This window comes from Rhipicephalus sanguineus, chromosome 2 (assembly GCF_013339695.2).
Source record: "Rhipicephalus sanguineus isolate Rsan-2018 chromosome 2, BIME_Rsan_1.4, whole genome shotgun sequence".
In the NCBI taxonomy this organism is placed as follows: Eukaryota; Metazoa; Arthropoda; class Arachnida; order Ixodida; family Ixodidae; genus Rhipicephalus; species Rhipicephalus sanguineus.
The window spans coordinates 206804654-206869539 of NC_051177.1; the positions used below are offsets into that span (position 1 = coordinate 206804654).

At 48.3% G+C, this 64886-nt stretch overlaps 1 long non-coding RNA gene and 1 other non-coding gene across 2 annotated transcripts; both read right to left on the reverse strand.

Moving 5' to 3' along the window:
- Nucleotides 1-29109: 29109 nt before the first annotated feature.
- On the reverse strand, nt 29110-29182 carry Trnak-cuu (transfer RNA lysine (anticodon CUU)). Its single transcript has one exon. It is a non-coding gene; the product is annotated as a tRNA-Lys (tRNA).
- A 2551-nt stretch (nt 29183-31733) lies between these two features.
- LOC119381455 (uncharacterized) lies at nt 31734-37709 on the reverse strand. The gene is made up of 3 exons (XR_005181455.2): nt 37424-37709; nt 37257-37353; nt 31734-31859 (listed from the first exon to the last, which is right to left on the reverse strand). It is a non-coding gene; the product is annotated as an uncharacterized LOC119381455 (long non-coding RNA).
- Between the last annotated feature and the right edge of the window lie 27177 nt (nt 37710-64886).

Sequence of the window (64886 nt, forward strand, 5' to 3'; positions counted from 1 at the left end):
AACACGGGCACCGAGGACAAGAACTTCTGGGCGGCCTCGGTGTTGCTCTGCACTTTTATGGCGCCAATGCCATCGCCGTGCTGCAGCGCGAGTTCGCTTCGCCTCACTCATCATCATTCACCACGTGGATATGCTGTGATTTTTATACCCATGCCTGAAGCGCCCATACGTGTAGCATCCAAGTCTCGGTAGACCCGGCTCCTTTGGGGAAACTGTAGCCGTACGCCGATGAGAAGTGTCCTGCAACTTCGCTGCCTGGCGTACAAAAGTGGAGATGTCGGCAGGGTCGGTGCTGGCAGACAAGACGGCCGCGTGCGTCGAGTCAAGGAACCCGTCGATGACGTACTGCCTGACTGCTGAGGAGGTCCAAAGTATGCCGCAAGCTTGTAAAAGGGACAGCTTGTCGTAGATGTAAGTTTCGACGTCTTCAGTTGCACCTAGCCGGCGCGACCGCATGGTCATGAAACGATCGTCATAAGCGCTCGGAAGCGGCTCAGACGCGGACGTGAGGGCCGCGCTCCATGTCGGCCAGGTGGTGTAAGTGCTGCCTTCGAATCGATGCCATGCTTGGGCGGATCCCCGCAGACGTCCTTCGGCGACGGATTTGTTGATTGTGTCACTCCAAGAGTGTTTAAGAGCAACCGAGTTTACGACGCTTACCCAGCTCGCGGGGTCATTGTTAAACCCATGAAAATATGGAATTTCGTTCTCAGTGGACGATCCAAGTGGGGCACACCCAAGCCGGATGTCTTGAACTCTTGAGCGAACATCGAGAAGGCTTGAACAAGAAAACTTTATTTCAGCATCAACAGGGAAGAATACAACTCTGGTGAGGCTACATGGTGCTAGCAAAAAGCCTCTAACGGCTTGACAAAGGCCAGCACCCCGTTTACAAAACCACAAAGCAAAGCAAAAGAGCAGTGGACAATCAATACGTGTACTCAAGGAAAAGCCTATAAATATAGTGACCGCTTATAGGTTCATTTGTCAGTTTACATTTAGATTTAGATGATGGGACTAAAAATGGTGGGGGTGGAAATTGCACTTATAGAATATAACTTGAGTAATTATGCTAGGCTACCTAATTGCTTAGTTTATCGTATTAACGGAGGAGTTAAGAGCCTGTGGCAGCAAGTACTTCAGCATTTGGCGGCCATAGTTTGAACGAGTGTAGGAAACGTTCCATGTGTGACTGCTTCGTGTGGCGTATGTTTTTGCATGTGGTGTTAAGGTGGCGAGTTTTTCTAGAAAAGAGTCGTTACTTCTGCAGTATGCATCATAGGGTTTCAATAGAAGTGTGTTGAACAGGTCCGACAATGATGTTATTCCAAGATCTTCAAATATAGGCTTTGTATGGGCATCATATGGTTCATTGGAGATGATTCTTACGGCTTTTTTCTGCAGCCGATGGATTTTGGACAAGTTTGTGTCAGTCGTTGTGCCCCATACTAGATAGCCATATGTGAATGTAGATGAGAAAAGGGAATTGTATAAAAGCAATTTGATGTGCTTTGGTAGGAAGTAACGAAAGCTTGGAGTAGACGAGATTAATATGTGCGTTCCATTGCATATTTTCTTCAAAAAGAACACCCAAGGTTTTTATTACTGGTACCAGTTCTATTACTGAAAGACCAAGGTGCAGGATAATATTTGAATTAATTGGCTTATTTCTGAAGCGAAAAAGAACTGCTCTTGTCTTTGAAACGTTTATAGTTAGGGATATAATTTCACTCCAATTCTTCAATATATTGAGCACCTCATTCGCTTTTTTTGCAAGAAGAGGCAGACTGTGATGTCTCAAAAATAAACTTGTGTCGTCTGCATAAATTACAAACGATGAATTTATGTCTATATTAACAAGGTCATTTGTATACAAATTGAAAAGCAATGGGCCAAGAATGCTTCCCTGAGGAACGCCTTGTAGCAATGGTTTGAAACATGAATGAGAGTTGTTATTGTGCACGCTCTGCTGGCGGTACTGTAGGTACGACTTGATGAGAGAGAGGAAGCAACCTCTGAAACCGTAACATTCTAGTTTCTTTAAAAGTGTGGCATGATTTATTCTATCAAATGCTTTTGAATAGTCAAGGAAAATTCCAAGTGCATAAAGTTCGTGTTCAAAAGCATCAAGGATTATTTCTTTTTGCGTTAGTAAGGCGCTCTCTGTCGAACGTTTTTTTGTAAACCCAAATTGATAGGGTGTCATGATGTGGTGTTTGTTTAGGAATGAGGTCATTCGTATGTGTATTAGTTTTTCGACAACTTTGGAAAATATGGGGAGTATTGAAATAGGTCTGTAGTTAGACATGTTAGATTTATCACCGCCTTTATAAATGGTAATAACTTTGGCGACTTGAAGCCGGCGAGGAAACTGGCCGCATGAAAAGATTTGAATAATGATTTGCTCCAATACATGATCTATGGTAGCGGCAACATATTTAAGTGGCCGAATTTGCAAACCATCAACATCACAACAGGTAGTGTTGTTTATAGATATGATTGTAGACACGACCTCATCTGTAGTTACTGGGAATAGGAATACTGTTTCCTCTATTCGTGGTCACATAAAGATCAGACAGTTCGGGTCATGATGGCTATTTCCTACTGATGTGAAAAAATCATTAAAAGCTATAGCTACATCATCTCCTGTGTGAGTTGTGCCATTCACACTAATTTCACTGGGGTTATTATTTGCGCCGGGGTGCCTATTTAGAAGTGTATTTAATTTTTTCCAAATGATTTCTGGTGTTAGTTTCACATCTCGCAAGAACAGGTTTTCAAAGTACTCTTTCTTGGTTTTTCTTAAGAGACTATTTGTTTTGTTCCTGTGTGTTCTAAATGTATCTAGATCATCCTTGTTCCTTGATTTCAAAAAAATTTGATAGAGAACGGTTTTTAGCCTTATAGCTTTCAGACACTCCGCTGTAATCCATGGTTTGCGTGCTCTACGTGGTTGTTTTTGGTTTTGTAGGGAAAACAGTCGTTGTAAAGAGTTATAAATTTATCTATGAAGATGTTGTAGGCTTCCTCTGGATCTCTCGTTGAAAGAATGCTCTGCCAGGATACCTTAGAGAGTAGAATATGAAAAATCTCCAATGTGCCTTCATTTATCTGTCGAAATGTGAGTACATTTGCTCTGGCGTGTTTTAATTGGAACATTTTATTGCTAAGCACTAAATATATGGGCAGATGGTCGCTGATGTGCGTTTCAAGAACGCCTGAATTGATAGGTACGTTTGCTGAGTTTGTGATAAAGACGTCTATAAGTGTTGATGCACCTTGTTGTACTCGAGTAGCTTGTTCTATGAGATTAGTAAACGCGTTAGTTTCTAAAGTACAGCGGAGTTCTTCACTTAGCGAGGACGAGTGTAACAGATAAATGTTTAAGTCTCCACCAAGAATTAATTTGTAATTATTTTCATTAACCAACCCTAAGAACCTATCAAAGAACGAAAAAAAGCTTTATGGCTACCTTTGGGGGGACGATATGCAACAGAAAAAATGGTCATATTACATCGCAAAGTTAGTATTTAATAGTCATCTGCTATCACAGAGAAAATTTCAATTATGTCACATTCAAATGAGTCTTTCACAAGCAATATCACACCACCTCCCGTCTTCCCGTTTCGATTTATGTTATAGGTTCGATAACCGTACATGCGGAGTGCTTGAGAGTTTTCCCGGTACCAAGTTTCAGTGACCATAATCACATCAAATTTAAAAGTGAAACCGTCAAGCAGCGTTGTAATTTCATCTTCTTTATTTCTGGCGGATTGGGCGTTTATATGTAAGCAAGAAACGTTGTACTTTTTTATACCAAGCGGCAAAGACGATTCTTGTCGTTCCATCCGCAACCTGGCTATTGCAACAAAACTGTTGTGACGTCACAACGGAACCTCGCGAGTGTTAAACAATTTTTTCAAGATCAATGCTACTTGTTATCTGCAGCACTCGGGATGTCTCAGTCTTTCGGGCAAATATCTTTCCACCTCTCGTCCACGTATACAGCCAGTTTATTTCTTTCTTTCTTGCCACGGGCATTCCGAGCAGCTTTTTTAGCTGAGGGCAAAGATGCTCGTTTACGTATATAGGCGATGTTTCAGAGAGGCCAACGTCGGTAGCACACAGACGCATTTTACGCGCCTTTTCCAGAACAGCGTCACGTTTAGACCGGTTGTGAAACTGTACAACAATGTGCGGATAGGGCTTATCTTTGGCGGGAATACGATGACAGACATCAACATCGCTTTCTTCAATTGGTTCGTCTATAGCTTCATTAAGTTTTCCAAGGATCTCTATTAGCTTTTCATCGGGTGTGTTGGGAACGTTTTTCAGTTCAATATTCCTGTTACGTGAATACTGCTCGAGGGCGGTAGTTCTCTTGTCATTTTCACAAGCAAGCTTTCTAAGTTTCTGCTGCTCTGCTACAAGTGCTACATTCTGAGCCTTAAGCTCGTCATTTTCTTTCTCGAGTTGAATGCACTTCGTCACCGTTTCCTCATATTGCTTGTTAAGGAAATCAAGGCCTTGCTTCAGGTCGCGATGTTCTTTCCTAAGTTCTCTTTCAAGGGAGGTACGCAAGTCGACAAACTGTTGTTGCAAGTCACTTTTCAATAGATCACGAATTTCTTGTTTAAACTCTTTGAAAAGTTTTTGATTATCGGCATTTGGCATGTCACTTCAACACAGTTACTTCGCAACCACAATCACTTCGGCAGCAGCAGCAGAGACATTAAAGATACTTCGAACGCAGTCAGGACTAACCTGAAAAAATTGTAGATAGCGGCTTCAGTTGCTTGTGCGCGTGTCCGCTGCTGCTGCCAAAGTGTCAGGCAAAGCGCTCTGCGTAACCGCAGGAAAATAGCAGTCCAGGTGTCGCTCACGGTGCCTAGATGACAGCCACGCCCACGATGGGGTTCGTTACACCTTGGCACGCGCCGAAGTGTCGATGAGGATATTGCAGAAAGTTGCGAAAATGGTGTAGCGATGAAGGCTTGATGAACGGAAACAGGTAAGGTAGTCGCCGGTACGGGACAAGGCAGCCAGCGGTTGAACACCAAGAGTAGGTAGAGGCCAAAAACGCCCAGTACCTGAAAAAATTGTAGATAGCGGCTTCAGTTCCTTGTTCGCGTGTCCGCTGCTGCGGACACGCGCATGACGCGGAGCCGCCGTGCAGGCTTGTACACCGTCCGTGGTCGGTGGCAAGTCTGAGAGTACTTGGCCACTTCGGAGTGTAGTGGACGCAGGGATGTCGGGGTCGGTAGTTCGCGACTGCGCCATTGTAAAGGAACAGCACAGACAGAGAGCACCATTGCTGCGGGCTGGCTGTTCTATTTCGTCGTCGTCCACGCGCGGAATCGAACGGGCGACCTCTCGCTCCGCAGCGCGCGGTGTGATATAGCTACGTCACGAAGATCACCGTCTTTCAGCGTGCTAACGGAGAGCTATTTATATACACCATTTACTTCAGCGTGCTTTCTTGCTCACCAGCGAGATGGTGCGAAACGCGCGAGGGGCGCGCTTTAAAGGTCATTGCTCCGCTCGTGGAGTTGCGCGCGCGCGCACCTCCGTTCACTTCGCCCTACAGGGCGTTGTCGCCTGTGTGCGCGCTTATCTCGTGGACGGAGGAGGAGGGGGATTGTACGTCTTGTGGTTTCACCGCGATGTCCGCGCTGAAGGTAGAAAGCGTACGAAAGTCACTTCGCTCGCAGCAGCGGTTGCGTTTGCGAAACGAGCACGCTGTTCAAACAGAAATAAGTAACAACTGTGACACTTGATAGTTCGCGCCAGTCCTGTGTGTGTTCTTTTGGTGCGCCCTTCGCGCTTGAGTGACGCGCTGGAAATTTCGAGCTGCTTTCCGTTCTTTGAGTTGCATTCCAATTTGTTGCTATTGCATTCATTGCTTCGCCGTTACGGAGAATCTGTGACCTTTTTTTCGCTCGTCCGCTTGACTTGAGCATCTATAACACTACCGAATCCCGGAAGAGCATCACGAACTCCTGGATTTGTGTCATGTGAGAGAAGGTGTATTCTATGTGGACCGTGCACGACAAGTTCCCTCCATGAGCTGTGCTCGCTGCTGATGGTGTACACCCGAGTTTTGCTGGAGTGTTTCTTGTCGCGTGGCAATTTATAACCTGCTCCTTGATCTACGGCGGCCATACATCACCCACTGGCAGGACCACGCACCACAGCCGGAGGACTATGAGCATCGGGAGACGCCATCCTACTCTCAGGCACTTCAGCGTGACCAGCGGCGCGAGGAACAACGCGAACAAAGTGGCCCCTGAAACAGCCACCGCTAACTCCACGAGCCAGCCGATCCGGTCGGGACCACCCTCAAGGAGTGCATGACCGGCTACGCATGTACCACGCCTGTCGACGCTGGCCATGAGACCCACCCCGGGAAAGGCGGGTAAAGTTAACCTGGGCCAACGACCCCGCACGGCTGTACCAGAACCTCAACCAGCGGCAACCAGCAGCCAGCACCAGGTAGCATTGAACAGTACCAACCAGCAGTCTGCATCAACTAGCCGCAGTCATCCGCAGGCCACAACGTCGCCGGAGGCACGACGGAATGAAATTCCACCCAAAACCAGGTACGACGTCCGGGTACCCAGCGGCTCAGCTCGCCGCGTCTGTGCAAAGTGACATGCTGGCTGTGCGAACGAGCAAATACCATCCCCATCAGGTGAAATAAGCCATAGAATAGGTCCAAATTTTCTTAAACTCAGAAAGCTGGTTGACAAACGGGTACGGCACGAACTTTATGTGCGTAGCCTCAAGGCATATGCACAGGCAGGTACGGCACCGATGGGGCTGCGCTTATCGGCATCACCATCGATGCATAATTTTTCTTGAGCGGAAATGGGAGAGTGGAACTAAATTTTCGATCACGCCACACTGGAGCTAACTAAGGTCACAATTAAACACTGTAAATGACTCTAATGACATTTGTGGACGAGGGATTGTATATAGGGAATAAAGGGGAGAGGGGGAGGGGAGAGGGGAAGTAGAGAGGGTTTGCGCATGCGCAGTAAGGGTGGTCACGCCGCACACCACCACCGGATTGAACTCCGCTATAATATGCTAAAAGATAAGCCACTTTTCCGCGTAACATTGGCCGACAATGGACCCCAGACTCCAACAGAGATCGACACTTGGATCTCTATATAGACGAGGTTCAGAAAGATGTCATACATGTGTACAAGGCGTACAAACCCAGCATGAATATTATTTCAAAGAAAGAAAGAGAATCACTTCTCGGTTTGAGCAAACGCGTACATCTCGTCACGCAAGTGCAATTTTGTGAATGTCTTAACACACCGCGAGGTGGCGACTTTAACCCAAGCATCGTAAAAGCGTCGGCCTCGCTCATAGCATCACGCTAATCAAACAAAAAATAGCTCTGCGACGCGCGCCTGCCTCACCTGGCTGTAACACCGCGTTCACAGCCTACGCGCTCGCCCCGAGAAAAATTGCGGCCGGGCTACCGGGGCGGCACGACGCGCTTTGCGTTTCCCTCTAGTGTGGCCGCTGTGTTCAATCACATTTTAACATGCCGCAGGATGGTGACCAAGTTCTGCATCCGATATGCGACGCTCTTCTGGCTATCACAACTCGTGCTCTGATTACGCTTTCACCGTTAACTACTACAGCCACCACAAGGGTTTGCTTATTCATTGAACATGGACGTCAGTTGTCGGGATGGAGATGTACCACCAATCATGAAAGTGGGTGCATCCAAGTGAAACGCTGCTATAGCTGCCATACGTCAATATACATTGTGCAAACTCTCTTATATCAATGTACAATAAACATTCAGTTACTTCTATAAGGCCGCGTTTTACTTTCGTGTTATTCCGATTCCTGTGACGGAGGGATCAACCATGTTTTTTATTTACACCCCTTCTCTTTTTCTATATCTTTTTCTCCGCAGAAGTGCCAATGCGCTTAATGAATATTGATGACGCGGCAACACTACCGGCCTCTTCAGCTCTTACACCCATGCAGAGACGTAAAAGCAGGCGCTGAGAGCCCTCAGTTCCCGCCCCACAAATTCCTCTAACACGGTAAACGTCGACGAAAGACGTCAAAATTGTCACCCGTGGCCTTCCAACGGACGGTGCAACACTAGAAGCGCGGGGCCATTAGATTGTCCGTTCAAGGGAAGGCGGGACGCGGAGGCTGTATTGTCAAAATATGGCAATGCTTCCTAAAGAAAGACAATGTTCGCGTTAAGCAAAATCCTTATTACTGGCCCTCTTGACATCATTTCTCTTTTTTGTCCTTTACTTGTTACGTTCCTGGTTCCCTTCTTTTCCTTCCTTTCCCCTCTACTGTTAACATGGTATAAGAGGACACACACAGGCTGTAAATATTGTTATGTGATGTATTGAAGCACACGAGGCTCCCGTCGAAACGCCGACAAAATAAACAGTTGATTGTATGAAGGCACATCTACGTTTACACTTAAAACCTTGCGGCAGCAGAAGTTACCCTTCCGCATTTAAGCCCTATCTATCTATCTATCTATCTATCTATCTATCTATCTATCTATCTATCTATCTATCTATCTATCTATCTATCTATCTATCTATCTAGCCCCGCCACGGTGGTCTAGTGGTTATGGCGCTCGGCTGCTGACCCGAAGGTCGCGGGATCGAATCCCGGCCGCGGCGGCTGCATTTTCGATGGAGGTGAAAATGTTTGAGGCCCGTGTGCTCAGATTTAGGTGCACGTTAAAGATCCCCAGGTGGTCCAAATTTCCGGAGCCCTCCACTACGGCGTCTCTCATAATCATATCGTGGTTTTGGGACATTAAACCCCAGATATTATTATTATTATTATTATTATTATTATCTATCTGTCTATCTATATATATATATATATATATATATATATATATATATATATATATATATGTTGTCACGGTGTCGTGACGTCGACGAAGACAGCAGTCGGCGTGTTCAAGATAAAACTCTTTATTTTGCCGAACATGTGGCCGGGAAATTAAAACTCAAACTACAGCAATACACGCTGTCCATTGATAGCGGCGAACAGGGCGTCCGCCGTCGATAAACTGGTGATCGCTGGGACTAGTCGTCTTTTATAGATCATGCATCGAGCTTTCCAGCCTCATCATTGGTGGACGTGCAAGCTCTGGAATAATCTTGTTTAGTAACGTCAAGTGCGCAATCTTAACAAATGACCTACTTCAATCGCGAAGCTTCTCGAACACTGCGGTGCGGTCAGCGTCGAGCTTTGCTAACCGTTCTTGCGGGTCAAACCGAATGCATCAAAATAAAACAAGAAGTGGGTGTGGCAATTCCCCTCTCTGAAAAAGCATCGTCCCGATGCGTAAAACAGAACATGGAAGTAAAAAATGTGCATGTAACTCGAAAGACCAACAATGGAGGTAGCAAAAGCAGAGTTCTCAGGTTCCTAAACGCTCATAAAATGGCTTAAGGCGCACGGCGCGAACGACTTCAGGTCGTGCGCTGCGCCGCTGAGAGTTTGTGATGCCGTCCGGTACAACGTCGTAGTCCAGTGCACCGAGACGTCGTAGCACCTTCTATGGCTCGAAGTATCGCCGAAGAAAGCTTTCACTGATTCCACGTCGGCGTATCGGTGTCCTGACCCACATACGAACACCGGGCTGGTATTCCATGTGGAATCGCCCAAGGTTACAGCGACGGCTGTCGATCCTCTCCTGGTTCTTGATACGCAGGCGGGCGAGCTGTCGAGCTTCTTCGGCGCGTTGCAAATAAGTGGGGACGTCGACATTGCCTTCATCGGTGGTAGCTGGCAGCTTGCGTCGAGCGTTGTTGCCGGGCTCCTTCCGTAGACAAACATGTACGGTGACAGCTGCGTTGTTTCTTGTACCGCCGTGTTGTATGCGAAGGTCACGTACGGAAGGATGGCATCCCACGTCTTGTGCTCGACGTCGACGTACATGTCCAGCATGTCGGCGATGGTCTTGTTAAGACGCTCGGTGAGGCCATTGGTCTAAGGGTGGTAGGCGGTGGTCCGGCGGTGGCTTGTCTGGCTGTATCTCAAGATCGCCTGAACTAGCTCCACAGTAAAGGCCGTACCTCTGTCGGTGATGAGGACCTGTAGGGCGCCATGATGCAGGACGATGTATTCAAGGAAGAACTTCGCTACCTCAGCGGCCCTGCCTCTAGGTAAGGGCCTTATTTCGGCGTAGCGGGTGAGGTAGTCGCTAGCGACGACGATCCCTTTGTTTCCACACGACGAGGTAAGTAATTGCCCCAGTAGGTACACACCGATTTGCTGGAATGGTCGGCGAGGTGGCTCGATCGGACGAAGACAGCCTGCTGGTCTTGTCGGCGGTGTGTTGCGTCGCTGGCAGTCTCGACATGTGCTTACATAGCGAGTGACATCGGCGGGAAGGCGCGGCCAGTAGTACTTTTCCTGTATTCTTGCGAGCGTGCGGGAAACACCGAGGTGTCTAGCCGTCGTGTCATCGTGTAAGGCCTGGAGGACTTCTGCTCTCAATGCTGAAGGCACCAGAGGAAGGTAATTGGTTCGAAGGAGCGAGAACTTCTTCTTCAGGACAACGCCGTTTCGCAAAAAAAAAAAACGACGCCAGTCCTCGCTTGAATACCCTCGGAACAACGGTGGTCCTGCCCTCGAGGTATTTCACAAGGCCCCTCAGTTCTGGGTCCGCTCGCAGTCGTTCGGCGAATTCGTCAGTACTTATGCTTCCCAAGAAACAGTCATCCTCCTGGTCGTCCTGCGGCGGCGGGTCGACGGAGGCGCGAGACAGACAGTCAGCGTCGGAGTGTTTTTTCCGGACTTGTAAACGACGGTAATGTCGAATTCTTGAAGTCGCAAGCTCCGTGGTGCCAGGTGACCTGAAGAGTCCTTCAAGTTACTTAGCCAACATAAAGCGTGGTGGTCACTCACAAATTTTAAGGGCCGGCCATAGAGGTAGTGGCGAAACATTGATCTGGCCCAGATGATGTCCAGTCACTCCTTTTCTGTTTTGGAATAGTTGCTTTCTGCCTTTGATAGCGACCGGCTAGCACAACTGATCACCTTTTCCAGCCCGTCACCCAGGTAGCACAGCACATTAGCCCAATATCGTTTATACGTGGACAAACGATGCCCCAATGACGGCCCATTCAAGCCACTAAAAAACCAATATTGGCAAGCCAGCCTATAAGGATGCCAACAATGGTTCATCGTAGCCAGCCAAAGTACAATATTGGCAGCGCCATTGTACATGGACGGCAACAAAGGCCCATCATTCCCAGCCAACATACAATATTGGCAGCGCCATTGTATAAGGACGGCAAGAAAGACCTATCATTCCCAGCCAATATAGCATATTGGCACAGCCATGCTGTAAGGACGGCAACAATGGAATACCGTTGCCAGCCAACGTATAATATTGACAGCGTCGTTGTACAGTAAAAGCTCGTTAATTCGGATTTCACGGCACTGGAAAAACCCTCAGAATCAACCGTACGCCGAATTATCGAAAGTCGAATTATCGAATGCCGAATTATTGAAAAGAATAAATAAATGTCTATTACATCATTTCACTTTCATTTACTTGAGGAATAGGCAAATTCATTAAATATTTTGCACAGGCGCAGTCGAAAAGCCGCATTTTTCGTCATTTCCGAATTCGTTCAAAATGTGAACGTGGCTCAAGAACCTCAGTAGGACTTTGGTCTGGGCGAGTTGGTCCATAACAATGGGAAGGCACAGCGCAACTGAGATGACTAATGGTAATGTTAGACGACTTTCTGGTAATTTTGAAAGATGTGCAGAGTTCCGAATTTCAAGATGTCGTCCACAATATTATCCAGGTTTTCACTTCCAATGGAAGTGGGCTTAACTTTACATGGGAGACCCCTGAAGACCACAAATTGCAGTTCCTTGACCTGTAGTTGTTATTTAGGAACGACCATATATGTTGGCAGTACAGTCCTAGGTCTCAGAAAGGGTTACTTCCTTTCAACAGTGCGCATTCCAAACTCGTTAAAAGAGGAATCGCAATGAATTGCCTTCATGCCGCCTTAAAAAAGACGTGTGTGCACCTGTTGAATGAAAGCATCAACACTCAGGTGGCGAGGTTGGCAGAAGCCGGGTATCCGTCGGCGCTCATGACCGCAGTTCCAGAGGCTTTGCTTCGATGGATTAAGTGCCCAAGGACAAAGGTTAGCCAAGGCCAGCGAAAGCAGCTGGTACATGTCATTCCATATATCCATAAACTGTCACACAGCATTAAGAAGATTGCCTCGAGGCACGATGTTCAAATTGTGTTTTCTGCACCATGCAAACTGTCAAAAATATGTTCAATGACAAGAAAGGATGAGCTGCCGCAGTTAACAACACAGCATAGGAACAGATTCACAGAGTGTGTGGCAAATGTAGTCTATGAGATTCCCTTGAGCTGCGGTCGCCGATACATCAGCCAAACAGGAAGGTGCTTCAATGAGCGCGCCAAGGAGCGTAACCTAAATGTTCGATATAAGTCCGCAGGCTCTTTAGCGGAACACTGCAGGAGGTGTGGTTGCTCGCCGGCTTTTCCCGCTACAAAGTTTTTAAACAAATCAGGTGACAAAACGGAGCGGGAAATCATTGAAGCTTTCTTTATTAACAAATCGTCTGACAACTGCGTAAGCAGGCCTTCCGTTTTACTGAGTGACGCCGAGATTCATTATCTTGATGGCTTTGTTTAGCTTCTACAGTGTTTCACCAATGCATATGTTCATGATTTCTCCCATTTTTTGTGCTTTTTTGTTTTCTTTTTTCTTTTTCTTCTTGCACCAGCGGGTTAAATAATTCTACCATTGTGAGCATTGTGATACTGCTGTTAGCCATGTGTTGATAAGTGTCCATTTCTGGGTTTTGTTATCTTGGCATGTTGGTCAATTGGCTCTTGGAAAGAGCAAAAATCAGATTGTTAGTATATCGTGGTTGATAAACCAAAAGAAAAAAACGATCATTTCTGTTTGACTACCGATGCGTAATTTGTCAAGTTTAAGCGCATTTATAAGGCAGTTTGGTGCAAAATAAATCCAGTTGTAAATCAGCGCTCCTGTGTGTTGCGTGTTCTTGTACATTGTCTCAGTTGCGCTGTGCCTTCCCATCCCTCAAGAACCTCCAGTCTTAAATCCGAAACGTGCTCTGAACCCATTCCTTATTACGTATAACAACACGATTGTAGATGACGACCACGCCTTTCTGAAAGTCAGCGGCTCTTCGCCAAGCGCGAAGAGCCGGAAATTTCGAGCGCCGTTTTCGCTCCTTTGAAGAAAAAGGCGCTCGAAATTTCCGGCTCTTTGCGCTTGGCGCGTTCCGAGGTTCGTCCGAATCAACTGGGTTGCGGCCAAATATGTCTGAACCACGTCCTAATTATCCGATTTTCCGAATTAATTAGTGCAGAATTAACGAGCTTTTACTGTATAAAGTTGGCAAAAACTGTCCATCGATGTCTGCCAGAAATTAAAACTAGAACTTCCATTCCATAAGAAGGGGAACAATGGCGCACACAGGGTCTTGATGTTTAAGTTGGCATTTAGTGTGGCGCAAAATATATGCTAAATAGATGGACAAAAATTGTTTTACAGATGTTGAGCAATGTAAAATAAGTGCCAAGTTCTTAACTGAGTTTTGCGCGCTGCTGGAAATACTACTATGAGAAAGCTTTCAAAACAGGAGAAAGTGCCTCAGATCAGGCTGGCCGACGTTTCGATAGGGGACCTATCTTTGTCAAAGGCGCCTTGTCATCCCTGGCGTGTTAGTTTTAAGGGGCTAGTGATGACGTCATGTCCAGCGGTGGCGCGTCTGTTGCTGTTGGTAATTTCTGCCTGGAAAGAGAGAAACTCGAAAGCAGAGGAGTGTAGCCCTTGCCACATTTCAAGAGACTTTGCAAACACGTTCGGGTCTGCCATGTCAGAGTTAAAGGAAACTGCAAAGAAAGAAAAAAAGAGAGAAAGGGGGGAGTACAACCAAGCGAGAGGGCGAGTGCAGCCATCACAAAGAGCTGCAAGAAGGTGGTGAGGAAGGAAACTACAGGCGGGGAGAAAACCGGGCGGCTTACGTTTAAATGTCCGCCAAGGAGCTGCAGAAGGTAGTGGGGAAGGCAGCTACAAACGAAAAAAAAAGGGGTACTCGGGCGGCGTACGTTTAAAATTCCGCCTGCCTACTTTAAGTGATATTGAAAGGGTTGCCTGAAAAGCTCCTGCTTAATGGGTGAAGTAATTGGCTGGCATGTGCATCCAGTGTCGTCGGTGGCTTCCAAAGATTGGGCGCCCGTCAACTAAGAGGGAGAAAAAAAAAGGGAGAAAGGAAGGAGGAGCGGCCGGGGGGGAACAATCGGAATAAGACTCGTAGAACTTCCTGAGAAGGCGAGGGCTGTGACAATGCTGGCCAGAAGCGGCCTTTGGAGCGCGGAAAGGGGAAAGGAAACCGTGGCTCGGATTCACTAGAAAATGAAAACATCTTAAGAGTATAATATCTACACGTATGTGCACATTTATACATGCAAGGTTAAGAGATATTAAAAAAAGAATATGGATAGTGTATTATGGGAGCTGGCGGGATTTTATTTTGCGAATAGGTTAAGGTTTTTGAAAGCTGAGCGTACTTCATGTCTCTTAGTATTATATGAATCATGCTATGCCTTTTAATGATTCCAAATTACCACGTGCTAGATTTATTCCTGATGGGTGTAGGGATTGAAATTTGTCTATCAAATACGATTCCATGTATTTCCTCTCACGTGGTGACCGGAAGTTTGTTTGTAGAATGTAAAGTTTGGCTTGATCGAAATTGTGGTCTTGTTGATTGAAGTGGCTGGCTACTGCTTTTGGTATGTTGTGCTTTGTGTCTGCGCGGTGGCCGTTCAGTCTTACATGAATTGGGTGTCCAGTTTCGCCTATGTACTGTTTTTTACAGGTGGCACACTCAATGCAGTAGATCAGGTTGTTTGAGGTGCACGTGAAGTTCGATATAACCTTGTGAAGGTAATCGGATGCTGTGCTTTTTACGTTGGTGGCTGGCTGTATATGTTTGAACGTAGAACATCTTGGACGCCCACAGTGTCTAGCAAACGTCGCGTAGCTTATGAAGGCGAAAGCCTTAGATGCATCTTCAAACGGGAAGATTGACCGTCGGCGGCGTCAAGACGAGTGACGCCGCCGTGATGACGTCATCATGACGTCACAGATCTCCTAAATTTGTAACTTCATTATGACATCACCATGACATGTCACATGATGACGTATTCACACGACATGGTCCATTTGCATTGCCTCCGTGATTGGTGGGCCGATCACGGTGGCAATGCAAAACTTGTGCAGCTTATGAAGCAATTAATGCAAAACCTATGTAGCTTATGAAGGCGAAAGCTCTAGATGCCTCATCAAATGGGAAGATTGCCCGTCGGCGTCCCGCGTCGGGGGCGTCAACACGAGTGATGCAAACAATAATCGTCACGTGATGGTGCCACCATATGACGTCATCATAACGTCACAGATCGCCAAAATATGTAGCGTCATTATGACGTCCCATAAGGTGACGTCACATGATGACGTACTCACACGTCATGGTCGCTTTGCATTACTTCCGTGATCGGTCACAGAGGCCGTGCAAAACCGCGTTAGGTGCAGAACGCTTTTGAGGGGGGCGCGGGAGAATCAGCACAACTACTGAGAAGAAGATGGCTTTCGCCTTGTATTCACCTTTAGCGAATTCATTAGGGACCCTCTGCATTTTTTATTTCAACATATCTAAACAATCACTTGCGCATCTGCAGCCGATTTTGTGGACGCTGAGCACGGGGCCGACGATCAAGAGGTCACACGGGAGGGTTCTGAGATGGCATCGCACGTGGTAAAAGGTAGCGCCTTTTCCATCCTGCGGCAGATAAGCATCATTTACTGTCGGGAAGCGCGCGCGAGCCATCGTCTCAGTGCGAGCTGTCTGCTACTCGCCGAACATCGCAGGCCCGACGCAGTATCAAACGTCTTCGTCGCGGAAGTGCTTGTTGCACACAAGACTCGTAGCCGATGGCTAGTTGCTGGTTCTTAGCTTTAGAACCCATGCTTCACGCAGTTTCTTGTCCCGCGGTTACCGGTGAAGGCTGACACTGGGCTCCGTTGCGTAAGCGCGGCACTGCGGCACCGAGTGGTAGAGCGCCATGTTCGTTGCCTTCGGAGGCAGCCACTCTATTGCAATGGTTTCAATTGAGTAGAAAATGAGAGAAAACTTCCGAATTTGGATGCGGGACTTGAAACTCGTTTTCGAAGCACAAGCAGCCGACGCGGCCGCTGAGACCACGTGATCCTGCCAAGCACGTCACGCCGACGGTGGCGCCGGCGTTTCCAGTGGTGGGCCTTGAGGCCAATATTTCCGGCGCAGTCACGGCACTGCGTCGCCACCGGCTGGGAATGGCGGCCAAGAAGGCAGTAGGCCTATCGGATCCATGATTTCAATCTGACTCTGGGCACAAATCGGCGCTGGATTCTTTCACAAGTGATCGCTATTTATTCCGCCGTACCTATTGCGTGCGCGAAATTGATCGCGATTGCCGGTAACGGACGGATTTGGGCGTCAGCTCGTCTGTGCTTTGTGACCGCCTGGATATTGGCCGCCATTGTCGTCGGCCGCCCGGACGCTTGCTCACCGAGGATTCGCCGTGGTTATGAGCTGCAAGCTCGCGATATTGGCCAAAGGCCTCGCCGCTGTTCTACCAGTCGTCCAAAACACATTGCGGTCGCCGGCAACGAGCTCACTTGCATGTCGCGCGCTTGAAATCCATCGGCATGGGTTGGCGGGTACTTTAGCTAGCCGACTTTAGCCGCACTTCGGAACTCTGCGGAAATTGGTCGCCATTGCCGTCGGCTTCCTCGACGCTCGCTCGCCAGCAGTTCGCCGCCGTTCGTGGCGACGGCTCCGCGTTCGCTCGCTGTTCTGCTCGAGATTCGCTGGCGGCTGCGGCGGCTGCCGGGCTTGCTCGAGCTGTACGACGCCGCTCGCAGAAAACTCGCCGGCTCGTTGGGGCACGGTGGTTGGCGGCGCCTTGGCGTGATGGCTGCCGCTTCCGCACTTGAACTCTTGCGCTATGTGGCTTCAATTGCGTCTTTGATGACATATGACATCACGGTAAAGTTATTTACATGCCATATTTTAGACGTGTATTTTTAGTTCACCATGCACGTATTTTCCATGTGCGTGCGTCTTCATTTTCTGTGACGTGTCGCAGAATATTTGCAATATTTTTGTGCTTTGCAGGGGAGAAATTATTTGAATGCCACATTTTAGACGTGTGTTTTAGTTCACCTTTCACGTATTTGCAATGTGCGTGCGTCTTCACCCTCGCTGTCACGCGTGACTAATTATTTGCAATATTTTTGTGCTTTGCAGGATGCAGTCGTTGTCCACAACGAGCAGAATGCTCTGTGTGCTAGCGCATACAATGCCTCCCATCTATCGCTTCCGTTGGAGCAGCTTCACAAAAAGGACTGTACGAGATATGACAACGCGGCTGGACCTGTATTCGACATATTACAGCGAATTCAATAAAAGAAAGCTGAAACTTCATATGTATAGAGAAAAATAAAACGTTTTATTGTATCACCTTTGTCTTTCGTTGTCGCATTGTCTGCAAAAGCCGTGACACACGCATGACTAAATATTTTTTCCCGTATTCTTTTCCGCGGCATTTCTTGCTCACCGCGGAAAGAAACAAGCGAAAAATGTATTAAGCCTTGCGGAGAGTAACTGTACAAAATCATCCCTGGGGATAAAAAGTTCATCCGAATGGAGTGTTTGAGTGGACCGACCGTTCGTCCGGCGAGGTGCAACTGCGAGGACTATTGGATGTGCGGTAAGGTGTAAATGTGAGGACTAAATGTTAGTCCATTGAGGTGATCTGTGGGGACTAACAGTTGCCCGCTAAGGTATAAATGTGAGGACTAAATGTTAGTTCATGCGGGTGATCTGTGGGGACTGACAGTTGGCCGGTAAGGTGTAAATGTGAGGACTAAATGTTAGTCCATTGAGGTGATCTGTGGGGACTAACTGTTAGACCCGATTTCGTTAGTCCTTAAAGGGATTAATGTTTGTGGCAGCCCCATTAGTCCCCAAAGGACGAACCACACAGCCTTTTAATACCCTTTTGCCTTAGAGTGCACAGTTATAGACACGCAGAGCACATAACCATACGACACTTGCCAGATAACCACCGCAGCTCACGCGCGACGGCAGTAATTTTCGATATCGAAATATATCTGCCCCTTACAACATCACGGTAACATCCCAAGCTCGTGCTCAATAACAGACCGAGAGAACCATACTAAATCAAAATTCTTAGAACTTTTCATAAATTATGTTAATGTAATACGTGACACTTCAGACTTATAGAATGATCACTGCAAAATTTAAATCTGCCGAAGCGTTCAATACAGAAAGGCGACTCCTTTTTTGAGCGCATCAAAATGATTTCAAAGTTGGTGCGCATAAAAGGCCGCATTGCACAACGGGTCATATTTTGTGTGAATGGTGCGATCTCTCAATATACACTACCAGGAACATTCAAGCGAAATGCGCATGTGCGTATCTCGCATAGCTCGGAGAAGTCGGACGCGATCCATTTGTAGCGCCTAATGTTTGTAATCCATAGCAGCCTTCGTTTCTTTTTCTTGGGAAGTTAAAAAAACACGGACACCATTCGTGCTGCGGTATGAGCAACAAACCGCACAACAACAGCCAATTGCACGCAACAAATTCACGCGTGAATGCGAGGACCAGTCGCCATGAGTACAAGACCTACAGGCGCTGCTCAGCAGTGGTGTAAATATGGCGTCAAATGGTACCATAGCGCTAGCAGACAGGGACGAGGAAGACAAAACGGGACAAACGGGACCAGGATGACCTCGTACTCTAGAGCGCCGAGACGTCGAAGAACCTTGTATGACCCGAAGTATCGCCGAAGAGGTTTTTCACTAATCGACGTAGCGCTTGTCTCGTTTTGTCTTCCTCGTCCCTGTCTGCTAGCGCTATGGTACCTTTTGATGCATTTTACCAACTTGCCCAAAAAGCCACATTGGTAAATATGGCGACTCGTCTGCGCGGCTCCGCGCTGCGGTGCCGCTCCCGGCCAGGCGATTGGGTGTGCGTCACGAAAAGAGGGTGGCGTCGGGGCGGGGCGCGGAGAGCGGCAAGATGAAAGGATAGCCAAACTCTCTCGAAGGGTACGTATGGGTCGGAGTTCATTCTAGAACTAACGCGGCCACCGGCGATAAGCCTCGAATGTTGGATGCCGCACGTCGACGAAGGCAGCAGTCGGCGTGTCCAAGATAAAGCTCTTTATGAAAACTGCAGCAATGCACACTGTACACTGATAGCGGCTAACAGAGCGTCGGCCGTCGATAAAATGAACTGCGGTAAGGTGCGCCGGCATTCTGTAGAAGCGGTATTGAACATTCGAGCCTTATCGTTGGTGGCCGCGTTAGTCCTAGAATAATCTCAACTGTTCGCGTTTGCGCGCTCAAGCCTATAAAAAGATATTAAGATAATCTAGAAGGTTCCCAGACATTAGGCCGCGGCTTGCGCAAGGCGGCGGCTATGCGTGAAACGGACTAGTTACATAAAATTGACAATAATAAGCGCGCGTGGCATTAAATACTGACGCCCTTGGCGCAAATTACATTATCGATGGCCGACGCTCGGTTTCCGGCTATCAATGCACAGCTTTTATTGCTTGTAGATTGACTTTTCGTTTCCAGGGAACAGGTTTGCCCCAGTAAAGAGCTCCGATTTTAAGAGCGTGACTACCGTCTTCTTCGCCGTGACGACCACGTGACAATATGGCCTCTGAGCTCGACGTGGTGCCACATCTTTGAGGCCATGCATTTGGCCAGTACACTCAATCCTGCTAAGCCTACCAATGAACTTGAGTATGACTCTCGGAAGCGGTTAAAGGGACCGACAACGGCCCAGTACATGAAATGAGATGACTCCACTGATGGAAATATTGTTACGTAACAATTATCGCTCGGCGGAGATGTAGTAGCCGGAAGTAGGGTGTCCAGTGGTAACGTCGGATCACGGCCATAGAGCATATAAAAAGGTGAGTAACCGGCGGTATCATGACGCGATGAATTGTAAGCGAAGGTCACGTGAGTTAGCGCCAGGTCCCAGTCATTTGTGGTCAGATGAGACATGCATGGAGAGCATGTCCGTGAGAGTGCGATTTAGGCGCTCTGTGAGGCCATTTGTTTGGGGATGGTAGGAAGTGGTCAACTTGTGCTGCGTTGAGGAAGAGCGTAAAAGATCGTCAGTGACTCGTGACAAAAATGCGCGGCCACGGTCGGTGAGCAGTTGACGAGGAGCGCCATGGTGTAGAATGATGTCGTGGAGGAGAAAGTCGGCAACGCCAGTAGCAGTGCTGATGGGGAGCGCTCGAGTGATGGCGTACCTGGTCGCATGGTCTATAGCAACGGCGACCCACTTGTTGCCAGAGTTGGACTCAGGAAAAGGGCCGAGAAGGTCTACACCAACACGGAAGAAAGGTTCGGTAGGGATGGAGATCGGGTGAAGGAGTCCAGCAGGGGGTGCGGCAGGTCGTTTCCGACGTTGGCATTTATCGCAGGAGGCCACGCAACGTCGAACGGACCGGGCGAGACCGCGCCAAAAGAAGCGGCGCCGGACACGGTCGTATGTGCGAGATATGCCCAGGTGGCCGGCAGTGGGCTCGTCGTGAAGCTCATGCAGGACCGCTGAACGCGAATGTTTAGGCACGACGAGAAGTAACACGGGGCCATCGGGCAGAACGCTACGACGGTACAGCGTGCCATTCAAGAGGACGAACATGCGGAGCGACGCGTCGTTAGGGGCAGAATTGAGACGGCTAATGAGTGATCTCAAGGAAGCATCGCAACGTTGTTGTTCACCAATCTGAAGAAACTGAGACATGGACATGACGCTGGGGCTAGGCTGGATGACCGATCCGTCTGGCTTTTCAACAGGGTAACGAGACAAGCAATCGGCGTCCAGATGGAGGCGTCCAGACTTGTAGGCAACTGAGTAGGAGTACTCCTGAAGACGCAGCGCCCACCGGCCAAGTCGTCCAGTAGGGTCCTTCAGTGAAGAAAGCCAACAGAGCGCGTGATGATCTGTTACGACACGGAATGGGCGGCCATACAAGTAAGGGCGGAATTTTGAAACCGCCCAGACAAGGGCAAGGCATTCCCGTTCTGTTATAGAGTAGTTGCTTTCAGACTTCGAGAGGAGCCGACTTGCGTACCCAATAACACGATCAGTGCCCCGCTGAGTTTGGGCCAATACTGCGCCGATGCCGTGACCACTAGCGTCTGTGCGTACTTCTGTAGGAGCATCTGGGTCAAAATGTGCAAGAATAGGTGGTGTCGTTAGAGCGGTGATTAGGCTGAGAAAAGGCGTCAGCTTGGAGAGGACCCCAACAAAACGGGACGTCTTGTTTGAGAAGGCCAGTGAGTGGGCGTGCGAGTGCCGCAAAGTTTTTCACGAAATGGCGGAAGTACGAGCACAGGCCCACAAAGCTGCGAACATCATGGACAGAGCGAGGAACGGGGAAGTTCGTTACAGCGCGGACTTTGGCCGGGTCTGGTTGTACACCGGAAGCGTCAACGAGGTGGCCCAACGCAGTAATTTGACGAAGACCGAAGTGGCACTTCGAGGAATTGAGCTGGAGGCCAGCTTGTCGGAATATTGATAGAATGGTCGAAAGGCGTTCAAGGTGTGTGGCGAAGGTGGGTGAGAAGATGATCACGTCGTCCAAGTAACACAAGCACGTGGACCATTTAAATCCTTGAAGCAGCGTGTCCATCATTCTCTCGAAGGTTGCTGGAGCGTTGCAAAGACCGAAGGGCATGATCTTGAATTGGTAAAGGCCGTCAGGGGTAACGAAGGCGGTCTTCTCACGATCCATGTCGTCTACAGCAATTTGCCAGTAGCCAGATCGGAGGTCGAGAAATGAAAAGAAGGTGGCGCCATGGAGGCAGTCGAGTGCATCGCCAATACGTGGAAGAGGATACACGTCTTTCTTGGTAATTTTGTTGAGGTGCCGATAATCAATGCAGAAACGCCAGGAGCCGTCTTTCTTCTTTACTAATACCACGGGGGAGGCCCAAGGGCTAGACGATGGTTCGATGATGTCTTTCGCAAGCATTTTGGCCACTTCTTTTTGAATCACTGCTCGCTCTGATGCAGACACGCGGTAAGGCCGACGGTGGATGGGCGCAGAGTCACCTGTGTTAATTCGGTGAGTGACAATCTTAGTCTGGCCTAAGGGACGATCATGGATATCGAAAATGTCACTATAGGAGGCCAAAACCGTCGATGGTATTGCAGCTTCACCTCCATCAGCTGCAATATCTAGTTTTCCTGCTGCGAGCGTCCGGAGAAGGTCGGCGAGGAAAAGCGTCGAGGCTGCGGAGAGCGGGATTGGCGGCGTTGTGGTGACGGCGAGCGGGAGTAGCGGCGAACGGGTGAAGTGGCGTCATTGGTGAGAGGTTCGTGAGAGGACGAGTAGACATTCGAGGGTGCAGCGGCTGAACGTGTAGAAGTGGTAGGGCGCATGTTGGTAGGGTAGGTCTCGCGTGGTGGGTTTGACCAACGGCGACGACAATGGCGAGAAACGTGCCCTGGCTGGTGACAGGAAAAGGAGATAGGCTGGTCATCGGGTGCTCGCCATTCTGTAGGGTTGCGGAAGGGCAATATAGGAGAGGATCGGCGAGCGTTGCCTGGGGAGTAAGGCCGTACTGCAGGGCGAGTCAGGGGACATGCGCATGGAAGACCGAGGTTTCGAAACTCCTGCCTGACCACAGCTTGAATGAAGGCCACCGATGGCTGTGAAGGGTCAGTGGTGTGTGTTGTGAAAACTGGTGGTTGAATGGGAGCAGGACAGGCAGCTTCAATCTCCCGACGAACACAGCGTGTGGCGTTGTTATAGGTGGGCGGCTGGCGAGCGGCTTCACAAGATGAGGTTGCGGCCGTGTTGGGAAGCCGCGTAAATCGCTGAGTTATACGGCGGCTCTTGGCTTGTTCAAACCGTCGGCACTCTTTGATGATTGAGTCGACGGTGGCAAGGTTGGTGTAAGCAAGCAGGTTGAAGGCATCGTATGCGATGCCTTTAAGCACATGCGATACCTTCTCCGACTCAGGCATGTGCTCATCAACCTGGCGACAAAGGGCGATGACGTCGTGAATGTACGCGACGTACGATTCGGTAGAGACTTGCCACTTGATTACGCGCAGCCATCTGCCGTCCAGCGGTGTTGCCAAAAAGGTCGCGGATCTTCTCTTTGAAAGATTCCCAGCTCGTAATGTCTGCTTCGTGCGTCTCGAACCACACCTGCGGTGGGCCATCAAGGTAGAAAAGTACGTTGGCGAGCATAAGGGTCGGTTCCCACCTATAGCTGGCGCTGATCCGTTCATACAGGTTGATCCATTCGTCAATGTCAACGCCATCCTGTCCGGAGAATACGCCAGGATCACGAGCAGGAGGTAGGACTACGTAGGTAGAAGCCACGGGAGGGGCAGGCGGTGAAGATGTTCCGTCAACTTGTGACATGGTCGGACCCGCGATGATACGGCCGTTGCGGAGCTTCGTGATGGGTACAGGGAACAATCAGCGCCTCCACCACAAAGATGTTACGTAAAAAAACATTACACCATCTCCCGCTAAAGGGGACCATGAGGCGATGCGAAGCCGGAGCACTTGCACGATCGCGTTCCGTTGGCGTTCGTTGGGCATGCTACCGACCTCGCGTCGTGGAACGCGAAGAGGGACGCTACGCGCGTCGTATCTTCCATCTAGCCTGGCCGTTAATTCTCACAGGGCGAGCGGGGAACGCGGTCGACAGGCGGGCGAGAGGGGGCCAGCGTAGGAGAGGAGAGAGAAAGGGAGGGGATGCGCATGCGCTCGAGCTCATCGCGGCGTTGCGCAGGAGAGAATTTCGGCATGTCTAGCCCGCGTTTCAGAGGAAGAGTGCAAAGGGGGAGGGGAGAGGGGGAGGGGAGATGGAAAGTGGGAAGTGGAGAGGGTAAGCGGAGAGGGAACGTGGAGATGGAAAGTGGAGAGGGAAGGGGAGAGGGTGAGTGGAGAGGAGGTGTGTGGAGAGGGTATGCGCATGCGCAGTAAGGGTGGTCACGCCGCACACCACCGGATTGAGCTCGGCCTTAAGATACTTCGCATGTAATAACACGAGTCGTGACTATTTACATGTGCATTTACACTGATGTGCACACCATCGATCAAGATGGAGGACAGCACCCACAGCAGGCAGACAGGCCAGTTCTCTTTGTCGTCTTCTGTACGCAGAATGTCTGGCTCTTGATGGGTTAGCTACGGTCGATTCTACGAAAGATCAAAAAAAGGTGTATATTTGATGTTTCCGATTTTCCTGATAATTTTGTATGTTGTGCACATATGACTGCACAGCACGAAATCGCAGTTCGTTTTCAAATAAAAATTTTTTTCAACACAGCAAAATTCGACAAGTGTCGCCGGTTGACGACGACCATTTTACGAAGAGTGCGTTTTCGTAACTTCGGAACCATGCTGGCAGCTACTCAAGCTATATATTACAAATATCTTTCTTTTTAGCGGAAGTAGAAGTAAAGAGGAAATAGGTCTTATCATTTGACAGAATTCTCAGCAAATTATGTATTTTTAAAAATTCACGAAAAACGCTGCGTTTTTGAAAATCAGTCATATTTGGGATGCTATGGCTACTTCTGTGAACATCTTGGCTTGTTCATATTTGCAGTATGAATAGGCCTTTATGTGAATAATGAACCTCTGCATTTGTATTTCTCTAAAAATTTTGAAAGTAGTAAAATTTCATGCTCGAAACACCAAAAAGAGAAAAGTGCTCCTCGATTAAAAAATCTATAATAAAAAAACCCAATCTCAATTTTGTTCAAAGTCCCCCAAAATGTTCTCAAAGGATTGCAGAATGATATTATGAAAAAACATGTTGCATCATTTTTATTAGAACAAAAGCAGAAAATGTCAAACATTGTGTTTCCAGAGCGTGGTGGCTACTGCGTAAAGGACATCTCTAGTAACAAGAAAATACAGCAACACGTCTTTTTTCTTCTCCGAGCTTCGCTAAACAACGGTAATGATCTATTGTCGGAAAGTGGGAACTGTTTTGTAAAGAAAAAAAGATCGTTCCAATTAAATGCATTTGCGACACCACTTATATTCCTCGTCGACGGGCAGCACGGACATTTTGATTCCTCTAGATAAATTTTTTTTTGAGTAAATGTGCTTATATCAAAGCAACGAAGCTAAACGCGACATTTGTGTAGCTGAGTCGATCATGCATTGTAAGAATGTGAGAAATCGCAAATGGCGACAGTGGTGAACGGCGAGTACCGCAGTGCAACCTAAGCACAGCAGCCACACATTGTTTGCCAGGCTTTGTCGCTCTACACGAGAAAATGCTGGGGTGTCGATTGCGTTGGTTACACGATACATTTTTCACCGCTCGTCGCTCTCCCGCCCGGTCTCTGGATCCGCACCGTGCGGATCGTGTGGTGGATCGAGTGGCCCGCGCTACAAGCACTCGTGTAAACGGAGTAGCATGCGTTAGGCGGACAGGTGCAAAGGGCGGCGCGATAGACGCCCGCCTGAGCAGACGACAGCAAGGAGCACGGCTGTGCCGGTCAGCCAAACACCACCTGAGAAAGAAGTTAAGCATCCAAATTGTGCTTCACTTTGATGCGATCACTATCCTACGCTTTGAAGGTGGCTATGGGTAGGCGTTAAAGCCATCACCGAGATTTTGTATGGACTGCCTCATGGTGCACAAAAAGAAAATTCCGCTGCAGCAGAATTTTCGTTATGTAGAAGATATCGGATCGAGTCTCTTTTGCGGAGGGTCATGAAGTAGGATGCGCGCTCAATTCAAGAGGGAGACCAGATCTGCCAGCACTGCTTCAAGAGATACAAGGAGATGCAAAACAAATCAGATGCAATGCAAACAAAACGTGTTTTATCCGTGGCCAGAACTGCTGCCACCAATCTTCACGTAATTGATTCTTTTTAGACTCTCAATCCATCATATAAGGTTTGACAACGTACACATTTGGGCCAACAAAAACCACACCTCTTGGCGACCGCTCTCCAGAAATTCATTTCCATTCATGAACAGACCTTGGCTTTTATACCAATCTCTCAATTCTGGCACAGCACATCATCATAAGAGACGCATGGAGGGAATGCGTTCTTTAGCACTCAAGATAGGAATTATACTCAACTGGAATAGATGAAAGAAAAGGAGGCTACCACTGAAAGTGTCTACTGTGGACTGAGGGATGTTTAACACTGGCGTGAAGTCGCAAACCACGCGAGTGCATTTAATTGTAACGGTTTTTTTCTTTACAAAACAGTTCCCAATTTCCGACCATTGATCATTACTGTTGTTTAGCGAAGCTCAGAGAAGAAAAAAAGACGTGTTACTGTATTTTCTTGTTACTAGAGATGTCCTTTACGCGGTAGCCACCACGCTCTGGAAACACAATGTTTGACATTTTCTGCTTTTGTTCTAATGAAAATGATGCAACATGTTTTTTCATAATATCATTCTGCAATCCTTTGAGACCATTTTGGGGGACTTTGAACAAAATTGAGATTGGGTTTTTTTATTATAGATTTTTTAATCGAGGAGCACTTTTCTCTTTTTGGTGTTTCGAGCATGAAAATTTACTACTTTGAAAATTATTAGAGAAATACAAATGCAGAGGTTCATTATTCACATAAAGGCCTATTCATATTGCAAATATGAACAAGCTAAGATGTTCACAGAATTAGCCATAGCGTCCCAAATTTGACTGGTTTTCAAAAACGCAGCGTTTTTCGTCAATTTTTAAAAATACATAACTTGCTCAGAATTACATGAAATGACAACAGCTATTTCCTCTTTACTTCTACTTCCGCAAAAAGAAAGATATTTGTAATATATAGCTTCAGTAGCTGCCAGCATGATTGCGAATTTACGAAAACGCACTCTTCGTAAAATGGTCGTCGTCAACCGGCGACACTTGTCGAATTTTGCTGTGTTGAAAAAATTTTTATTTGAAAACGAACTGCGATTTCGTGCTGTGCAGTCATATGTGCACAACATACAAAATTATCAGCAAAATCGGAAACATCAAATATACACCCTTTTTCGATCTTTCGTGGAATCGACCCTACGTAGCAATATTGTCCGTCGCATTGACTCAAACCAACCCTGTTTCTTTTTCGTGAGAGGTGGATTTATATGCTTATTTCTTAATTAAAAGTCGCGAAAAATACCCTGTGGCGCCTCTGGCAGCAAAAGCATGAACGATCCGACGAACCCGGCCATGTGACCATTGATTGCTGTACGCGGTCGACGATCTTTTGTTAGCATTGAAATATTGTTAGTTCCTTCATATTCCAAAGTATTACTCCATAAAGATGTGCATTACATATAGCCCTGTATTAGTGGTATGCAATAAAGTGGCGCTGCCGTCGCGTGACTTAATGATGCCATGCTCGTCAGTGCGTCTTGAGCAACTTTTCAGCATTCTCATGCAACCGTGCACGTTATTTCCAGGTCCCGAAAATTTTGGAGCGACATAGTTTTGCTACCTACACTTGGGGTGCTATGCAGGATGCCCCGAGTTTGGCCAAACTCGGGATCTTTCCGAGCTCTGGCGACACCCCCTTTTGAACGAGCTAACAGTACGAGAAGGTGAAGTCCATCCCTCAGCGCGCGCTTCGTTCTATTGGTTACAATGGAGCGCGGCGTCACGTCAAGGGTGGTATCTTTAAACTAGAGGCGCCTTCTTTTATATGTTTATCGTTCCACTGACTGCAAAGTGCGCCCATGCGAGAAAAGTCGAAGAAAGTTCTACTAACTATATTTTAAATGTGGGCGGGCCGTTTGAATTCATTTTCAAGCCTTTAATGTCTGCACTAAGTATCCTTTAGAACAATCAGCTCCGTGGCCTGTGAGATTAGTTCCAAGCGAGCGCCTTGCAACACCGCGGCTGGAGCTAATCGCCCAGGCCACGTGTATAATCACCATGGTCGGCCTGTACATTCTAGCGCATTGCTTGGCCGGCGCGCCCCCTCTTAGTTCCCTTGTTCATCGTCTGCTCGCTCCCCGAACACGTGCGCCTGGCTGATTAGCTAATTGGCTGGGTGGTATACCTAGCCAAGTCAGGACATCGTAAGACGGAGCTAATTAAGCCACGTCTTACTAAGACCGTGCTAATGAAGCCGTGTAAACTAAGACCAAGATAGTTAAGATAACGCTAACACGACGCTAATTAGTAGCGTGTAAATATACCAAAATAATCAAGACCTTACTCACCAATATTGTGTTAATTAAGATTATGCTAATTATCTCTGCACTATTCAGGACCTTGCCCCACCCCGGTGGTCTAGTGGTTAATGCCCTCGACTGCTGACACGAAGGTTGCGGGATCGAATCCCAGCCGCGGCGGCTGCATTTTCGATCGAGGCGAAAATGTTTGACTCCCGTGTACTTGGATTTAGGTACACGGTAAACAACCCCAGGTGGTCGAAATTTCCAGAGCCCTCCACTACGGCGTCCCTCATACTCATATCGTGAATTTGGGACGTTAAACCCCAGATATTCTTCTTATATTCAGGACCTTGCTAATTAAACCGGATAAATAATGTCGTGGTAGTTACAGCATTAACAATTAAGACAGGACTATTATATATTATGTTAGTTAAGACCTACCTAATCAATAGCACCAATATTGAGACCGAACTGATACGGTCATTACTCCGAAGCAGACCAAGCATACTCAGTAGACGAGCCACATAAAAAGCTGGAAGCTAGGTTATCACAAGCTACACCAATGGCTCCAGCCTTGCACAAGTAGTGCAAACTGCCCAAATTATTTTGTATGCAAAGAAGCTGCTGAGTAGCGTCTACCGCATGAAACACTTGACAGGCACACTGGCACAATATTAATGAGAACTAACAGACAATAATACCAATTAAAGTATAGGGTACGTTATCAGTAGTAAAGTAATGTAAATGTGAAGAAAGAAAAGTGGACGAAAAGATAGCTTGCCGCGGGCAGGGACCGAACCTGCGACGTTCGATTTAAGCGTCCGATGCTCTACCAACTGAGCTACCGCGGCAGTTCACGTGCTAAGTGACGCCAACAGGCAGAAAAAGAGTGTTCCACACTCGCCGTCATGGCTACTGGCGGCGATGACTGACGCTCCCACGTTTAAATACGCATATATACCCCATAAAGTGGACGGAGGCATGGCCGCCGCGGCAGCTCAGTTCGTAGAGCATCGGACGCGTATTTCGAAGGTCGCAGCTTCGGTCCCTGCCCGCGGCAAGCTATCTTTTCGTCCACTTTTCTTTCTTCACATTTACATTACATTTACTACTAATTACGTCCCCTATACTTTCCTTGGCATTACTCTCTGTTAGTTCTCAATAATATTGTGTATAACAAGGAAAAACGAGCCCTTATATTTCCACTTCTTTCCTTCATTCATAGCGAGGGTCTCGTTCTGGCAGACTTGATGCTTTCAGGTAGTATGCGAGGGATTATTGGTCAGCTGCCAGCTCGTAATGAGTTCACGTGCTACGTGACGCCAACAGGCAGAAAAATAGTGTTCCACACTCGCCGTCATAGCTACCGGCGGCGCTGACTGACGCTCCCACGTTTAAATACACATATATACCCCATAAAGTGGACGGAGGGATGGCCGCCGCGGTAGCTCAGTTGGTAGAGCATGGAACGCGTAATTCGAAGGTCGCAGGTTCGGTCCCTGCCCGCGGCAAGCTATCGTTTCGTCCACTTTTCTTTCTTCACATTTACATTACATTTATTATCAATAACGTCCCCTATAGTTTCCTTGGCATTATTGTCTGTTAGTTCTCATTAATATTGTGTATAACAAAGAAAAACGAGCCCTTAAAATTTCCACTTCTTTCCTACACTGGCACTATGACAGTCACGAGTTCAACTGGAGCTTTTAGGAGCTGGCTCACCAGGTTCTTGAGATGGGGCAAAGTCCCGCGCCGTAAGCGTAACCTTGTTCCAGAGGCGACCTCTACAGGCGCAGCTCACGCGAAAGAGAAGTCTTCTTCCTCTTGTTGTTCGAGCGCCTTGATGATGAGATCAACGCAGGCAAAACCACATATAACATAGCCAACTGTAGCATGCGGCACTCGCTCCACTCCGGCAGTGCGCTTCGATACTGATAACCTGAACGAAGAAGACAAGGCGGCGAAGACCCTGCGGTGAGAGCTCGCGAGGCAGTAGAGGAATATATACAGTAGAGGAATTTATATGACAGATAAATTGTACGGAGCATTCACGGTTTACCCGATTAACTCCGAGCCACCTCCTCAATCATCATTCACTACGTGGATGTGGCGTGATTTTTCAGAATCCACGAGTTTGTGCCCGAGTTCTCGCGTCAATCAATTTGATTGACAGATGCCCGCGGCGAAGATCGCGTCCACCCACCGAGTTTTGCTCTTGCTCACGCTGCAGCGCCAGCGAGCGGCACGATTCATCTATGAGCTTAATCGCACAGACCATGCACACACGCACGAAGAACTAAAGGTTATATCATCACGTGGCTACGATGTCTCGTATTCAATTTCACCGCGCTCACGACGTACCACTTACAGCTATGAAGCAATCGCCCCTACCCAGTCGAAAATCACAACAGAATAGTACGACAAAAATTCTGTTGTCTTTCGTATTTTGGGACGCTGTAGTCTATTGTCTGTCCTGTAGTGAATTGTCTGTCGCGTAGCGAATTGTCTGTCCTGTATTGAATTGTCTGTCCTGTAGTGAATTGTCTGTCCTGTAGTGAATTGTCTGTCCTGCAGTGAATTGTCTGTCCTGTAGTGAATTGTCTGTCCTGTAATGAATTGTCTGTCCTGTAGTCTATTGTCTGTCCTGTAGTCTGTTGTCTGTCCTCTGGTATGTCGTGCAGTCCAGTTGTCTGTCGCGTGGTCCACTAATCTGTCGTGCTGTCCAGTTGCCTATCACATTATCCAGTTCTGTGTCACGTCATCCAGTTGTCTGTTGCATGGTCCAGTCGCATTTAGGGTGCTAGAGCCTTGTGGCCCTTAACTACTCCAAGATCATAACCTGTTCATGTAGTACGCAGTAATAAAATTCAGTTCCTCGACAGGGCAAGCGGAAGCTTTGCAAGTTTGTCTTACTTTTTACTAATAAAAAATTTATTCCTTTGTGGTAGGCAATGCAAATATGAGCTTTTGAAATCGGACAAACCAGTCCAATCCTGATAAATTAACACTGCGTACTAAGAAATCTGGAGTGACAGCACTGCAGCTGAAAACTAAGGGTAATTTACCAACAAACTTAATGATTTTGCAACAGACCCTTAATGCCTCAAGCTACACTGAGGTAGTCAATGGCCTCAGGATCAATAACTAAAAAAAAAGATGTTCTAAGTACTGTATTTGGACGTAATAGAGCAAAACAAATGAAAAGAAATTTCTTGCAGCTTCACTAGCAATAAGTTTATCTATGCAGGGCTGAGGGTAGCAACTGGATTTTAAAAATGCACACATCTGCACACTTTCCCATGCACATTTACATGGAACCTCTTAAGTGAAGTTGACACGTACTCATTTTTAAAACAAATTAGCACTTTAATAACTTCAAGGGCAATAAAATTAATGAAAATGTCCATGAAAACCTAGCTGGATTAATAGTGCAGGTTGGCACATTCTTGTGCAAGGTACCGCTGCGGGGACTGGTGTTTCTTCTGGAGGTCCTGCAGGGGACACTTTTTCGCCTCGAGGTAAAGGTGTCTGCAAATATAAGAAGCAAGCACAAGTCTTATCTTCGACGAAAAAAAAAAAATATGCACATAAAAGGTACATCATACCAATTGAGTGGGAGGGCACGGGTGTCAAATAATCCCAAATTATATTACAGGTAACAACCCCTCATTTCCCCATCACTGCAGTCTGTCCTTGCTCGGTGGCATTCTCAACAAACATTAAAATGTAAACCAGGAAATTATATAGGTCACTCACAACACACAAGAGCAGCACATTATTAATGTCCCAAGGGGCATTTTGTCTGTTTCAAGGTGTCTCAGCACAGAAAGTGCATAGGCTATTGCATTTTGGTGCTGTCGGCTGAAATGCAGAAGTACACGGCAGTGCATGGTTTGATCAGTGAAAAGGTTCAATTATATGCATGAACTTAAGAAACAGGTATGTACATCAATTATTGGCGAAGCACACTACAGACCTAGAAATCAAAAAGATGCTAGGCTTTCTACAGTTGGTGCTATGCACTCTGGAATGCCTAACCAGGATTGGCGAGCCCAATGACCCCCGATGACCCATAGATGCCAACCATATGCACTGTTAAATGAAAATGCTACAGCCATAAAAGCCAAACATTAGCAAAAAGCTGCGGCAGATGCGTATTACAGCAGTGTAACAATATTCTTGCTGAACTCACAAACACTGTAGCCCTGCCACTTAATGCATTAGCATTCACCATTGCAAACTTCGAGGCAGCGAAAGCCTTGCTAATGTTTGCAAGTGTCGTTATAAAACAAGAAAGTAGACTTGGATGCGCAACCACGCAACCGAGCACCCAACGAACACCAGATGATGGCAAACCATATGTTGTCGGTTTCATTGAGTTGTGGTTAAGCACTTTTTTTTAAATTGTTGGTGTTTGTTAGGTGAAATATTGTCTGTAACTATTGCACCAGCACAAGATAAATGTAAAGGCACATTTACTGTGCACACTCTGCTGAACATCTGTCCGTTTTTGTCCTTAGCAGTGATTTGAATGTTGCTGAGGTGGGCAAAACATACGTTGCTGGGAAATCTCTCAACAATACAATACTACACTGAACGCCTTAAAGGGCCCCTAAACCACCCTCCGATATCTTTTCAAATGTTTTAAGTAAACACGCGCATCGTGTGCAGAATGCCGTCATGATCAACGATGCCACACATGGCAGCGCTACAAGCTGCGGGTGCACCACAAATTCCCAAGAAACAATTTCTTCACCTCTCCGGGCCCTTCCGGTTTGCCTAGTGACGTGTGTGACGTGTGTTCAATCTGTGATGCGCTATGCAGGCGATGCTGTGATTGGTCGAACAAGAACCTACGACTTCCGGTTAGTCTGCAAGCAGCTGCCCGCGCTTTGCTGTTCCTTCCGTCGTGTTGCCGGCGTGCGCGCGCTTGCGAATCGGCAACTGCAGCCAGTAATGCAACTGCCAAATTGCTAGCGTACAGGCACAGTCACGCCTAGCGGGCTGATAAGCTGTGCGGACTGAATCCGACAGTGTTTTGCAATGGCTTTCACGCATTGGTGTGCGGCGCTTGGCTGGAAAAGCGCCGACTGGAAAAACGAAAAGATGCGACACGTGTTACCTCGTGATGTCACCTTGCGAAATGCCTGGCTTGAGCGCATTGGAGTTACAGCACAATCAAAGCGCAACAGTGTTGTACGTGTTTGTGGGCGCCACTTCGCTGCTGAAGACTACCATTACGACCTACGCCTGCTGCAGGAGTTTGGCTCCGGTTTTCTACCACGTTGGCGATCCCTTGAAGGCATGCGCGCGCAACACAGGGTCCATACCGGCATGATTCGTAGGAGCACGGGCCGGCACGGCAACAACAGCAGTTAGCCGAGAAGCACCGAGCTGACGGAGTCGCGGTCGCGGCAACGGACTGGAAGTGCATGCTGTTTTGAAGAGTGCGTCAGCTATGATGGTATGTCAAGTGAGACTGGAAGGGGCGTTCGGCGAGGAGGGCAAAGCGGCTTTGGGAGAGGAGACCAGCCGACGAGCGGAGGGTAGCGAAGGAAAGAGCGAAAGGATCGGTAGCCGCGTTTCGATCATCAAACACGTCTAACTCTGCTACTACAGCATCGTTTAGAAAAATTTTTACAGCTACGTGTTCGTTGTAGACTCGTGCACAACTTCCCCACCACAACTAAATTTGGATGTCTGGGTGGTTTAGGGGCCCTTCAGATCTCGGCTATTCGCTAGAAAAGCAATGGCACTTTCTTATTCGCTCCCCTTAGGATCCACTACTCTCCTCACAATGTGCTTTGTGGTGAAGCAATGCGGCAATTCTGCGTCTATTACGACAATTTTTTTAAAACTCAACAAAGTCTATAAACACAATAGAACTACATCACATGGCTGGACAGTCGCCAGTAAGTGTGTCAAAAAAGTATAGAGGCTGACGACACAGTAGTTTTGAAGACAAAGAAGCGGAGACATACAAAAATGTGTGGAATAATTGATGGTGTTTAACGTCCCAAAACCACAATATGATTATGAGAGATGCCGTAGTGGAGGGCTCCGGAAATTTTGACCACCTGAGCGTTCTTCAACGTGCACCTAAATCTAAGTACACGGGCCTCAAAAATGTGTGGAATGACTCATGTTCAGGCACATGCAGATTGGTGAAGCCATCCAAGCAAAAATGCATGCTTGCACTCATTTGAAAGGGTATAACCAGCAAGATTCATTTGTGATAGTTTAATCAAAGTGATTTGTTTTAGGCAAGATAAGCTACTTTTATATTCAGCGTCCACCGTGTCCCTGGACGCTGGACCATAAGTCCACTTCACTGTGCCGTACACTTCTTTGGGACCATGGAAAGAGGCGGCAGCCACTTGGGTGCTAAGATCTTAGGCTGCTTTGTGTTTTTCACGTTTTTACATGCTTCGGCTTTTTGAAGTGCCGCCAACAAAGTTTCAGATGGTTCACTTTGAAATATATAATTATATAATATAAGTACCTAAACACTGGTGATACACTTCTATTTTTATACACAGCTCGCTTAATTGTGACTTTCGCAATTGTGCATCACAGTCGACTGCTGCTTAGGTATCTCACGCTCTGTTCTTCGGCAGTGATGAATTGTTTTGGGGATCGCATCCCCAACTGAGCATGAGCACGCAGCATCCATGGGTTATCTTTAGGCCGCATCCCTTGGAACCATGTAGCAAGCATTGAGAATGACGATTATACTGTGTCTTTGTCATACTTTACACGGATAGCCTGTATAATTAATGGAGAGAAAGTGGTGAATATCTCAAAGGATGGCGCCACCCTACGATTACTGTGATAAAGGCATCGCATGCAGCGTGGATGGTGAGAGTGCACATGGGGAATAATGTTTGACTGTGTAGCTTTAAGAAGGTTCTAGCTTGAAACGGTGGCAAGAAGACGATAGTATTGTTTATCGAGGATGGCCGAGTTGATGGAAGAAAGATGTCGAAGTGGGCGTGCCGCTGCTTTGTAAGCTGAAGCTTCCATCTGCGTAGCTAATCATTATTTATTCTAAAGTGCTTTAATTTCTTGGTTTACGAATTATGTCTCATGCCTTCTTTCTCAAGGGATGTGCATGTTTTCGCATCAGAAACATGAGGAGAAGCGTTATCGAAGACAACTTCATTTTGCTTGGCAGTTCTAAATCACTATTCTAATCACTAAAAAACAAGCACATTTCTTGAAGACGGGGGCATATGATAACTTCCTAGTCAATTAGTAAACCAACAAATGAAAGTGCCTCAAAATTATTGAGCCTTAAATTCACAGGTGGAAGCCTCAGATGCAGAAGCACAAGCAACCTCGCTTCAACGTCTTTCTTTCACCATGTCGGCCACCCTCGGAGGAGCAGTAATATTGTCTCCTTGCCTTCATTTCAAGCTAGAACCTTTTTAAAAGGCATGCAATCAATGAGATACCCCCACATGCTCTCTCACCATCCACGCTTCATGTGATGCCTTGAGCAAAGTACTGCAAAGCAGCACTGTCGTTTTAGATTTTTGCTGCTTTCACTTTTCGTTGTACAGGCTCTTCATGTAAATTATGACAAGGAAGCGGTACACTCACCATTCACAATGCTTATGCCGCATGCATCTAAGAAACGCGGCTGAAATACGACCCACGGATGTCGTGCGCTCAGTAGGGAATGGAATTTCTGCGACAAAGTTCAGCTCTGCTGAAGAGACGAACATAAGATACCGAAGCAGCAGTCAGTTCCAAGGCACAATTGGTGTGAATCACATTTAAATGAGGTGCAAATAAAAAGAAAACGAAGAAAACACCAACGAAGCGCTTTTCGTTGGTGTTTCCATGCTCTTTGCAATCGTCTCCTTGCCGAACCTGCTTCAGTAGCCTTTCGGCGACAGCAGAGAGCAATGTATTAGGGTAATCGGCCTTTTCGAGCTGGCCTACTTGCGCGTCAAAACTACGCTTCAAGGCATCAGGGCAGGACTTTTTCAGAGCACCACCCAGGCATAAGTTACTCGGAGGCAACTGTAAAATGAAAATTAAGCAACTGCCGCAAGAATTGACACTGCGTGAAAGCCTCTCAACACAAAACAGGATAAGAAAAACTTAGCAGGAAAGGAAAATTTATTCACTATGACCATTACCTCAAAATGACACAAAACAAAGGTACTGAGCTAGTCACAACGTTGCAGAAGCAGTGCGATACTCCCTCATAGTGCAAACAAATGCAACTATAGCTGGTGCATTCATTTCAAGAGGCAAAGGAATTGATCAATTCTGGCATAATCTCGTTAGGCGTTTAACCTGCACTTCAAGGTCACTGTCCTAGTAACGCACTTGATCTAGGAAGGTGCAAAAGCCTACAATCGTGCCAGAGGCTGACATGCAGCATCGAAATCATGCCTTCAAGACAGGCCTTATCATTGCAATCAATTAGCTTTCACTTTACATAATCATGGCGTGAATGAGTGAAACCCTCACATGTGCAATGGTAAAAACGTGACGGTATGATACAATTATCAGCATAGTCTCAGAAATGTAAATAAACAAAGTGCACGCAACAGGCTGTTCGTACTGCTTCAGTGAAGTGACCAGCGGGTTGTAGCGCGCGGAGCCGAACGCTCGTTGGGTGTGTATCATAGCAGAATTGTTGCACAACTTATCTGCTCCTCTAAAAAAAGAAAAAGGAAAGATACGAGAACATGCTGCTGTCGATCATTAGAAGACTAAAAAATGCGGGGTTAATTGCGAAAGCATCTCGCAGTGCTGCTGAATGATGCTTACGAACTCGGATATCTCTTCAGCACACCATTTTACTTTATTTTCATTATGCGTATCGCCAAGGCTCACTCCACTCGGAACGAAAACGCACAATGAAGCTTTCCGTTACATTAAAGAAGAAAGCATACAGGCGTAGCTCACTTTTTCGTGATCCCGGTCCCAGTTGAGCATCGCCGAGTTTCCGCTGCACACGTCGGTTGTTGTTCGACTCACGCCTCCTCCATCCCTTCCTCAGTTTCTGCAGTCGGCGGACAATTTTCTCTTAACGGGGTGCTTACAAACAAGTGAAGTAATGCTGCAATACTCACGGCTCATGTGCAGTAAGTGGGTGCTGCCGTTTTCCTCGCCAGCCCGCAAGACTTCGTAGAGTTCTTTGTCAAAATCGTCGATATCCAGCGGGCGGAAACGACGAAGCGCACAAGAGAATTCAGTGCTGCATACGATGAGGAAAACATTTCTGAACTTAACACTGCACAATGGATCTTGCTGAGCGTCGAGATCATCGAAAACACGCCGATCACGTTGCTGCGTGAAGAAACACAAAAGTGTGGAGCCATTTTTTTTTTCTCCATGGGGCGCGGGAAAAAAAAAAAGGAAGAAGCGCAGCGCTACCTACCGCTTGTTAAAAGTAACAGCCGCAAACATGACAAATTGTTTTTAATGTTGTTGTTTAAATCATCATTATACTGTTAACTTTTCATCAACAGGAGCGAATAGCACGAGTGGTTTGTAATTTATAGGCACAAGTAACCGAAGTAATTATAAAACTAGGTGAGGAGGCCCGTCACCGCCGTCACTTTAAGGACAGCACTATGTTGACGGGGCAACAGCTGTTCGTAGTCGTTGCATACGCGATTGTACGATGATTGTTACAGCTGTCTTCGTACGGTACGCCGTTGTTCTGTTTGTGCAGCATAATCCCCGAGCTTAGCCCGAAGTTCCGAAAGAATGGTGGCTGTGTATGTTGCGCGTAATTCCCCAAGAGCACCACCTGCTACCACCTGCATTCCTAAATCGAACGCAGCAGCAAGCATCAAACCAAAATGCAACGTCTGCGAAGCCGCAAATGTCATGCGTGTTTGTGTTGTGTTCGTGCAGCACGATCCTCGTGCTTAGCCCGAAGTTATGAATGAATGGAGCGTGCGCGCGCGTGCGTGCGTGTGTGTGTGTATTTCCGGTGAGCATCACACGAAAAGCGCACGTCTGAGAAGCCGCAAATGTGATTCGTGTTTGTGTGTGTGTATACAGAAAGTGCAAATGTGGATTAGGATTTGCTTTTGTGATATTCAGCCATAGCGGTGGCCTGGCTCGTCCATCGTGAAATGTGTGGTGTGAATGTGTGTTGATGTTCACTGTGAATATCTTTTAGAATGCAGCGCTTAAAGAACACAAACACAAGGGGCGAGAACGAGCACGGGCGCTGTCCTCGTTCCCAGTGCCCGTCCTCGTTCTCGCCCCGTGTGCTTGTGTTTTTAGCGCTGCATTCTAATGATTCCGTGCCAACGAGCTCGCCTCAACACCCTCTTAAGCGAATATCTTGTAGAGCTCAGTGTTTTCGGTGTTTATTTTTCTTAAAAATCGGCGGGTGTTTATCGGAGTTTATATTTTTGACGGAAGTTTGGCGTTTAACAGAGTTTATTTCTCGTAAATCTCCAATTCTTCGATATTCGGAGATTTGTATTATTCTCGAAACCTCAAAATCTTAAATCTATTCTTATCTGAATACTAAAACATCAAAACACATGAAGGACATCTTTTTTTCTAGAAGGTTTGAATGCACACAAACATATACGCACAAGCGAAATACTTGAACACAAAATACCTGTATTTGTGCGTATAACAACCTTATGCTTAAAGCTTATTGTAAAACACGCAAGCATACTTTGCGAGGTTGCTGTCAGTGATCGAAGCGCGCTCCTTTCATTTGATGACTCTGAGCTTTAAAAATGCCCTTTCAACATTAGCACTAGAAACAGGAAGCACCAGAAGACACAACGCACAGCGGGAAAACACTGGCCACTGGAAATTGTGAAGTCTCCAAAACGACAGCGGTTCAACAATGTTACATATTTCATAGCACTGATAGTTCGCAAAATCACTCAGGAGCTGGCTCATGTCGTCAGTTTCAAGGAGCACTAATTAAAAAATAGGCGCATAGGTTTCGAGCGCGCAGGGCAGCTCATGCTTCACATTTGTATTCACAATTTGAACACAGTACCAAAACGATTCTTTGTTGTAATGTAGTTGATCGCACAGGTTCCTCTCGGATGTCTGTCTCCACCCTTCGGCGACAGCAGCGTAGTATCCGTGAAAGTCTGCAACAGTCATTAAGCGGTCAGTCTCGTCAAGGAGGTCCAACAGACCTGTGACATCCCATGCGAAGACCTCGGTTGGATCAAGCCATTGACTGATGAGTGCGTGCAAACGAACCCCCAGTACGGGATAAAGTTGGTGTACCAGGGTACTCTCTGCCTCAAGTTCCTTGACGATTGAGAGCACGGCACACGAATTGGTCTTCAGAAACCTCACCTTAACGAGCAAGTCGTGCACAGCTTCAGGTGATGAAATAAGACTCTTGAGCTTCTCACACTTCGTTCCCTTGGCTTCGTCGCTTCTCAAGAAAGACGAAATGGCGCGCCAGTTGTCCGAAGTATCTTCTAGAGCTTCATAAAAAGAGAACCACCTCAGCGAACATACGGTTTTCAGCGACTTGATGGGAATGCCCATGGCCAAGCACACAAGACCAAACTTATGGCGCAGCTCCCGCGACGACCTCAATAGGGCAGGAAAGGGCACTACAAAATCGTGAACTACGTTGAACGAGGTCATCCTGATTCCATCCTCCAGAGCGTTGTTAAGTAGGTGGCATGGATCTTTGAATTGAAGCGCCTTGAATTTGGGGTTCGAAAGTTGCAAGACCTTGTGAAGCTTCTGCATGTAGGAAGCTGAGTCAGAGCACCCTACAGCTACATCGCCTAATACATATAGGCGTGGTAATCTATAAATCGATCATACCAGAAGATGTATCAATGAGCGCTTATAACTTGCCCTTTCGATAAAGAACAGCACGAGGTCATATTGGCCCTTGAAATCAGAGTTTATCGAATAAATCCGAATTGTTAAAAATTTTATCGACGAATTTTATCGAATTTTTTTCGGATAAAGCTGAAAACACGGAGCCCTAGCTATAGGGTTTGGTTCACAGCTAAAAAAATGAACTCGTTTGAGAGCAACTCCTCTTCCATGGGGGTGCAGTGAAACTTTGGTGTGTTCAGTGATTCGCCGTTACACTAGATGATGGCTCACTAAGTGGCTCTAAAGATCCAGCATGCTTGTGAACATGTGCAACATGAACACGACTTTCGACAAGACATCTGTCGTATAGTATGTGCACTGGCGTAGCATTGGGGGGTAGGCCCTCCTCGAAGTTTTTCGATTTTGCCTGTGTATATATACACACGCACACATACAAACGCACGAACATAGGTATGGTATGCATAAGCATGGCCAGCATAGTTTCTGTCGAGAGCCACAAGGTGCACTATTGCTGTTTACCCTGCGCAATTGCTTCAAGACGCCACACTACTACAATTTTGTCATCAGCTGCCATTAGCATCCAGCCCGCTTGTTGGCCAGCACTGTGCTCTGAGGAATAACGGCATTTTTCAACAATTTCAATGACGACATTCGACATTCATCTAGGAAAACAAGTCTCTTCCGCTTGGATTTTTTCTGAAATAACAAAACATGGCACGTTCTACGAAATGGTTACTCCTTGAAGCTCGTCGCATACAGTACACTGTTAGCAAAAGTTTCATTCGTGCTGCTCGGCTATTGTTTTCTTGCCTGTCTGATGCCGAATACCATGTCAGACGTCCGATCATCTGTACGCACTATGGCTTTATTGAAAGCTCAACTACTCTTAATGAAGGCTTGCACTGGTGCGGCTTAGGAGAGGAGCTTTGTCAAAGCAGCCTTTCTTTAATTCAACCACTCATTTTCAATGATCATGAGCTACGACTGGCGTACCTCCACAGTGAGCGGTGGTGATGTCAGCAGCTTGGTTCAGGCACGGTCATGGCATTTGAGCAAAATAGGGCACCGTATGATCCGCTCTGAGGATTTTTTCAGGGTAGGATTGCAACGTTCAATGTCTTTCAGTTCAATGAGGCTGCAAAGCAGCTTTTTTCCCCCTTTTGAACATCCACGAAATTCTATAAGAGTGAGGTGTAGTGCTTGTTGTTACCGTAAAAGCTCAACATTTTTCTCTCAGCGCCTAGCTGCTGCGGACCTTCCACCTACAGGGTAATGTGTAACCTGTGACAGAAGCCTCGCTATCAATGAAATGTGTCAACTGGCTCGTTGTGCATTGTTATTGTTTATGTGATGATCTGTTCAACCTTCTTTTTTGGGGCAAACGAAATGGCAGGCTCATGACCATCTGGCTCTCTCTAGTTTTCTGGCTTGCTCGAAGAAGTAGAATCTCAAGCTTTTCTATCTTTACGCAGTTTCTTTGCTGAGGGTTTGCAGGGGGCAGAGGTATTTCAGGTTGTGCAGACACCCCCCAAATGCTTCTCACACTGCACCAGGGACCAGATTTTTCTCTAACATAGTGGCGTGAAATAATATTCTTGCTGCATACAACAATGGGGAGAGACTTGTCATTAACCAAAATCTTTCCAGCAAATTTTCTTCTGCCACTTTGCACATAGTTCCTCATCAACAGGCAACTGGCCATTCGACATGCTTGCAGCCTTTCCAGATTGCATGTTGCAAATAGCACGCATCTTGTGTGCATCATCTAAACACTGCAGCAGAAGCACCAAACACACACGCAGTCACTTCATAAGAGTAGGCAGACTTGAAAACGAAAAGTTACATTGTGGAAACTGACTGCCACAGTTTGAAAGGTGATGCATCTGGCAACGAGCTATGTTTATGAGTAATTATATAAGTTTCCTTGAAGCATTTGTATATAGTCATAAGGCCAGATTCTCTCAACAGGCACGTGCTCTACCCCACTGCTTCATACCACCTGAAGAAGCAATTAACATGCGAAGGTGGTTGTGTCCGTGGTGTTATAATGATGTCTCCTTCAAACTTGTACATTTATTTGTCCTCTTAAGCATGGTATTGGTGTGGTAATGATTGTGTACTTAGCTTTTGTTTTGAAGGAGCACAGAAAAAAAAGACTCATCTTGGACTTCTGTGCTTGTGAAAAATGTATTGGCTGGATGCATTATTGATATTAAAGAGATATACACGACTTCAGTTCATTGTGCTTTTTACCCAACGTGGTAGCTAAGAGGCTATAGCATTTAGCTGCTTAGCATGAAGCATGCACGTTTGAATCTGTCCATGATAGCCACACTTAAATGAGGGTGAAATGAAGAAACATGCATGCACTTTAAATGTGATTTAAGTACACATTAAAGCTCCTGATGTGGTATAAATTATTCCAGAGTCCCCTGCTACACCATGCCTGATTATGTTTTCCCAATGTAAAGCCCAAAACCTTATCTTGTCCACTTTCTTTGTTATTTTTATCTTGGCAAGGACGTGGATATGCACATGCTGTTCTGCGCTAACCCCAAAAAGTGAATCTTCAGTTCTTGAAATTGGAATTCAATTCTTAATTTGCTCTCTTCATTTACATGTATAGTTCAGTCCTGACAATACCATGGAAAGGGTGTTCCATGGCCATATTATACATTTTTAAAATGGATATTCATGTCAACATGGCTGCACAACACAAATGAACGAAAAGAGAGGACACAACGCATGCACTGTGTTGTGTCCTCACTTCTGTCTTCGTTCAATTTATGCTATGCAGCCATGCATGTTGATATTCAATCACCAACTCGCCCAAGCTACAAGCTCTATCAACTATATTCATGGCTGGGGCAGTTTCATCATGACTGCATGCTTCTCTGTCTTGTGCACTGGCACATTGGGCACTAGCATACTTTTCATAGATATACAGCACAATCAGTTTTCAGTTGATATGTGTATAAAGGCATCAGGTTTCAGGACAGAAAATACTAGCAAATAAAGATGTAGTAATGCAGAAGTGTGTCTCATTACTCAAGGCACACTTCTGTTGTCACAATTGGATGCATGCTTAGACAACAAATTTCTGTTGTACCACGAAACGTTTTCGTAGTACTACAAATTTTTGTCGCATTAGTTGAGGAAGGCTTCTGTTGTCACAATTGAAGACACACTAAGACAACTAGTTTCTGTTGTAGCACAACGCATTTCTGTAGTACAACAAAATTTTGTCGCATACTGCAGGGACATTCCTGTAGTAACAGCTGGGTGCCTATTGTGACAACACATTTTTATAGAGTACTATAAACATTTGTCGTAGTACTACAGCTTCCTTTTGTACCACTACACATTCGACACAACACACTTCTGTTGAGACAACAAAAATATGCGCTGCACAACAGAGAAGTCTGTCCCCACAATTGGAATGTGTAGTAACTACAGAAAAATCTTGTTGTGACAACAGAAATTTCTGTTGTCTCAAGGCAAATCCTGTTGTCATTTTCAACTGGGTAGTGGGATTTGCGGCGAGAAATGCTACTATTTATTGTTTGTGGAGACATTGTTTCTACCGATACGTTACTACCAGTGATTCCACTCCTGCGCCAACTGCGCCAAAGTGCGCCGAATTGTATTTACTGCGGCATCCCGATAATACACACGAAATTTGCGCCAAACTGCGCCACAGTCTTGGGTTTAGGGGCGTCTATCACCAGTAATCGCACCGCCGGCGCGTAAAAACATGAACAGCTTGATCTTGGGGCCGTCAAAGTTACAACCACGGACCAAGAATTATTCCGCTGCATAAACAGCGCTCGCGCATGCATGCCCAGTAACACATGACGCTATGCACGGTGCCGACGCAGCTTCTGTTCTGCAAGTCGGCTCGACAGCAAAACGCGCTCTCCGCAGAGGCTCGTGACGTCTAGGCCAATCGGCAGCGTGCAAGACTGGCGGCGAATCATCGGCGAACGTCATCTGTTCGAGAAACGCTGCTGATAGCTCGTTTCAAGCATCGCACGTGCGGCACGTAATGAAAGCAATGTTCAGTAACAATGTTCGCGTGCCGCGAAGCAATGCGGCACGCGAAGCAACGTTCGCGTGCCGCGAAGCAACGTTCGCGTGCCGCTAAAATGTCTGTCACTTCTGTTTCTGGACATCGTGGAATGAAATCTAGGATCGCTAGCAATAGATATATGGAACAATATCGAATTTCCCTTGCTTCGCGTCTGTGGAAGAGCACGCGAACGGTGGGAACGAGTTGACACTTTTCCTCATATATATATATATATATATATATATATATATATATATATATATATATATATACATATATCCAGAAGAGCTTCTTCATTATTCCTTCCACCAGCACATCCGGTTTTGTGATCACTCTGCGGTAAATACCCCCTAAAAGGCCCTGTCCTTTCGAGCTCGTGAGTGGTAGGGTTCCAATTCAAATTGTTTGCTTGCTTTAAAAAAAGATGCCATGTTATTAATAAAAGCATGCCTCTTCGTCGGAGCAGACGCAATTGCGTTTTGATATGCGCAGCTCTCAGTAGCGGGCCCGTCGCTGACGGTTCAGTGTGAAGCGGCTACGGCCAATTACACTTCCACCCCTCGCTTTCCAGGGTCAATAGCTGACAGTTATAGCTGACAGTTATAAAAACTCAGTTGCGCTTAAGGGTGAAGCAATGAATGCGATTCCAACAAATTGTATTCTTATACGATGGCTAGCAGCTAACCCTTTTGTATCCGATCTCGCGTAACTCAACTAAACTCTAGTTTAAAGCGGTTTTCGTGCTGTGAGTTCTCTAAATGTGAAGTAAGCGTTGAGAGCAGAGCAAGTTTAGGAGCCGTCTCCTGATGCCTCGAGATAGCGCGCGCGCCGGCGACTGCGCCCTTCGAGCGATGTAGTCCCTGGCATTCACCCCTCTCCTGGCGTCCCTTCAAGCTCCTTACGAAAGAAGGGCGGGACATTTCCTCTCTGTTTGATGAGCAATCGGCGGCAGGCCCGCACGCGGGAAGGCCTTATCGCATAATACGCAATAATACTATGAGGGCCTTAGATGCTTCATCAAACACGAAAATTGACCGTCGGCGGCGTCAATCGATTGATGCAAAAACTAATCATCACCTGATGGCGTCATCATGACATCATAGATCGTCAAAACTTGTGAGGTCTAGGTGGCGTCATATATCTTGGTGTCCCGTGATGACATCATCACATGACGTCGTCGCCTTGCACTGGTTCCGCCGATCATGGAGGTAGTGCAAAGTCAGGTGAGGTGCAGAAAGCTTTCAGCGAGTGAGGGGGAAGATCAACGCTTCGATCTAGAAGAAAAGAACCTGGCTTCAGCGTTGGGGTTGTGTTAGGGGAATGCATTAGGGACAGTGTGACTCTTTGGCATTGAGGCACTGCTGTACGTCACGGCATTTGTCTACCACGTCTGCTAATAACCACATAGATGTATTCAGAGCGTTATTTCATGAAGTACAATTTTATTGATCCGGTATTCTGTTTACTTGCTTGTGTCCAAAATAATCACCGAAGAGGTTATTCCAGAACACTCAGCTGCATGAGTCTTTATTTTTGCATTATCGAGTGAAATATGGAGTTCTCCTGAGATGACTTTTTCCATGAGATTTGCAATGAATCTTAGTATTTCTAGCTCTTCATAAGACCCCAATAAAAGTTATTCAGGTGCTTGAATGTCGATGGAACTTGATTTGCGCATTTCCTGCAACAAAGTGCTCCAAGGTGGAAATTTTGCCGCTCTAAAAATTGCTCCAAATCGGAAGTCCTCGGTAGCGTCACTGGTAACTACAGAAAAATCTTCGGACGTGTTTATCTGTAATATTACAGAGAAGCGAAACGAACTGCACTAGAGAGCTACGTGTGAGCCCTTGTTGCCTTCGAGATCTCCATGCTTCAGGTTGAACGAAAGAACTTTCCGAATCAGGACAAACGCCCACGAACACGCCCGTGGGAGGCGCGATGATCACTTGGCAAAGCGACAGCACGACAATCACGCTGACGTCGCGGCACTGTCAAAATGTTGACTGAGTAGCGGCGCTGACGCGTTCGCACGCGCGGTGTTCCTTTGAAAACCGCCGCAAATACCGCACATGCGTTTGTGACGCCAGGCTCGTTCTTGTAGCCGTTTTTCTCAACGTTGCTATCGCGTGCTCCGCACTGTCTTCCTCTCATGACCGCCGTAGTGCGAGCTCGGAGCAAACTTGTGCGACCGAGAAGCTCGGGCCATCCTGCATAGCACCCTTGGTCTCAAAAATGACGCGCGCTGCTACTCAGCGCGGCTGCGCATATGCGTAGTGACGCTTTCGATGACTTGGCTTGGCTCGTGCATCGAGAGAGGAACGACGCTGGGACAAGCCACCCATGACATAGGCGCAGGCAACCTTGGACGCATGCGCACACAACGCGGTACAGATAAAGGGAAGGTGTATAATGCAACATCATCTTATCGTAACAGCTTGATATTTCAAAAAATAATTAAAACAAAAAATAATTAAAAAACTATAAATAATGGTGGGTAAGCACAGTTACAGGAACTCCTGCGAAAGCAGAACAACGATAGCTTTCACAAATCGCGAGAAGGGCTGGTGGTATCGCTATCAATTCTCAGCGTTGCTGGTGGACAGGTGCGTCCGCGTTTAGAGCCTTTCTGATCGAAAAATACTGCTTGTAAAATAACTACGTGCTTCTGGGATTAACTACTGTAGCTACAAACACTGCGAATAATAATAATAATAATAATAATAATAATAATAATAATAATATCTGGGGTTTAACGTCCCAAAACCACGATATGATTATGAGAGACGCCGTAGTGGAGGGCTCCAGAAATTTCGACCACCTGGGGTTCTTTAACGTGCACCTAAATCTAAGTACACGGGCCTCAGACATTTTCGCCTCCATCGAAAATGCAGCCGCCGCGGCCGGGATTCGATCCCGCGACCTTCGGGTCAGCAGTCGAGCGCCAAAACCACTAGACCACCGTGGCGGGGGAAACACTGCGAAGGGTGAGCTTTCTGTCACGTTGTAAAAAAAATGGGTCGAGAAAAAACACGATCTCCCGCTAAAGGGGACCATGAGGCGATGCGAAGCAGCGCTTCGGCATGTCGGCCCGCGTTTCAGAGGGAGAGTGGAGAGGGGGATAGGAGAGGGTAGTGGAAACGGGGAGGGGAATCGGAGAGGGGAGGTGGAAAGGGAGGGGAGAGGGGAGTGGAGAGGAGGTGTGTGGAGAGGGATTGCGCATGCGCAGTAAGGGTGGTCACGCCGCACAATACCGTTTTAAACTCCACCATAAGATGCTTCGCTTCTAAAATCAGTTGTCGGTCGCTTTGAAGATATCACGAGCGCTTTGCTGTAGAAGGTTCTACGGAGCAAGCTAAGTCAAATACAAGCATCAGATGAGAACTCGCGGGCGACACAATGCACGGCGACAACTTATAGATTCTACGCAGGCAGTAGCCATTTTGGCAGCAGCGACGACCCCGTTACGTAGGTGGAAGTCGCTGCCAGCCGCGCGCTATTTGGTTCTGCATCCGTCGAACTGCTTCCGGCATCGACGCCGACGCTGCCAATATCTGAGACATCCTGAGGTGAACGCGTAGACTTGATCGCATGAGCCCAGTGGGCGCCCCGACGAAGTTCCCGTTCACCGTCGCCAGGCCGCTTCATCTCACCGCAGCGCCTGTAGTACATCGGTCCTACTCGAGGCCGATGCGGAAGGCTCTTGTCTGGAAAACTTAGGGCACCAACCGATGGAGGTGTGGTTGCTGTACGACGAAATGCCGAAGATCCCCTGCCAACGAGGAGAATTCGAGAATCATCGGATACCAGCACGCCGCCTACCATTAGCGTCTTCACGAAAGCACTTCTCTGTGAAGGCGCTAGACCTGACCACCCGACGACCCGATGGAACAGCATCCGAGCAAGTCGATGCAGTCGTGATCCGACGCCACGACCAAACCGTAACGCAAGACGACAAACCACCGAACTCAACGTCCTTATCGATGACCACAATCTCACCGCTTTCTTCCACACCGGAACCGACAACTCCGTCGTTAGTGGCCCGTTCGCTGCCAAGTTGAAGAAAGTAAAGAGCGTTTGGTATAGACACGAAATTCTGACAGCTGGATTACTGGCCGGACTTATTAAAGGGACATCAAAAACGAATAACAATTTATGTCAGAGTCAAAGCTCAATGTATGACAACGCCTAAAACGGCAGTATTATCAACAGCAGGGCCCTACTCACCGAGAAATTAAGCTAAGTATATCACACGATGAGCGCCACGAGTGGGGCATTTTGGAAGTAATCCCGATGACGTGAGAGAGTCTGAATACAATTAATCACTAGGAATCAAACTAGCTGCAATAAAAACAGAACCTTCCGTGCATCAAAAGACGTAATAAAATGCTGCTTGTTCGTTTCTGTTTGATTCATGGGAAAAAGAACCTCTTTGGCGTTGCCATGGCGAACGGCGCGCTAGGTTCAAAAGTTCCGTTTTTGCCGAACTGCGCTTCGCTCACGCGGTCGCGTCTCAGTGGTAGTTTCGATATCGCGTACTGCCCCGTGTGTCTTGCACGTCTGTGAAAGTCGCTCTGACAGAAAGTTCGACAAAATACCGCATACATGTGACGTTGCCGGTTCCCCGAATGGTGCACGCCGCCAGTGCACGCCGCCGCGCAGTAAAGGCGGGCAACGTTGGGCACGGCAACAGACGGTGCTTCGCAGTGGCACGTGAAGGCAGGGCATCGATTCTGGAAGGCTGGCATCGATTCTGGTTCAGCCGTCTCGTTCCTTCTCTCCTGTGGCATAAGCCTACACCGACATCGCATGACAGCGTAGCTTGGACAAAGGTGGGCTGTTCGCGCAGACACTGCGAAACCAGCTGAGGTGCCTCCGATTCTGGAGACAGTGCGAAATCACGCTAAGTGCACAAAGTTTTCGGAGGGCGGTGGGGCAGGATAACTACATCTAGGAAGCTTACATGACCGGCCGTGCATGTAGGCTCGCTATTACATTGAGTGAGAAGAAAAAAAAAGATGCCTTTTGCCTTCGAGTCGTCTCAGGTGAATGCACAAGGAACCTTGTGATTTTTCGGCGAGCTTTCTGATCCTGTAGTACTGTTAGAGGGACGTCATTCTAGACATGGATTTCATAAATCAACACAGCGCATTCATTGACCTATAGGCCCAGTCAATAACGCTTTCTGTCGACAACACCATCCCGCCGGATAACAAAATCAGTCACCTTGCTTTAAATGTGATAGAAGAACAGGGCACCGTTCCGCCTTTCTCTAGCGTCATTATTTCCGTTGGCACCGAAGAACCCAAACACTTAAAAGGCATCGTCGAGAGCGACTAGCACTTGCTTCCAACCGTCAGATTTGTGTCGCAAGAGTCATAGCCGAGCTCCGTGATAGCAAAGCGAAGGTAATGCTGACAAACTTGAGCCAAGATCACAGGCACCTCAACATTGGCACGACAGTCGCCTATATAGATGAAATCGTGGACGCCAGAAATGCTTGCACCCTATTCGATGCTACCGAACTTGCTTCGACGGATCGGGGCCAGCAACCGGACTTCGACGTGAATGTGAGCCTTCCGAAACACAAGACCAGCTCGGAGCCCTGTTCTTACAATTCAAGGATTGCTTCTCGTCGTCGTCGAAAATCCGACAGACTCCAGCCGAGAAAGATCGCATCACAACAGAAGTGCCCGTCCAATTCGTCAGAGCCCGTATCAAGTTTTGACTCGACAACGCTAGGCCGTAAACAAACAAATCGACAAAGTGCTACGCGACGACATCATCCTGCCGTCCAAGAGCCCGCGGGCGTCATCCATGATGTTGTAGTAGAAGTATGGAAACCTACGTTGCTGCGTTGACTGTCGTCGCCTGGACAAAATCACGAAGAAGGACGTGTACGTCTTCCACGGATACACTACACCCTCGATCGACTCCACAACGCGAAGTATTTTTCGTTGATGGACCCCAAGACCGGCTACTGGCAAATAGAAGTCGGCGAGACAGACCGAGAAAGACTGCCTTTAGAACACCAAGCGGCCTGTTCGACTTCAAGGTCATGCCCTTCGGTCTTTTTCCGGCACCTACGACTTTCCAACGCGTTATGTATACAGTACTGGCCGGCTTTAAGTGGCAGACTTGCCTGGTGTACTTGGACGACGTCTTTGTGCTTGCCTCAAACTTCGACGAACACCTCCGGCCCCTTGAAGCTGTATTTGAAGCAATCAAGGCCTCCGCACTCACCTTGAAGGCAGAGCAGTGCCCCTTCCGGTGCGAGGAACTCGTTTTTTGGGGCCACGTCATTAGCAAGTGTGGAGTTTGCCGCACGCTGCCATCGCTGCTTGGCGCCGGCCACCGACAAGAAAGCCGTACGCCGATTTCTCGGCTTGTGCGCCTATTACAGACGCTTCCTCAAGAAATTTTCACGGATCGCCGAGCCACTAACTCACCTTATGCAGATGGACGGGGAATTGAAGTGGAAAACGGCAGATATTGAAGCATTTCAAGATCGGAAACTACGCCTGTAGCAGGGGCGTAGCCAAAAATTTTTTTCGGGGGGGGGGGGGGGGGGTTCAACCATACTTTATGTATGTTCGTGCGTGCGTTTGTATGTGTGCGTGTATATATGCGCAAGCAAAATTGAAAAATTTCGGGGGGGGTTTGAACCCCCCCAACCCCCCCCCCCCCCTTGGCTACGCCCCTGGCCTGTAGACGCCTCCGATACTTGCGCATTTCGACGAATACGCCTAAACCGAACTACACACCGACGCAAGTAGTGTAAGTCTCGGCGCCGTGCTTGTGTTGAGGACTGATGGACTGGTAAGGGTTGTCAGGTATGCTCGCCGGTCGCTACCTAAGGCGGAAGCCAACTACTCCGCAACAGAAAGGGACTGTCTTGCCATGATCTGGGCCGCATCCAAGTTTCACCCCTACCTCTACGTCAGGCCCGTCAAAGCTGTGAGCGACCACCACGCCTTGCGTTAGCTAGCTAACTTGAAGGACCCTTCAGGTCGCCTTGCATGGTGGAGTCTGAGACTTCAAGAATTGGACATTTCCGTCGTTTACAAGTCCGGAAGAAAGCACTTTGACGCGGACTGCCTGTCTCGGGCACCCGTCGACCCACCGTCGCTTGACGACGAGGTTCACGACTACTTCTTGGGTACCATAAACGCTGACGACTTCGCTGAGCTACAGCAAGGTAGCCCGGAAATGAGGGGCCTTGTGGAATACCTCTAGGGAAGTATCGCTGCTGTTTCGAAGGTATTCAAGCGAAGACTGGCGTCGTTTTTTTTTTTTTGCGAAACGGCGTTCTTCTAAAGAAGAACTTCTCGCCACTTCGAGCCAACGAGCTTTTCGTGGTGCCTTCAGCATTGCGATGAGAAGTCCTCGAGGCCCCAGACGTCGACCCGGCGGCTCGATACCTCGATGTTTCCCGCACGCTCGCAAGAACACAGGAATAGTACCACTGGCCGCGCCTTGCCCCCGACGTCACTCGCTACTAAAGGAGATGCCGAGACTATTAGCGACGCAAGTACTGCCAACAAGACCAGTGGGCATTTTTCCGCCGATTGAAACACCTTGCCGACAGTTCCAGCAAATCGGTATGGACCTAGTGGGGCCGTTCCGAGCATCGATTTGCGGAAATAAATGGATCTTCGTAGCTACCGACTATCTCACCCGCCACGCCGAAACAAGGGCCCTACCCAGCGGAAATGCCGGCGAGTTTGCCAAGTTATTCGTTGTGAACCTCGTCCTTCGTCATCGCGCACCAAAGGCTCTCATCACGGAGACAGCTATGACCTGCACTGCTGTCCAAACTCAGGCTATCTTGGGATACAGCCAGACAACCCACCACCGGACCACCGCTTCCCACCCACACACGAATGGCCTCACCGAGCGTCTAAATAAGACCATCGCCGACATGCTGTCCATGTACGTCGATGTTGAACACAAGATGTGGGATGGCATCCTTCCGTACGTGACCTTCACGTACAGCACGCCCGGCAAGAAACGACGCAGATGACGCCATACAAGTTGGTCCGCGGAAGGAACCCAGCCTACCTACGCTACCCAACGTCACCGACGAAGAAAACCATGACCTCACTGTCTACCTTCAGCGCGCCGAAGAAGCCAGACAACTATACCGTCTGCGCATCAAGACCTTCTACGACGCCAAATAGAATATCTGCCTGGCGACTGCGCTTTGGCTCAGGACGTCGATACGCCGACGTGGACTCGCCGAAAAACTTCTTTGGCGATACTTTGGCCATACGACGTGCTTCGACGTCTCGGCGCTCTAGACTATGAGGTCATACCGGACAGCATTAGGAACTCTCAGCGGCGCCGTCCACGACCTCAAATCGTCTATGTCGTGTGCCTTAACCGTTTGGTACGCGTTAGCGAACCTGAGGACTCTACCTTTCGCTTTATGATTGTGCTTTATTTGTATCTGCACTTGTTTTCCCATTCGAGTTTGGTCACACGCATCGCGACGATGATTTTTCAGAGTGGAGTAATGCCACCCTCGCTTCTTTTGCTATTTTTATGCGACTTGTCCGTTGCACGTATTACCACTGCTTTGCGTAAACGGCGCCAGAATGTCTGGGAACCTTCCAGATTTTTCCGAATCCTCTGATTGGCATGAGCACGCAAATGCGAACAGTTGAGTTCATTCAGAGCCGTATATTGTGAAAGTCTGGCGAATGGGCGCGGCAGTTAACGTCACGGTGATAAAGCCGGTCACGTCATCGTCATACCTCCGGGAGACACCGCTTCGACGCACCAAGCGCCATACTTACTCGGCTTGCGCGACGCCCGCACAGCTGATCTTATGTTCGCCCAGTTCATTCGGGAACTGTAGCGCCGCTAAACAAGTTGCGAAGGCGAAATAGTGCAGGCACATTGTATTACAAGTTTATCAAAGAATATCGACAGATATGCTTGGGATATTATGCTTGGGATATTATTGCAATCATAGTAAACCTGACTTCTAGAGCTCTGTATGCGGAGTTCCTGCGTTCTATGCAATGCGCGGCGCTTTTCGTTCTATAAAAGCCTGTGAGGTTAGCATGCATTTCGGTCTGTACAGAAGTAATTTTTTTCTTGAAGCTTAGGTTCAATAATTACGCGCTTGATAATGTTTCTGACACTGATGATATTTTTACCACGAAAGCATTTTATGCCGGGGTCAACCAAAAGTTTCATCTCGTATTTCCGTCACGAAAATTTGTCAGCAAAATGCGCACGATCAGATGGCGAGGAAAAGGAGCATGACACGTAACTAGTGTTACGTGATAGCTATTGTATGCCATGCCAGACAAATCGGCGCACCTTCTCTGGGAGTGAAGTAGATGAAGAGTGCGAAGACGAAGAAGAATACGAAGTGAGTGCGTCCGGTTCATTGGTTGGTTGGTAACAAATTTATTGATAGTCATGTAGACGTCCGGGCGTTGGTTGCGTGATGATATTGCGTATTCACAAGTAAAGTGAAACAAAGGCTCGTCTACAATAATAACTCGTATATTTAAGCAAAAGCTCTGCGAGGTGAACGAGGCACCAGCGACGGGGCGACTAACGTAGCTTCGGCCCGGCTGCTGTGTTTACAACACCTGGCCGCTGTAACTCGAGTTCCCATAGTGTAGGATGATCAGCGCAACCTTGACTCCCGCAAACACTCACACAGACACTCACTCATCCACCCGAGGAACACACACGACACTCAGCGCTGAGTGTCGTGTGTGTTCCTCTGGTGGATGAGTGAGTGTCTGTGTGAGTGTTTGCGGGAGTCAAGGTTGCGCTGATCATCCTACACTATGTCGAATAACCAACTAGCCCAACAAGAAGTTTTATCGAGTTCCCAGGCCGCACTCCGTGCCCGCACAGTAAACACAACACGATGCAAACGTGGACTCCGAGCTCCGCACGCTCGCTCGGCGTTGTTGCTATATAGGCCCCCCGCTAGTGAAAGCGCCCGCTGACAGGAGGAAGCCTGAACGATACAGAGCGACGCTCCCTGGTTTCAGCGGTGGGAGGGGGTGAAGAGTGCGATGAAGTGGTGGGAACGGAGGCGGAAGGTATGGCGCAATCTGGAATAACATGGGGCAGTGGGTCCTCGACGATGGCTGCTTTAAGGCGGTCGATAGACACGGTATCATGACGACCGTTGAAATCGCGCTATGCGCTATGCCCCATTCTGAAGCATATAACCAACTAGCCCAAAAAGCCACGTTGACGTTCAAATCAAGCGTGTAGAGCTTCTCATGGCGCTTGATGACGCGGTAAGGTTCATCGTAAGGGCGCTGAAAGGCTTTCGGACTGCGTCGCGGCGCACAAACACGTGTGTCGCCGTTTCCAAGTCAGGAGAGATGTAGGTAGGAACACGGTGTTTTACGCGAGGTTGTGGGGAAGAAAGACTGCGCATAGCGGAGCGCAGCTGCACCACATACTCGGTTGGATCAGGGTAAGGCGAGGTAGTTGAAGCTTCGAAAAATTATCCAGGAAGGCGGAGCGGTGAACCATAGGTCAGTTCGGCACGTGTACACTTGATGTCTTGCTTTAACGTCGTCCTAAGGCTAAGCAAAACAAGTGGCAGTGAAACTGTCCAGTTGACCGTGTCGGGTTGCGCCTTCAAGGATGCTTTCAGGGTGCGGTGAAACCGCTCGACTATGCCGTTAGCGATGGGGTGGTATCCTGTTGTGCAAATGCGCGAACTTCCCAGCAAGACTATGAGCTTCTTGAAAAGAGCAGACTCGAACTGTCGACCGCGATCGGTGGTGATTGTAGAGGGAACGCAAAAGCGGGACACCCTACCCGATACAAAAGCTTTAGCGATTGTTTCGGTTCTTATGTCGGGAATGAGAAACGCCTCTGGCCACCGAGTAAAACGGTCAATGCTTGTCAGCAGGTAGGTGTTTACATCCGATGGAGGCCATGGTCCGAGGATGTACAGATGACCTTTATCGAAACGTTCCAAAGGCGGAGTGAAGGAGCCGTACGGAGAGCACGTATGACGATAAACCTTGGACTGCTGGCACTCCAAACAACTGCGCATCCAAGCACGAACGTCTTTGTTATTCCTGGCCAGACAAAACGCTGGGTGATAGGGTGTTGAATAGCGCGGATGCCAGGATCAGAAAGGGTATGCAAGGAGTCAAAAAAGCGCGATCGCTTGGAACAACTGGTCGAGGGTTGCCGGTAGACAGGTCGCACAAGATAGGAACGGTGCACGACGGATGGGTAACTTCACGAAACCTGAGTGTCCCAGGGGATAGGCGGGGTTTAGCGATTTCTTCGTCTTGTGTTTGTGCTGACGCTAGGGCGCTGAAGTCGACAGTTGCCGGCGCTGCGGCGCAAGATACGGAAGCTGTCAGGCGAGAAAGCGCATCGGCTGCAGCATTCACAGATCCCTGCACATGCCGGAGATCGGTTGTGAATTCCGCGATGTAAGCGAGGTGACGACTCTCACGGAGCGAAAACTTGCTGCTTGCAGACTTGATGGCAAACGTCAACGGCTTGTGATCCGTGGCGATGAAAAAACATCGGGCTTCAAGGAAATGCCTGAAGTGGCGCACACCCATACAAGCAGCAAGGAGTTCACGTCCGAAAGTGCTGTAGTGGCTTTCTGTGGGTGAGAGCCTGCTCGAGAAAAATGCCAACGGCTGCCACGATCCGTCAACGAACTGTTGTAAGGCGGCTCCAACTGCTACATCCGACGCGTCGGTCATGAGGCAGAGTGGAGCGTCTGGTGTTGGGTGAACAAGCACGGTGGCGTCTGCGAGCTCTGTCTAAAGGGACCGACAACTGATTTTTCTCGACCCAGTTTTTTTACGGCTCGACAGGAAGCTTACCCTTCGTAGCATTTGTAGCTGCAGTGGTTTATCCGAAAAGCACGTAGTTATTTTATAATCGGTATTTTTCTATCTGAAAGGCTCCAAACACGCATGAAGGCTTGCTCCAGCGACGCTGAGAATTGATAGCGATGCCGCTAGCCCTTGTGAAAGCTGTCGTTATTCTGCTTTCGCAGGAATTACTGTAGCTATGTTTAACCACCTTTATTTTGAGTTTTCCAACCATTTTTGAAAATAGCAAGCTGTTACAATGAGATGATGTGGCTTTATACACCTTCTCGGTATTTGTATAGCGTTGAGTGCGCCTGCACCCAAGGTTGCCTGCGCCTGTGTCAAGGCGCCACTGTTGCATACAACTAACGCAGGCCTATATGTACATTTTTATGGAGTAATATCTTTTAATATATAGAAATGAACAATATTTCGGTACTAACAGAAAAGTCATCGAACGCGTACACCAATCAACGGTCACGTGACGGGCTTCATCGGACCGTTTATGATTTTGCCGCCAGAGGCGCCAAAGGTCATTTTTCGCGGCTTTTAATGAAGAAATAAAAATATGAATCCAACTCTCACGAGATAAACAGGGTTGGTTTGAGTCAATGCGACGGACAATCTTTCCATCAGTGCAGTAATATCATTTGATGTTCTGGGCAGTTGTCGGTCCCTTTAACTGCTTCAAAGGAGCTTGATGCATTATCAGACCATGTAATGGGAGTACCGTTCTTCTTCTTACCCTGAAGCAGGTCAGTAAGGGGTCTAATCAGGTCAGCACAGCGGGGAATGAATTGCCGATAGAAATTGAACAGTCCCAGGAACTCGCGCAGTTGACGCAAAGAAGTTGGCTTTGGGAAGTCTCGAACAACTTGCACTTTGGAAGGGAGTGGCCGGATTCCATGACAATGAACGTGGTGCCCGAGAAAGTCAAGTTCAGGCACGCCGAACGTACACTTGGTTTTGTTGACAATGAGGCCGTACTCGGCAAGGCGTTCGAAGAGTTGTCGATGATAGGAAAGGTGTTCGTCTGCGTTGCGGCTAGAGATGAGGAGATCATCGATGTACGCAAAGCAGAACGGCAGGCCTCGGGTGATTGTGTCTTCTACAAAGCGCTGGAATGTTTGAGCGGCGTTACGGAGCTCGAAGGAAATCCGCAAATATTCAAAAAGGCCAAAAGGTGTTATGACAGCAGTCTTGGGAATGTCCGAGGTTTCGACAGGTATCTGATGATACGCCTTGACCAGGTCAATATTCGAAAAAATTGTTGCTCCATGCAGTGGTGCTGTGAATTCCGCGATGTTAGGCAGTGGGTAGCGATAAGGAACGGCGGCGTTGTTCAAAGCGCGATAGTTGCCGCGGGGTCGCCAGTCACCTGGGGACTTCTTGGGCACTATGTGCAGCGGAGAAGCCCAAGGACTTGATGAAGGTCGCACAATGCCAAGCTCGAGCATGTGATCAAATTCAGCTCGGGCAACCTTGAGTCGATCTGGTGCGAGGCGTCGTGAACGACCATCGACAGGTGGCCCTGAGGTAATAATGTGGTGGCTAACATCGTGCTTGACAGGGCGCAGAATATTGGACGGGCGAAGCAAGCTTGGAAAGTCGTCGAGTAACTGTTCGTACACTGACTAATGTGGCTTGTTCATAACTGCGGTGATGCCGGTTGTTGACGCTATACCTTGCACCGTTAGGTGTGTCTTAGCATCGACAAGGCGCTTGCGGGAGATGTCCACGAGCAGGTCGAAACGACGAAGGAAATCCGCTCAGAGAATTGGGTAAGACACGTCCGCTACTAGGAATATTCAACGGAAACCGCGACGGAGTCCAGTGTTCAGCGTGAGCGCACGCTCACCGTAAGTCGTGATGGTGATCTTGTTGGCGGCTTGCAGCGTAAGTGCAGATCAGCGATTCTTCGAGAATGCGAGTGAGGGTGGAACAACGCTAACTTCGGCTCCCGTGTCCACGAGGAAACGGAGCCCAGAGGCCTTGTCCAAAACGAAGAACAAGCGGCTGCTTGCTGGACCGCCACCACTCGCCGCTTCTAGTGGTGAGTCGGAGCGTTTCCTGAGAAATTGCAGGGATATGAGCACTTTCGGGCGGCTGCACCGAAGGTCTGGTGATACCAACACTCGCCGGGATGCGGAGACTGTGATGAGGAGCGCCGGCGGGAGAGGAGCGGCGGCGTGACGAGGATCGAGAACGCGCAGACAGGGAAGCTATCTGAGCGCATAGCTAGTCGATCTGGCGGCGAAAGTCGTCGCGTAGGGCTTGCACGTCTGGTGGCGAAGGGCGAGATGTCTCACTTGTTGTCGAAGTGGTCGCGATCGCTGACATGGTTGGGGAGTCGAATTCCATCACGGAGTCGGCAAGCTGCGCGAGCTTTTCCAGCGACAAGTCCGCTGCAGCGGCGAGCACCTTGCGGACGGTCGAAGGTAGGCGCTGTAGGAAGAGCTCTCGTAGCAGGTCCTGATCGAACGAGGTCGAAACGACGAAGGAAGTCACCAAGAACCTGCTGAAGACGGCGCAAAAGCTGTGAAGGCTTACGGTCGCCTAGTTCTTCAGCAGAAATCAGCTGTTGGAGACGCTGCCTCTCTGAAGACGAAGTGCGTTTCAGGAGCTCGGCCGACAACTTCTCATAGGGGTTCGTCTCCGGTGGGGCCAGAATAAGGTGTCTGATTTCGCTGGCGATCTCTGGTGGAAGCGCAGACACCACGTGGTGGAATTTTGATGTCTGAGCCGTTAGCCGGGCCGTGACAAACTGGCTGCTTACTTGCGCCAGCCAGAGAGACGGATCAGCAGGCCAGAATCGCGGAAGCCGAAAAGAGACGGCGGAGACTGCTTGTGTCGCTGCAGGGTCGGGGGATGCTCGTCTGGAGTCGCCGGTTGTTTCCATCGTCGTCGCAGCCAGGAAAATGCTTGTAAAAATTTCGATAGTCCGTGGTCACCAATTTGTAGACGTCCGGGCGTTGGTTGCGTGATTGCATTGCGTATTCACAAGTAAAGAGAAACAAAGGCACGTCTACAATAATAACTCGTATAGTTAAGCAAAAGCGCTGCGAGGTGAACGAGGCAGCAGCGAAGGGGCGACTGACGTAGCTTCGGCCCGGCTGCTGTGTTTACAACACCCGGCCGCTGTAACTCGAGTTCCAAGGCCGCACTCCGCGCCCGCACAGTAAACACAACACGATGCGAACATGGACTCCGAGCCCCGCACGCTCGCTCGGCGTTGTTGCTATAGTCCTGCAAAGGTTTCGCCGACCGGGCCTTAGGTCTCCCACATGGGGACGTCGAGGCCTTGCCTCACCGCCGCATCGCGGGCCTGCTGGACAGCCCAAAGTTGGTCGGCGAGGCTGCGGCTGCGCAAGGCAGTGGCCCACCGCGGCGGAAGGGTTCCGCAGTTAGCACCTTTCGGGTTTTTGTCACAGTCCCAGAGCATGTGAGTTAATGTGACGACCTCCGTGTGGCAAACCTTGCATACATTTGTTGGGTATGTACTCGGGTAGAGTCTGTTACACTGCGCGGGGTTGGCGTACATGCGCGTCTGCTGTTGTCTGAGGGCGGCCGCCTGCGTCCTGTTCATGATCCTGATGATTTTGTTCGCGACCAACGGGCTAACACCTTAACACCTTCAAATGCTGTGACCCCTATTCATCATTTTATCATGTTTATCACGAGTCTTTTCTGTATTTTTCCGCCTTTATATTCCGCGTTCGCGCAATAAAACTTTTTTGGAAGTTAGCGCCTGTGTAGTGTGGTCCTTTCATGTCCCGTTTGTGCGCTGTTTTGGAATAAGTATGTGCATGTACCAAAAAGCCCGCTTAGCCATCGTATTGTAGTCTCGCATCTCGCTGCGATTCGTAGAAAAAATAAAAAAGAAAGCGCACACGTTCCGTATGTGTGTTTCATTATTACTCTCGAATTTTATTCATCTATCCAATCAACAATATCACGCAAACTACCCTTCGCGTCAAATAATTATCGCACTGTCACGTGCTACTGTTGGCGACGTCAGAGCACAGTGACCTACGTAGAGTACCGACGTTACAGCACTACCGTCTAGGTAGGGCTATTCCATCGTGCACGTCATCCCCTCATTCTCTGGGCGCGCGCCCATGAGAAGAGCAAGCAGTGTTCAGCTTGAAATTTGACCCATTTCCGCGGCGCGTACCGTTGCAAATTTTGGCACGCGCTCGGAGAAAGGAAAGAACTCAGAAGAGGGCATGCTCAGCCGGCGCGCTGGCAGAAAAGTGTGGAGGAAATAACGTCATAGCGGCCATATCCACTGGGCACAATGGCGGCGTTGCTATGGATACGTGGCACGCGGTGTTGTGCAGTGTAGCGGGCGTGGCGGCGGCGACTTGAGCGCTCCCTTAGGTCTCATAATATATTGAACTAGAAGATATGCAGTGGCATGACCGGAGAGGCGCGCCTGGTTTCCCGGCGTTCCTTTACGCTCTGGACGGCCGCTAGGGTTGGTGGGGGCGCTGCTGCTCCTTTTCATAGTGTGTGTGGCGGCGGTATGGTGCGGTCGGCTGGGCCCAACATGTTCTCTGGCCAACGTGCTAGTCTGGCTGGGCTTGCGTGTCGCGAGCGTTGGGAGCACCCGTTGCTCTTTAGTGCCTTCTCGTGTGGATGGTGTGCCCTGAGCGTGTTCGCCGCATGCAGCCCGCGGCATGGCGAAGAGGCGGGCAGACTCGCACTGCTTCACTCCGGGCTGCCGCACGGGCTACCCGAATGAGCCAAAAGCGTCGATCTTCGCCGCACCGAAGGACAACGACCTCCGCAAGAAGTGGAAACGAAACCTGCGCAGGAAAGATAAAGCTTTCAGCATTCGGCTGTATGCGAGCACCCCTTTTAACCGCACTTCATTCTGCGTCACTATGTGCATGTCATAAACGGCAACGAAGTGCGGATTCCGAGAGAAAAGCCGTCTCTTGCTCCAGACGCCCTGCAAACACTTCTTCCAGGCTGCCCATCGTATCTCTCAATCCCAACGCCGCGACGAAGGCCAGAAAGGAAGAGAAAAGCCCGGCCGTCAACTGAATCGCAGCAGAAGAAAGCGTGCCAACAAAGCAGGTGGCGATCCTGCAGCGATGAGGATGATGGTGGAGCACCAGTGGATGAAGATTCGCCTGCAGCAGATAGCTTCTCGTTTTCTCTCGACGATCTCCGGACCATGGAACTTCCTTCCCAAGATTGGTGCCGCATTGAATTGCAGAGTCTCGAGGCCGTAGTGTTTGTGACAACATCTCTCCAAATGGACGAAAAACTAGAGATGTGGCACGAAAAGGTTGTGTGTTTCACAGCGTTAGGAAGATAACTTACTGCAAAGGTGTATATTCAAGACGTGCTGAAAACGCAGTTTATTGCTGACTGTCTGCCCGTTTTATTGGCTCACCTTTGCTGAAACAACAGGATGATGTTTTTTTTTGTATTTGTGCACAGTCACACGACCTTTACTGACATGTTTGCTAAATTGTACACCTGCCTTTTTTTCTTACTGTCAGGACAGATGTGCATAAAATGCAAGACTGCGAAAATCTCTGCGTACTAGAAAGTCCTGGGTAAATGCCGCTGTGTTCCTGTATACTGGAAAAACCCTTGTTCATCGACTCAAGTTGTTAAGGCGGCAAACAGCACGCCTTAAAAGCAGTACGAACCAGTGGCGTAGCCAGGGGTGGGGGGGCACACCGGGCCCGTGCCCCCCCTCCCGCAATTTTTTTACTCATGGCACACAGAGAACAAATTGACAAGTGACACTCGACCACATCTGCCTGTCCGGCCCCCTCTTCAGATCAAGGTGCCCCCCCTCCCGAAAAAAACTTCAGCCTACGCCCCTGGTGCGAACTCCTTAAAAAACCAGTTGAATGAAATGATGGTCAAGAACAAATCTATTGCAAAGGAGCAAATGATTGAAAAGATGGCACCCCTTTCTCCTAAACAGCGTGAGGCAGCGCTTCATGCTTTACTCGTCTGTTGATGACTAAAGAAGCCGCAGAATGCTTGAACCTGGAATGGCAACTGAGAACAGGAGAGAACAGGAAAGAACTGAGAACATTCTTGCGTCAAAAGTACCCCGAAAAAATCATTGACAATGCAATTGAGCGATCTCGCTCCCTGGACCGAGGTGTCACAATGGAAGAAAGGGACGGAAATAAATATAGAATGTCAGGGGCAAATTTAGTTCTCACGTACTCCGCCGCAGCCCCTCGGGTAAACTCTATATTAGGCCGCCACTTCAATATACTTAAACAGAGTAGTCGACTCTCTACTAGACATGTGCGCCGGACCCAAAATCACCGGCGGCGGCGCGCCGGTGTTTCCACTTCCGGCGGCGGCGCGTGAACTGCGCGGGGTTCATCGGACCGGCGGCGGCGCGGCACGCGGGAAGGGGGGGGGGGAGGGCAGGAAAGGCGAAGCAATGAATGCGATAAATACACGCCGTAATGTTACAATGCTCCCATCTCACTTAACTCTACAAAAAGCTGATGTATGGCAATACGGCCGCTCCTGGGAAAGAAGCGGTTTTCGGTCAGTTTGTCGTATCAGTGGTCCGAGCGCGAAGCAGTGAGATCACTATGCTCACAGCGCGTAGAAGGTATACGAGTCGTTCACTGGGGGATGTCTGCCGAAATAGCGCGCGTGCCAGCGCTCTCGACCGCGCCCTTATAGTCAAAGTTCACAGTTGCTGCTCGAGTTGCGCAGTTCCTTTCCCCAGACATCCCTTCCTGCTCCTTCGCCCAGCAAATGACGGGAGGGGCGTTTCCTTCTGCTTGAGGAGCAATCGACGGCAGGCCTCGGACGCGGGTTGATGTTATTCCGTGTGACGGAGATGGCCAGCTTGTTTCATCTCTGCTTTAGCCATGTTCCTTGCCAACGCTCCCGAGCTTTCACTCGCGGGTAGAACATACAATGCGCGGAGCGTTGTTATCGATTTAGAGTTTATACGGAACATGACGGCGACGGTGAAAACCTGTCCTGAGTGTCCATACAATTGCTAACGCAATAAAAATATACAAAAAACTGTCGAAGCGGGCTCGCCTTTTTCCTGGAAAGCGGCATCGTTTCCGCTGTAGAGAGTGCGTCCGTTGGAAGAATCATATAATACGGCGCCATTTCCATTCGTTTCGTTCTCGCCTTGAATACCCTTCTTACAGGGGACATCTCCTCGCCACTTATTTCTTCATAAAGCACGCGTACAATGTCAGCACTAAGCGTTGAACCTATGATTTCGCGCTTGTCGGCTACAGTCTGTTATCTCTGCGTGCGCGGTCGCAAACGCACAAAATGGAGCGAAATCAGTTAATCGCGCACGATAGTCGTGCGAGAGAAGCAAGACCGGGTGGGCGGCTGCCTACCAAGGCGGTATGGGAGACAATTCGCAACTGTTATTCCTCGTATACGGACCAGTCGAGAGTATGCACCCTGATGATGTCACGTGAGTCACTGTTCTGGCATCACCAAATGCACCAAAAGACAAGAAACGCAAAGAGAAAATAACGTGCTCGTTGTTTTTGTTTTTTTGTTGTATTTTCCAAGGCTGTTAGGGGCCCTTTATAAAAACAGGGCGTGCAAACACGGACACAGGAGGGTAGTCAACACACCAGAAACGCCACTAACTGAAAAATCGCACAGCGGCGGAACCGAAGGTACACACAAATATTTATCTGCGCATTCCCACGTAAGAGGCCATACCTATCAATCAAGTGCGAGTAGTGGTCTACGTGAGAGATAGCTGTTCACTCTCTCGACTTTTCTCTGATGTCCGTGTTTCCTCGCGAGGCGCAATCTGTTCCTCTACTCACCGAAGCGCACCAGTTGCCCCTGAGGCTACAGGCAGACCAGAGAGCGCTGCACCATATTGAGCGTTTGCACCGAGCAACAGACGGTAAAGCACTTCTTAATCGCCTCACTCAACGCCCGGGATCTCGCATGGGGAAAATGGCGGCATTGTTTACTACGATTGCCGGCAATTCAGAAGATTCCACTACCTTCACAACCCCGAAAGAGTACAACCAGTGCACCTTCCCCATTTATTTATCCATTCCCGGAATACATAAAAAGTCTGACCAGCCTGTTTCGGCACTATTTCAGTTGGCCCAGTCGCACCTATTTGAAAAGTTTGATGACTATCTCCATGTATTTACAGACGCATCTGTACGCAGCGACGGCCAAGGTGGCTCTGCAGCTTTCTATTGCCCTTCGACTAACATCAGACGGGTGTTTCGCATACCGCATCCATCTTCATCAACAACTGCGGAACTATCAGCGATTGATGTTGCTCTGAAATACGTTCAAGAAGAATTAGGAGCACCAAAGGTTGTCATACTCACAGACTCTCGTGCTGCCCTTAGCAGACTGTTGAGAAAAGACTGCGACGGTCCAATTACATGCAGCATTGTAAAATCTGCCACAAACATTATTTCTAGTGGGGTGTCCCTCATTTGCCAGTGGATACCTTCGCATGTGGGTATTGCTGGGAATGAAGAGGCCGATCACGTTGCTTCAAGTTGTGCCCACAACGAGTGCGACTGCCAAGAAATTTCATGCCTGATAGACAACGCTCGTCTGTTGATCCGCCGACATATTTTAAAGCAGCACCCTGACCAACGTGTCGCAAGCCGCGGGTTGTTCCCTCCCCGTATTCGTGGTCGTGGATTGCCTCGTTGTGACAGAGCCCTCTTATATAAGCTAAGAGTTGGCTCTGTATTAGTGCGTGAGCGCTTATACCGACAAGGTCGTGTAGACAGTCCATCATGTACGTCGTGTGACTCCTGTGAGACACTAGAACACATAATTTTTGAGTGTCCCGCATTTGTTATGCAG